Below are 63,386 nucleotides of genomic sequence, written 5' to 3' on the forward strand. Positions count from 1 at the left end.
ATTGCTGCCGTTGGCGATGGAGACTGAGTCGCAGCCATTGTATGGGGTCGATTGCTGAAGGTTCGTTGCGTCCGTCGTGAAATGAGAGGAAGCCCCTGAGTCGTTGGTGGGGACATGTTGCTGTTGTGCCGTAAGAGCCCGCTGGTTGGTCGGAGGTGTGTAGCTTAGATTACAACGATGCCAGCAATTGATCGCCGAGTGCACCGTTTTTCCACAGATTTGACACTGAGGTCGCGGATATTGGTTTCTTGTTGTGGCCTGCGGGTCAGCGGAGGGTTGTCTCTCAGCCGATGGTTGTCGAGAGCTGTATCTTCCACGGGATTTATTTGATTTACCGTGGTAGTTTGACGATTTGTTGGTGAACAGAGCCATGGACTCGGAATGTTGGCTTTCTTAGAGCTGTTGGTGTTGAAGATTTATTTCATCACTGCTTAACAGAGAGTATAAATCATCAAGATTTATGGGTTGAAGAGAGGTGCGAATAGCAGTTTTGAATGGGTTGTAAGCGGAGGGTAACCCATTGAGGATGTAAAGAACGATGTCCTCGGTGTCGACCGTGGATCCTGCCGCTGCGGTGTTGTCCACGAGTGTCTTGATTTGGTCGAGATATTGTTGCATCGTTCTATCTTTCATTTGCATTTGATGAACATCGTTCTTGAGATGTATTACCTGCGATCGATCTGTGGGTTGAAGATGGCGTTCTAGAGTGATCCAAACGTCGTGAGATGTGCGAAGCGTGATTACATACGGAAGAATGGAGGGGGAGATTGTGGAGAGCAGAGTGGAGACAAGATTGCGGTCTGTAAGAATCCAGCGATTTCACTCAGATTCTTCAGATTCTGGTGGGCAGACGACCTGACCGGTGAGATGCTCGCTGTAGCCATTTGCGGAGAAATGCTGGAACAGTTGCAGCCTCCAGATCGAGTAGTTTTCGGTAGTGAGGGAGGTGGGAACCAGATTCTTGATATTGGATATCAAGAATTTGAGATGGGATGGGATAAGAAGATCGGTTTCTTTGTTAAGGATCATGGAGGTAGTCCGGCAAGAACTGGTTGAGTCTTCTTCCGCCATGATTGATCAAGAAGACGATGCGAAGCTTTTTCGCTCTGATACCATGTGAAACAGGTACGAGCCAGCAAGAGAGACCTTCGGGCGAAGGAACAGGGAGAAACAGAGAGATACATAGAGACAGAGAGTTGGGAAAATATAATGTATTGAATGAATATTATTACAGAATGAGCTAGTATATATAGAGGACATAAACTGGAGATACAAGAGAACCGTTCTGGACCCAGTTCTGGACCGGAGACATGTCTGATGTCTTAACACGTTCAAATATTTTTCAATCATTTTTTAAAATTTTTTCTTAGACCCTTCATCTAGTTTTACATTCAAATTCTATCAAAACGTACTCAATTTTCATAAATTCTTATCCACATGACAACTACAAATTGTATGAATCATCAAATGACACTTTCATTATATGCCATAACAACATTGTTTAAACATTGACATACCTTTAACCCACATTGTTCTAGTTCAATGTCTCAACATTCTTCAATTGCTGTAAGTCAAAACCTCATTAAGAAATCAATAATATTCACAACATGAAATGCAATACCATGTCTAGAGGCAATATGAACAAATATTGCTTATTTGTATTCCGAGCGAAAATGTAATATTTTGAATGAGATTTATATGCTTTAAAATATTTTTTTCCTAAATACACAATATAATATTCTAAAAAAAAAAGAAAGATTAATTCAACTAAGCATATAATTGTAATAGAATTTTGCTTCATTATATTAAATTTATGAAGAGACACTTTTGAAATCTAAAAGAAAGAGAGAAGAGAAATGTAATTTATGATGTATCAATATATTTATTATTCATATATAATGTTATTTTTAATTTTATTTAATTAAATATATTTTTTGAGCATAAAATTCCGTCAAAATTAGGACTTTTGTCTTGCATATTACCCGTTATAAAGCTCCTCTATCCGCCTCTGCGGGTCGTCGCGGTCGGCGTCGTCGGTCGTCATCCTATTCTTCCGTCAATTTCCGTACTGAAATGAGCTCATGGTGTTGATAATCTGGTTGATCGCACAATAGTCCTATTTCCTCCTTCCTAGCCCTTCCCCTCTCTTTGCTGCGATCTATCGTCGGCGAAACTCCTTATGGCTTCCTTCTTCCTCTCCTCTTCCGCCTCCGTCGGCCTTCCACCAACGCATCAAGCCCTTGTCCGCCGGATTCGGCAACCGTCTCCTTTGATCTCCTCCTCTATGCGTTGCGGCGTCTCCTCAGTACCCTCGCCGCCTACTCTTCTCTGGAGATACCCTAGAATTTCGCCTTCGCGGCCGCGCCTTCTCCTCACTCGTCTACCCAGTGGGGTAGGATGCGGAGCTCACGAACACCACCACCCTCATGATCACCAGCACCATCATGGGCACGAACAAACATGCGAATTGGAGCTCAACGGTGTGCAGAAGGCAATCCTCCGCTTCGCCAAGGCGGTGGGATGGGTAGATCTCGCTGACCTTCTCCGGGAGCATCTTCAACTTTGCTGCTGCTCCATGATTCTGCTTCTCTTGTCGGCCGCCTGCCCCTACGTTCTACCGGCGCGTGCTGCCAAGCTTCTCCAGAACGCTTTTATCTCCATTGCGTTCCCATTAATTGGGGTATGGCTTTTTCTGCTTCCTCAGAGATGGTCTCGTTGTTCTTATACCGGTTGGTATAATTGCATATTGGCTTGAAATCATTTGGTTATGGATCGGCTATTGCCTTGGCTTTGTGGTAGGATCTTTCATGTAATAAATTTTGGGGTAAGGCTTTTGTAGATTCAAAGATCAAATGTTTTATGATTATGTTGTCCTTGCAGCTGCTCAGATTGCTCAAGCTGGAACCTTAGGTTGCATAAACTGGGTTTCTCTCTATCGGGTGGCGTTTAGGCCGAAATACTAGGAAAAATTTAGGGACCTATTAGATAAATCTCACATAATATTTTTGGCATAAGCTCTTTAAGCTTAAAGCTTCCCACTTGCTATTCTGTGTGTGGTAAAACCCTTCCTGTCTGAGTTAATTCATATTTTAGCTGCCACGGCTTTTTGTTTCCAATAAGATTGGCGTGGCATGTTGTGTTCTTTACCTTAATAGGCTCTCGAGTGAACAATCACCTTAATAGATTGGCATTTGGCAGCATGATTTTGTCAAATTTGTGTTAGTCTGTCCTTAGTTTTCTTCATGTCTTATGATTATCTCCTGGTGAAGAAACTATACTAGTAGTAGTCTTGTCATTTTATGTATCATACTTGTTATGAATGGGATTTGGTTACTTTTAGGCTTTATTGAAGCTCATAGCAAGCTAATATATTGCCATGTACTTTGGACGTTATATTATCTAATATATTAGAAACTAGGATGGTAATGATTTCTGATGTCAATTGGATACCTTTGAGGACACATTATGATGATGTTTTGTTGAGGCTTGCCTTATTTTGCGAACTGCTAGGCAAAAAAGCATTGTGTATACTCATCAAATGATATGACTTGCATTTTCATTGTTTGATGCGGTGCAAGATTTAATAAATGCCATTATGCATGAAACATTTCATCCCATGAGTATTCTTAAATGGGCCCAACTTGATTTATTTGAATGGGGGCTCAATTTTAATTGAAATTTAAAAGTGTCTGCTTTCTTGGATAGTATGGTCAATGACCTTGCATGTGGTCTTCTAGTCTTTCACAAATTTATCTACATTTGTTTCATATGCTTATGTCAATGTCTGTGATTTGGTTTATTATGCATAAAAGGCAATTTTATGGACAAAAAGTTTCTTACTAAGTCATACTTTTGTCTTAAGATGCATCCCTAATTTTTTTTTAGTGTTGAAAATTTCTGAAGGTTTTTTCATAGACGTGTTTTAGGTTTCAGCAGCACTTGATGCTGTCCTAAATGTTGCTGGTGGAAAAATAAACATCCATGTTCTCATGGCCTTAGCAGCATTTGCATCGATTTTCATGGGAAATTCTTTGGAAGGTGCACTACTTCTTGCTATGTTTAATCTAGCCCACATAGGTATGTTGCATATATTTTGTTTCTGTATAGCATCATTTTCCTTACTATTCTAGGTTGTCCACCCTGCTGTTGTTGATAATGACATCTTTTGTGTAGCGGAAGAGTATTTCACTAGGAGGTCAAATGTTGATGTTAAGGAGTTGAAGGATAATCATCCTGACTTTGCATTGAAGCTGGAATTAGACGAAGATACATTACCACAGTTCTCAAAATTAAATTATAATAAGATACCTGTGCATCAACTTGAAGTGGGTTCCTATATTTTGGTCCGGGCTGGTGAGGTATGTGTATGAACTTTAAATGTCTCTACTATTGTATAATTTTCTACTATTCTTTCAAAGATAGATACAAAAACTGCTTTATTGCTTTCATTTAAATATCTTAGTATCGCAGTTTGAAATGATGATGCCGTTAGGATGGCATTCTTTAATTGTCTCTCTTGTTATATTCATGCTATATATGCTTTTTGATATTCTTCTATACCACACTCAAGCATATCATGCTTACGAGCCTTCGTTTTTGGATGTAGTTACTAAGCCATTAGAGATTTTAACAGATTTACTGCTGAAAGAACAAACCTTTATTGCTCATCTACATTTAGTTATCAGCTTTTTTTATTGCGCTGCTTAGTTGGAGGATTAATGTCGGGTATTTTATCATTTTAATTTTTTTTTTGATGCATTTTAAACATTGAATGATGGAACTTTTAATTAAGGAAGTTGCTAGGACTTTGATATCATTGTTTCTACACGGTTAATGTACATTTGCTGATCTTAATACCCCTCCCCACACATAGTTACCAGACAATCTGGGAAATGGAAAGGCATTGTCTTCTTTTGTAGGTCTTTACTCAGATTTTGATATTGATGTTACATGGTATTTAATATTTGCTGTTTTTCAGTAAGTGGTAATGTCAAAGATATCTAAATCTACTTGTACTATAGTTTTAATTTGAGTTTCTTTGAACATGTCCACTATTGTTTTCCAGTTGACATTGCATGGCATGGCATGGCATGCACTAATAATTTATAGGTCTCCAAATTAGTTCTTTTGTGAGATCATTTATGTCCTTATTTAAACTAAAATGTCAAAGGACTAAAATGAAACTTCTAAATAATTGAGGATCATTTTTATCCTTCGTTGAGAGCCAAGGTACTATTTTGATCTTTCAGAAAAATTTTGGGGATCAATTCCACCCTTTTCTCTTTTTGTGCCTTTACATGCCTCTTGTTGTGTGCTTGTTTGTAAAGGTGTGAGTATTAATTAATATATATGTGTATAAGTGTAGTCCGTTTTGTCTCTTGTTTGTGAGTTTGAGTGTGTTTGCAGATTACTTGCATCCAAGCCACGTAAATTTTGTTTTCTTAGGCTGTTCCAGTAGATGGAGAAGTTTTCCAAGGAGCATCTACAATTACGATCGAGCATTTAACAGGGGAAAGCAAACCGGTTGACAGAAAGGTTGGGGATATGCTACCAGGCGGTGCTCGGAACCTTGAAGGGATGATGATTGTAAAGGTATTTTTCTTCAAACCTTAGTATTAGCATCATTTCATTTTATCTCCATTGTTTGTCATATCAAATTTTATCCCTCGGCATGTGTTGGGGATCCATTTCTCTGTTCAGTTTTCATTCATTTATCCTTCATTCTAGAAATTTTGTCTTCCATTTTTTTCCCATTGGGTTATCTTTTGTGTCATTCTTGGGCAATAGATCTTTTTGATATGGACCTGCTAGTGATTAGGTCCCGCATGTGTCCATTTTCACTACAGGCTACTCCAATTTAAACCTAGTTTGCTTTGGGTTTATCTAATTTTACCATTAAAGGATTGCCAAATAGCCTATATATCCTGACCATTGTATCCCCATAATGTTAACTGAACATCAGCTTTCCATGTTTGCCATCTTTCGCCAGTAGTCTTTTGCTAAGTTCCAAAAGCTTCAATATTTGGCTGTTGGTTGGTTAACACGGTCTCTACTAACTGCCAACTAATGACCGCAAATCAACACTTACGGCCATCACCAACTACTGACCACATATCAACACTTAAGGCATCTCCAACTGAAAACCCCATTTTCCACCGCAAAATACAGCAAAACTCCAAAATGTGGTAATTCTGCTCCAATCGAACTCCATTTCGCGGGCTTTATCGTCTCGTAACTGTCCTTCTCCATTTTGCGGACAAATCCCATTGACACAAAAATTTAGCGGGTGACTGTTCACCCGCGATGAAATAGCGGCAAAATTGTTGCTCGGTTGGAGCGACGGAAGAACGACAAATAGTTTTTTGTCGTTCCATTGGAGATGCCCTTATGGCCATCACCAATTACTGTCTCTTTGGCTGCCTGTTGACTGATGGCAGCCAAAAGCTGGAGCACTGGGCAGGTAGCAGGCTATGGGCCGATGCGGTGGGTGTTGGTATTGTGAGGGTTTTTTGGTCATTTGGCCTTTTATTAATAATGTGGCAATGTTTTATGGGTTATTAGGAATCAAGTTCACATCTCAGGGACCTGTGTTGACAAGTAAAATGAGGGATCTAATTATTACTAGGAAGCATGCAGACAAATTTAACCTTTAGTTTTAACAAAGTTCCTATCAGAATTGTATACTTGAACACAATTTTCTAATTTACCAATACAATACTATTTTAAACTTATCATGTTTTCTTCCTACGTCTTCCCCTCTTCCTATGCACGTTTTTATGTTCTTAAACTCTTCCAGGCATGTAGCTGATTATGCAGCTAAGAGTAAACTTTATAGTCTATGAAACTGGCTGATTTCCTTTTTTATTCCTGCCTTAGACGACAAAGTCATGGGAAGATTCCACTCTGAACAAAATTGTGCAGTTGACTAAAGAAGGACAGCTAAATAAGCCAAAGTTACAAAGATGGTTAGATGAATTTGGAGAGCAGTACAGTAAGGTTGTTGTAGCGCTATCTTTGATGGTTGCACTTCTTGGTCCATTTATCTTTAAGTGGCCATTTATTGGCACCTCAGGTACTTCACCACCCGAAATACTCCATGATAATAATATAAAAGTGTGTTAATAATAAGAAGACATAACCACATTGTATTACTCAAATGTGCGTGTGCATAATTTTAACCGTTTGTTTTTGGGCTGCCTATGGTATTTGATGTTTTTAAGATTCATTTTCAGTTAGACAATGAGAACTTTTTGTCCATCCTATTTTTCATTTTCATACTTTCTTCCTCATTTTTAATCTCTTTAGCAGACAATTTTTCTCTTAGGGCCTGTTTGGATGCAGGATTTAGGCCGGGTTTAGACAAGATTTGAGCTAAAATCTTCCCAAACTCCGAAAAACACAATATCAAATCTCCCGGTCATCTAAGCTTGACTTCATGAAATTTTTGCCCTAAATCCCGGATTTGGATTTCATAAATCCGACATATTGGCAGATTTAGTCGAAGAAGCAATGTGAAAGGGGAGAAATATTGTTACGCTACAAGCTCCCATCATAACTTCTGATTCAACATCAACAACGTCGTCGTCAAAGGTGAAGAAGCTTCAACGCGAAGCAGAACAGCAATGCCGTCAGAGGTGGATAAGCTCAAAGCGACACTTTCAGAACTCTATTTCACATGGCACAGAATAGTGTCGTCGGGCGCGGAGAAGCTCAAAGAGACACTTTCAAACTCTACGTGACAACAACGAAAAAATGGAGAAGAGGACGCGCACCGAATGCATGCAATTTGAAAATGAGAATTCTCATTTAAATGTATAATTTACAAGTAATTGCAATATACATTTATGAAAACAATTATAATAGATTTAAAATTAGTACCTAGTTGGTTTCATCCAAATTCCTTAAGCGAGACTCTCACATTTAAAAATCACTTCAGAGATATAATGACACAACTCCTAATAATAGCCAATGTTTTATTTTTTTTTTGCTTTATATTTGTTCAATTGTGAAAGATATTGAATTCAATAGGTGTGATTTTTTTCCTTAAGAGTAATCTCTTGAACTATTCCAAAATGGCTACAAGGATAAATTATTTAGAGCCTTATCCTCCCTGAATATGTACCCTGGATTGTCAATGAAAAATCACATATCCATTTTGATCTCCCTTTGGAAATTCTTTAAAAAATTATAAATTAAGAAGTCTAAGACTCAAGATTACATGAAAGTTGAGGGTGTCAGTGCTCTATCCTCGAGAGATACAACATCAATAATTCTGTTATCATTCCATCATTTGTCATTTTTCAAGGAAAGCCAATAGTTAGCTGCAAGATGCCCTTGATATTTAAGACTTACTGAAAGGAGCATGTGAAATATTCTCCTAATCCTCCAAATACATTGAAACATAAGCCTTCAATGAATTTAGGAATTTTTTTTTCCAACTTGTCATATTGTTTTATTAGGGTGTTTAGATGTTATACGAATAATAAATACATTCAAAATATTGTGGAAATTATAATACAGAATCTCTTCTCTGTTGAGATTAAACACCCAACAAAGTTTCAAGTTATTAATTTATTAGTATTGCACAATTCATGATGAAAATTTTACTTATAACTAAATTTCAATGCTTAGATTGAAGAGAGTTGGGGGCATAAACATTTTAGCTATTCTTTAACATTAATCTTACAATCCCATGAAAATTTGAAGTTTAGAAGGATGAAGTTTTAAATACGTCGTGCATTGTCATCACTATTAGAATTATTATATTTCTTTATTGTTGTTGTTCCATTCATTTGGTTGGTTCTTGGAGATAAGATAACTTAAAATTCTTGACAGCTTGTTACTCCTGCAGTTTGTGTTATTAGGAAATTTACGCATGGACAATTTATCTTGCAATTGCAGCTCTTCCTTTTATTTTATAAGCTTATGAGATTGTATACCATGATTTATATATGTTGAAACTTTGATCAATTGTCTCCAATTTATATAGCTTCATTTATTTCGGATACATTTTCTACTTTCCAAAATTCTCATGGACATTTCTCAATGCATAAAAAAGATCAAGTTTCTTACGGAAAAAATAAACATAGGAATAAAAAATGAGAGCAATGGCAGGAAAAGGATAAATCACAAAGAATAAAACAAGCTATTTATAAACATTTAGTAATCATATTACAGGCTTTATGGATCAGATTAAACAGAACAAGGAATATGAAGTCAAGGCAGCACAATTCTATATGCTGTTTAATATAGTACACATAGATTTTTTAAAAATATAATACTAATATATCTTTTTTCCTATTATATCCATCTTATCATTTAAAACTGAACTTGCTGTTGCGATTAATTATTTAATTAAAGTTGAATGGTTAATATTTTGTTTTAATTTTGATTAATATAATTTCGCTTGATTTCTTGATTCAATGAATGATATCAATGGTTTATGTATGGAGTGAATATTTAATGGCTACTTTTTTCTATTGTTTTTAGTCCAAGCAGATTAAATATTATAGATTGTTGCAATGCATCATAAAGGTTGTCATTCTTTTTCAACTTCGTTGCTCTCATTATTATGAAGCTATGGAATCTGTTTTGCCCAAATTAAAAGAAAATGATATTCCTCTTTTTTTGCTCAAAGAAAAACAAAGGGAGGGGGAAAATTAAAGTTTATGTTTTCGTGAATCTTGTCTGTCAGGTTTATTATTTACTTGCCTTTCTTTGATGCTGTGTAATCTTAGTTTGCAAAGGTTCAATTTACCGCGCCTTGGGGCTTATGGTAGCAGCATCTCCTTGTGCATTGGCCGTTGCTCCTTTGGCTTATGCTACTGCCATCAGTTCATGTGCAAGTAAGGTACTTGTTATTGGCTGCAATGGTTTTAGTATTTTATATTCTCTTATGCGCCACCATAATTATTAATTAAGTGAATGATTTTATAGCATTACTTTTCAGCATTAAGGTAACTGCTTTTTGTTATTCTTATTACTGTTAATTTTCTTCTCTTATACACCACCACAAGCCGAGATGCACACAACTAGGGTTCGTTGAGTGGAGCGTAAATAGATGCACACATTTGGGTCATTCTAATTCTGAACCTACAGGCACTTGAAGTAAAATGTTTGATATCAATTTGACACTAAACTATTTCGGATTCAGGGTTTCTAATAACTCTAGGATGATACAATAATTATTGATTGCACAGAGAAAATTATGATTCACTGATAAAAAACTATTAAGTATACAAAAACTACTATTTTTTCTGTGAACCAAAACAATATGAGAATTTAAATCAAATCTATAATTCTATGATTGATTAAGTTCGAAGAAATCAACAAAAGTTTAAACCACAAAAAATTGTGAGCTGATGAACTTTACACTCTAATTTAAATCCCAGCTGTATTAAATTTGATCAAAATTTGGAATAGCAAAGTTAACAATAAAATTTTTAAAGAGAAAAAAGATAAATGAAGGAGATCAACAAAGCGAAAGAAAATTAATGCCTTGCAGTGATGCAAAGAGATAGCTTCCTACAGAGATTTGTTTATTACACTTGCTCCACACTTAAAGGAATCCCACTTCCTGCCACCACACACACAATTGAAAATAGAAACAAAAGATTTCTCGCATCAAAAACTATCTCAATAAATATCTTAGGTGTTGGTATTTATAAACATTTAATTTCTTATTAGGCTTCCTCCTAATGGTTTAATTTAGTTCCCTTATTGCACTTGCTCAGCACTACCGTTGAATACCTGGTCCAAATCTCATTGAAAATTATGCAATGTTTTAGAATGGAACCCAAAAAACCTTCTAACAGAATGCCAATAACCTGCTACTGATCCCAATCTCAGGTTTAATGGCGCTACGGAACACTGCAACGGACCTACAACCACAGCATGAAAAAATCAGATAGAATGAAACACCAAAAGCCATCATAGCTATAAGAAAACTCCAACAATAGAACTATTTTAGAATACCCACACACCATGGAATCAACAATTCCAAAATCTAATTATAGGAATCAGCAATTCCAAAATGCAACCATTGGCCCCATTGGCCAACCACTCAATTCAAACCAAATGAGAAACCATTATAACCAAAGTGAATACATCTAGTTCGTATAAACGATCATCACTTAGATGTCCCAAATTAACTAAAATCATAAAGCAAAATAACTTTAAAAAAAAAACTTGTTTATATTATTTATTAGCATGGTGTTTTCAATGTGTAGACTTGTAGAACCCTATGTCCTCTTACTATGACTTTTTCCTATCTTGTCATCTTACTTTCTTTGAGATTGGGTCTTCCACTTGAGTTTAACATTCAGTGGGTTTTTATTGACCTCTTCCTCCTATGACTTCTATTTAGTGGCTTCTTTGTGCGATCTCCTCTATTATGTCTAGGTGGTTCTCTATTTAATTGATTTCTTATGGCTTTCTTCTGTTGACTGCTCTGAGCTATTGTTGCTTTATGTTCGACACCTTCTTTCTATTTAGTGTTCCTCCCACAACTTTCTATTTGTTGACCCCCGTCTAGTTGTGTGACAGTTTTAAGCACTCTTCTTTTTTGTTGTTCTCGTTCATTCAATATTTTCTTTTTGTGCCTATTTCTTTATCAGTTACTAAAGATTATTCTAGTAGGGATTTTTCTTTAGGTTAAATAAGAGGACATTTTATTTTGTTTTATGATTATAATAAAGGTTTGAGGCTCATGCAAAAAACTCAATTGTTGGATAAATTTTTTTGTTGGATCTGCTAATCCTTTTACGTATGAATTTATTTTCTTAATTAAGTGAAAGACTTGAAAAGTTCTAGGAGAGATCATCTCCTTGGACATGTGAGAGGCTTGCATTTTGTTCAATTCTTTCCCTTCTACTTTCTTCTTTTATGCTTTGTTATTGGTTTGAAAGAGTAATCAAGCTTAATCAATTTGATACAATCTGATTTTTAACAAGGTTACGAATTTCAAAATGTTTGCGTGGTTTTCTTGGTCCTGAATTTCCTAGCCTTTATTTTTAGTGGAACAACGTTTAAATTATTGTCTAAATTGAATTCAGTCATACTTTTGAATTTTCATTGAATGCATCAGATAATTATTTGAGATCAAAAGTTTGTTCTGTGAATTTTGTGTTTGTTGCATAATTTTTATCATCTTTTATTTATTACATATAAAAAACTTTAGATCTTAGATTATTTGTGTAGAATTACTTGAAAAAGCCTTCATATTTGTTGACCTTCACGTATATTCCACAATCAATTTAAGTGTGTGCGACAAGAATGACATTCAAAAGATACAATTCCATATGTAACAAGTTTAAAATGCCTTGACAGTGGGTAATTGACGTGACAGCGTGCGTAGCAAGTTCAAAATACCTCAACGATAGTTAAAATTACTCAAATGCCACCCATTTGAGAAACAGACTACACCTGTGTGCTCAAAACATCAAAAAGTACCAATGAAGGGCCTCCTGTGCTTGATTCGATCGAACATGATCGAAAATGTTGATATACATTCTCAATATTATGTGAAGTCATCCAAGCGTCATTTGTCACAAAATGATTGCGCTACACTTCCGGAACATCGATCTTAAATTGTCACCCATATTGCTGGGGTTGTTGTGCGAGCCAAAATGCAAAATTTGCCTGCCCATGTGAGGCAATGGCATGCAAATTGAGATGCACAATGGACAATAAATTGCGTGTGAAGCCAATTTACATTTATTTTGTCCTATTTCTTTTTTTACTGTTATTAATCTTTTTTTTAAAATTAAATATATAATGAATAAAAAAAAAATGAAATATTACCCATATTTCATCAAATCCCCAAAGTTTATCGAGCCCAGTAGCAGCGACCAACCTATTGTCTGATTCATGATAATAAAAAAATATTATGATCAACCTTATCTTGGCCAAGTCCCCACACTCTGGCCGGCCTCGCATCCCCCTTCTTCATTCATATGCTAAATGTTGCTGTATACCTCTCCTCTTTAACTTCAAATCCCTAATTTGCTCCTTTTGAATCTTAGAAATATGTACTCGTGCACCTTATTCTAACACGGCATGAAAAATTTGCAAAATAAGTATATGTTCGCATTGTTCTGAAGTGGTGAGGAAAGTCATGCTTTTGCTCATGCAGTTGATTAAAATCCTGCACCCTTTTTTAAGCATATTGGGGTAGAAGACCTTTGGCCATGGTATTGCTATACATTAACCATCTCACTTCTTTATAAGTGTGATAGGTAGGTCTAGCACTCCTTGTAGATGCCTCCTATACCAAGGAGACGTCGAAATCCCGTGTGAACATCGCTTAAACAGGGACCAATTGGATTAAAATACAATGAAATAAAAATTTAAATGCACATTGAGAATAAAAATAAAAAATGCTTAAATACAATATTTGTGTATTTGAATGGATATAATTGAACACAAGCAATGGACTTGTAATAAACACAAGTCATCGACGGGCAAGAATTTTATGGCTCCTAGTGAACTCACAAATTCTACAACTATGTAAAAATGAAAATTTTGCAAAGTAGAAAATTACAAAAAAAGATTTCTATTTACTTGTAATGCGATCAAATCTGTAATATAAATGGGCTAACGAACATAAAACGTATTTTAAACCTCAAAAACAAATCATTGCATGCATTTTTATTGATAAACACCCCTGCAAGCAATCAAATATGGATATCTTTAGAATTTTGTCTGCGTTAAAATATAGTTTTCTAAATTCAAGCGCACTTGCCTCAAGAAGTGTACTATTTCCTTAGGAAACGCATAGCAGCCTCGTGAAGCATATAACAACCCTAGGAAATGTGCTACTGCCTCGAGAATTGAGTCATTGTTTTGAAAAACATGCTACAAAATTAAAAATAATGTGGTTGTCTTAGAAAGGGTCTAGTTGTCCCATAAAGCATGTTATTATTTAAAAAATTTAAAAATTCAATCAATAATATATATTGAAAGGCATGCAAATACACTAGACAAATGCACTGAAAAGAGTGCAGATGCCTCGTGTGAGCATATTGAAAAGTACTCAAATACATTGAAAGCATACTAACACTTTATGCAAATGCATTGTGCAAGCGCATAAAAAACCATGAACTCTATTTAAATGTAAATTGAAGTCCTCGCATATAATCTGACAAATGTGCTAAACGTGCAAATACAAAGTTTGATAATGTTGCACGATTTAAAAGCAAGTTGCACAAATCATCTTTTCAAATTAAACACTCGCATGTACTCCAACCGATATATTAAATTCCTAAATATAGGGACTGAGATTTTTGTGCGGATTAAAATAAATGGGACCTTAAATTTCAAGTCTAATCCTCTTCCTTAGAAGGATTGGAGCTTCCTAGAATTGAATTAATGAATGAATATATGACTATGAAATTCATCAAGATATTTGGTTTTATATTTGTGTTAGGCCTTCATTGCCTTTACAAAAGAAATTCAGTGAAAAAATTCAAACTCTCAAGGTAACACTCGTATGAAAATTAATAAAGTCGATATTTGAGCTCTTTCCTTTGTTGAGAAGCAAGCAAACTTGATAAAGTTCATTTAATAATGTAAAATTATTTAAATCCTTGATGATGATCGTGTTGAAAAAAATATTGACCAGAGTGGTCTGTTTTTCAGTTCTCAAAATCAAAATTTCAAGTTGCGAATACAAATATTTTATGATACTTCAATGTCACCCCAATGATGGATGTTGTGAAGGTAAATCTCAACCAGAGAAGATCTTATATTTTGAAATACCTCTAAATTCCAAAATTAATTACTCAAGGCATTGATTCTTATAAAATTCAAATAATTCATTATTTAGGAAAAAAAAAAAATTCAAATGAAATATATCTCATAAAATTTAAATTTAAAATTCATTTGCCTTTCACAACTGTTTGTTGATGGTCTTAAAATTGAGAATAACATTTGGTCACAAACAGCTAATATCTTGTTAAGTGTATTGCTACAATTCATTCTCAAATAATCTGTTGTCATTAAGGGATGTGACCCATATCCTTTAACTAGTAATTTTATTTCCAGATGAAAATGGCTATGATTCGGTCCTTCTAATCTAATATTTTTTCACAAAAAGACGCCATTAAATTACGACCTTGAGTAGAGCCTGCATTTTCCCCCAATGCAAAAAAACTTTAATGAATCATAAAGTATACTTGATATGGTATAAAGTCTTTTGTTAATTAAGGTTGACTTAAATTTATTCCTCTTAGGCAAACATCCACCCATGATCTACAAGGTACCCTAGGGCGAAGCAACCTATGTCTATTGATCAGAATCCTTTGGTCAAGTTGGATCTACTTCCTTGTCTGATAAAGTAGACTAGGGATCATGACAACCCAGAACGACAGAATCATGATATCTTGATCCAATTCATTATCATTCCTTCATCATCATTTTAGGTATAGGATGATAAACATCCACCCATGATCTACAAGGTACCCTAGGGCGAAGCAACCTATGTCTATTGATCAGAATCTTTTGGTCAAGTTGGATCTACTTCCTTCTCTGATAAAGTAGACTAGGTATCATGACAACCCGGAACGATAGAATCATGATATCTTGATCCAATTCATTATCATTCCTTCATCATCATTTTAGGTATAAGATGATAAATTACAATCAGAATATTAACTTTGCTACTGGAATTATACGTTAGGTACTTTGTGTCTATCTAATGACTAGTTTTAACTGAAAGTTTTTTCTAAATCACTGAGAGAGGTAGTGAATCATAATTGCTTGTGCCTATGAGAAATTTGAACTAACATTTTAAAGTCTTCACAAAATGAGAGAGAATATTTTTGTAGTGTCTTATCTTAAATCTAATTTACTTTTTGAAAATTTGAACTAGAACGCTCGGTTAAAACTTTTTCAATGTAGAGAGGTTGGGGCGTAAATTTTCAAAGGCCACAATAGCATTACTGTGTGAAGGTTTTACTCAAATTATTCAATATCTATCAGTTTCCAAAATTAACGTATGTAGTGTCTGTGTAATTGCAATTTCATGTTGAAGACGACATATTTTTTTATGGCACCGAGTTCTTTGATCTTCGTGCTAAAGCTCATTCATATTTTTGTATGAGAATTCCTTTAAATGACTGAATCTGAATGTGCTACATTTGACTTTATATTGACACTCCCTCAATTGGTTCCTATATAATGAAGAATTTGCACGTTTCTTTCTAAGAAGCTGAACACAGTTTATAAATTTTCTTGCACCCTAGTTTGTTGTGTCTGAACTTAACCTAAGGTTCTTCTGGGGTGACCTGTTTAGTGGTTAGTGATTCGGTTCTATTTTTTTATATTTCAACAACGTCTGACTTTCTTATCTTTTAGTGCTGATTCTTGCATTATTTATCCTTGCAGGGTATTCTTCTCAAGGGAGGTCATGTGTTAGATGCAATTGCAGCTTGTCAAATTGTTGCATTTGATAAAACAGGGACCCTGACAACTGGAAAGCTTATGTGTAAGGCAATTGAGCCAATACATGGGCATTGGATTCAAGGTGATCCTTCTTGTTGCAGTCCCAATTGTGAAAATGAAGCTTTGGCTATAGCTGCAGCCATGGAAAAAGGGACTACACATCCTATTGGGAGGTAAAAAATACTAACTATATATGTTGATGTGTTTTGGTACAACCATGCCAATTAGCTAATGAATGGGAACGAATATCAATGCAATCCAAATTCCTTTGCTAATCAGAAGTTTTATGAACATGTCCGGTGTATCATTAATTTATGAGTCGGCAAGCAGTGGATGTGGAACTAAACTTATAGTTGATGCAGGCTCTCTGTGAAGAAAACCAATAAAAAATCTGATTTAAGGAAAAGATAGTCAGGATAATGAAAATGTGCATTCAGATTCAAGGCGCAGATGAATTTTTAGCTTGATGGGGTTCAAATACTTAAAAATATAGTAAACAAAATGAGTCTTACCTTAGTCTTTTTCAAAGTACAATATGCTTCAAAGATGAGAAAAGTAGACTGATATTTTCTGCAAATCATGGGCCACTTGAAATGTAGGATATTCCTTTTGTTTCAGTCAGCAATTTTCATCCACCTGTTGCTGTTGTGCACTTATCCCAGTTAAGAGATGGATCCTATGCATATTTTGTCTTGATGGTGTTCTTTGCTTACAGTTCTATGTGGTCAAAAGCACTAGTCCAATACTCCAATGCCAAAAACTAGGGAAATTATGTAAATGACATCCGGGATGTTGAAACTGCACTATCTCCAAAAATGAAAAAAAGGGTTCAACTACTGACTTTACGAGATAGGTAAATATCTGAGATTCTTTGTAATGACAAAAGGAAACCTGCATAAAGAAAAAAAAGAAAAAAGGTATTGTATATATAAAACAATATGGAGCATTGCTATAGCTAAGACCGATTAGTATGAGAATTGGGCTTGCGATTGATCATGTCATATGGCAGTTGGTTCTACGTTTCCATCGCACACCCTTCAACATTAACCCTGTTAACTTTTGCTTCTACTGCTGTTGTTGATAATGATAAATCTTATTTTCCTCTTTTTGCACTCAGCATGATTTTGTTATGTCTGCAATTTTATTCTATTGGTGTACTTCTCTCTACTAGTTTGATGGTTTTGCTGCTCTAGGTAGTGGAGAAGTTATGTTTGTGTCGGTCCAAAATTTATTGCTTCCATTATTTGTCTATTTTTTGAGGTGAAAACCCTGAATCTAGTGGCTCATTACTGTGCAATCCAATCTTGCTTATTATTAATAGTCATCACCGAGAGTTTATCAACATGCACCAGTTCAAAACACAAGCAACTTTTTAGTCGAAGATATTTTTGTTTACCCTTTTCCTATAAGCTATGCAGGGCAGTTGTGGACCACAGCCAAGGGAAAGAACTTCCAAATGTTTCTGTTCAAAGCTTTCAGAGTTTACCTGGTAGAGGTCTTTCAGCATCTTTGACCAGCATTAAGGTTGGGTCCTTAATTCACGTATCAATTTCTTAAAGCCTTGATGATTAATTATGCTTTACTTAAGTTACTATCCTTACTCCATTTCTATTATTGGTCTTTCTAGCATATAATAACTTATAATTTTCCATTATGTTTAAATCTTTCATTTATATTTAATTTGTGCTATAAACTTAAGTACATGTACTCCTTAGTAATATATATTAATTATCAACAAATGACCTTTTACCATCCAATGCTGGCAACAAGATACCATGAAGAAAATGCAGAATTGATGCCATGCCCCCTCCCCCACCATATTTTGATGTTTTTGATAAATCACTTATCACTAGAGGTGTTAGTGAGTCGAGAGCTCAAGCTCGACTCGTTAACGAGTTCGCGAGTCGAGCTTATCGTGCCACAAGTTTGAGCTCAAGCCCATACTTGAGCTCATATGTTTAATGAGCTCCAGCTCATCTTGGCTCGACTCGAAAGATCTTTAAGCAGCTCGATTAAATTAAAATATATTTAAAAACTACTTTAAATTAATATTATGTGACATATTTTAATATTTTAAATTAATTCTATTAAAAAAATGAATTGTTTAATTTAACATTAAGAAATCGAGCTAAAGAATCTAGTCAATCTTGAGCAATCGAGCCGAGCTCGAGCTTATAAATTTTTTAACGAGTCGAGCTTATAAATTTTTTAACGAATCGAGCTTGAGGTTAATAAATGAGCTTGAGCTCAATAAGAACTAAACAAGCTTGGTTTGATTAGTCAGATACTCGACTCAACTCAACTCTTTTACACCCCTAGTGATCGCCACTGTTTGGATGGCTTTTCCTAGTTTGCATTTATATTATTTTAATCAATCTACTGTATGCTTTTTGGGATATAGTTTGGTAAACATTTACAATTTGATGCTACCATTGCTCATCTTTCTATGTAGGCCATTAGTGGCCATGGCCCTAGTAAAAATGGACACAGCTTTGTTTCCAAAGGAGCTATGGATTAGCACTTCATCTTGTGGTTATTGGAAAAATGTTAAATTTGAAGGCATCCCCCATAATTGCTCCTTTTGCAAGAGCTTTGGCCGAAATTATTTTGATTGTTTCAATGCCCGTTTAGATTTAAGGAAATCAAAATTAGGGTTGAAGAGGTATACTCAACAAATCATTTCTTTTTCCACAATGCTTGCAACTCCTTGATCAGTTGAGTTTTGCATTAAGAGTCAGTGGCGAAATGATTTTTCTTTGGAAGCTGAAACTATTGTGCCTGCCCATGCTAGTCATACAGTTATGCTATCTGTATTACTTAAAAATAATATCTTTGATATTTGATATTCCTACTATGGAAGTTCCTCGTTTCCTTCCATTGGTGAAGATAGAGATAATCATGATTCACAGCATCCTTTTGATTTCGATGGGAGCATTTTGAGTGATGAAACGTTGGTGCATAGGATGTTTTAATTCTTATTCACCAGATAGGGCTTAAATTAAAAAAAAAAATCTATAATAGTGCTCCTATTTTCACCAGGCTTTAAGCTAAAGATACGGCAAGGCTGGACAAGGCAAGAAAAGAGGTTAAGGAATTAATACATTATATTAGGAGGAAATTAATCAGGAAATCCTTTCCTAATTGAATTATTTTCAAATTAAGGAATGAGATATATTAGGAAGGGAGCTTAATTAGGAAATCCATTCCTAATGAGTTCCTTTCCTAATTGAATTATTTTCAAATTAATGAGGGAGATATATTAGGAAGGGGGTTGCTTTAAGAGGGAGGTATGAAGCCTATTTAAGTCCATAGTAGGGTTTATTTTATTCTTATGCAGAGTTTTGTATTGAGGGTTGTAGTTTTTTTTGTGTGAGGGATCCTAGTGGTATCTAGGATTTGGGAGAGAAGGTCCTCCTCTCGAGAGAGGATCATTGTATCTTGCTTTTTTATTTGATTTTCTAGCAATAAAAAAATCTGTTTTGGGCTGAATTTCTCTTATTTGTTGGCTATTTTTGATACTAAGGCGTATCAAATTGGTATCAGAGCACGTTCCTGGACCAAAATCCAAAATTTTGTTGTTGATTTCTGCTGTGATCTTCCTTATCATCCGTTGATTTATGCTGTTTGGAGGGCATAACCGCGTCAAAGTTGCTGTTTTTTGCTGAGAAGACCTTGATTTGGGCACCAATGGATAGAAAAAGAGTTGAAGCCTTGGAAGATTAGTTGAATGAGGAAGTAGAGCAACTATGAGCGGAAGTGAGATTAATAAATGAACGTAATTCAGCGATCGAATGAAGGTTTGGGAACATGGAGGAAATGATGAAGCGGGTGTTGGAGCTTCAGACTAAAAAGGTTCCGCCGGGAGCAAGAAGAAAACAAGAAGATGACATGCCGAGGGAAGACAGGGAGGTGGAAATTTTAGGGAGGAGGAAACACCCCACTTGGAGCCTATTCCGAGAAGGGGGGTGGATAGGGAGCATGTAGGAAGGAGGGAATGGGAAGAAGAGGTTAGGCGGGCTGGATTTGGAGGAAGAAGGGGACATAAATGGAGAAGGGAAGATGGGGAACCGTGGAGGGACCATCATGCTCGCGCCATGGGAGGTATGGGCGGCAGAAGGGGACATTGGGGTGGGGGGATCAAAAGATTAGGATGCTGAAAATGACTATATTTGAAGGAGATGACGTACATGTGTGGATATATAAGGTGGAGAGATATTTTACAGTAAACAAGTTAACAGAAGATGAGAGATTGATGGTTGCCCCCTATGTCTGGAAGGAAAGACACTATCATGGTACCAATAGCAAGAGGCGAGGTGCCCAATCCGTTCATGGGTTGAGTTCATGGAATGCTTGTTGGAGGGCTTTGAAGTCCAGCAGGATGGGGATTACTATGAGAAATTCTTTGCCTTCACACAGGAGGCACTGTGATGGAGTATCAGAAAAGATTTGAGCTTCTGTCAGGACGTGTAGGGAGGTTATCAGAGACAATATTAGAGAGCAATTTCATGAAAGACCTCAAACCAGACTTGAGGGCAGTAGTACGAGTGGCAAGACCCCGTGATGATTGGCACATGAAAAGTAGAGAGGAGCAGAGGGATATGTCAAGGTTTGGTGGTAGAGATCTGTAAGGGATTCACATCAGAGAGGATTTCCTTCCATTGGAGTTAGGAAGTACTGACTTGATCTTGGGCATGAAATTGTTACAAACTTTGGGGGAGATCAAGTTGAACTGGAAGGTTTTGGCTATGGAGATTCAGGTGGAGGGGAGAACGGTGGTAATTAAGGGAGACTCCAACTTATTAAAGGCGATGGTTTGTTGAAAACCATATTTTGTTCCCTTCAAGGGGAAGGAGGGGCATTCTTGGTGGAGCTCCAGAGTCTGGAGGAGGAGAGCTAGAGGGTGAAGAGGGCATTCTCGACATTGTCCAACCCTTGCTCTAGTAGTTTAGGAGGTATTCTAGCTATTTTTGGGATTGCCACCCCCACGGGAGCATTAGCACTCTATTGTTCTGAAGGAGGGAGTTTTCCCCATTAATGTTCGGCCCTATTGATACCCCCGGATCCAAAAAGATGAGATTGTGAACCTGATTCTGGAGATGCTTGGAGCTGAAATCATCAGGCCTAGTGTGAGTCCCTTCTCAAGTCTTGTATTATTGGTGATGAGGAAGGTGGGAGTTGGAGGTTCTGCGTAGATTATTGTGCTTTAAATAAAGAAACAGTACCATACAATTTTCCTATACCTATCATCGATGAGCTATTAGATGAGTTGCATGGATCTGCAATATTTTCCAAGATTGACTTGAAATTTGGATATCAACATATTAGAATGCGACTAGGAGATATCCACAAGATAGCTTTTCGGACCCTCGAAGGGTATTATGAGTTTTTGGTGATTTGGCCTTACTAACGCACCGGCTACCTTCTAGTCCTTGATGAACAGGATATTCCAACCCTACTTACGAAGGGTTGTGTTGGTTTTTTTTTTTTTGATGATATATTGGTTTATAGCAGATCTGAAGGGGAGCATTTGGAGCATCTAGGAGTTGTGTTGTAGACCTTAAGGGAACACTCCTTATATGCCTATAAGAAGAAATGTTTGTTTTCCCAACCCAAAGTGGAGTACTTGGGGCATGTGATATCTCATGAGGGAGTTGTAGTGGAATAGAGTAAGATTGAGGCCATGCTCAGTTGGCCCATACCAAAAAATCTGAAGGAATTGAGAGGATTCTTGGGACTCACCAGTTACTATCAAAAATTTGTGAAGGGATATTGATCAATAGCAGGGCCATTGACAAAACATCTCAAGAAGGACAACTTCAAGTGGGGAGAATCGGCCACCCAGGATTTTGAGGAGTTGAAGAAGGCTATGACAAGTGTGTCAGTCTTAGCTCGTCTGGATTTTAGCCAACCTTTTATTGTGATGACTGACCCCTCGAGTTTTTGGCTAGGACTTATGCAGAACCAGAGGCCAATGACCTATTTCAGTCAGGTGTTTATGGCCCGAGTCATGCTCAAATCAGTCTACAAGGAGTTGATGGCGATTGTGCTGGTCATTCAGAAATGTGACTGTATCTCCTTGGAAGACATTTCATCGTTAGAATGAACCAGAGAAGTTTGAAGTGTTTGTTGGAGCAAAGAATGGCCACTGAGGAGCATCAGTGGTGGCTTTCCAAGTTATTGGGTTATGACTTTGAAATCTAATACCGACCTGGAGTGGAAAACAAAGCAGCAGATAAGTTATCCAGTGCATGGGGGAAACCCTAGATGATGGCATAGTTTGCGCCTTTGATGGTTGACTGGGAAGCATTGAGAAGAGAGCGAACAAGTTTTAGGCTTGAAGAAAATTAGGGATGAGCTGACAAGAAATAAGGATAGCCATCCAAAATACTCAGTAGTGGGTTAGAAGTTGCTTCGTGAGGGGCGCTTTGTGCTTCCAAAGACCTCTTCTTGCATTCCCTGCTCACTACAGAAGTTCCATAGGACGGCTATGGGGGGACATGCAGGGGCCCAAAAGACATACTGTCGGCTGTCTGTAGAGTTGTATTGAGAGGGTATGAAGAAGGATGTCGAGAAAATGGTGGCTAGCTGTGACATATGCCAAAGGCACAAGTATTTAGCAATGTCTCCAGGAGGGATCCTACAACTGTTAGCTCTGCCATAAAAGATGTGAGAGGAGGTGACCATGGATTTGATTGAAGGGCTTCCCAACTCAGAAGGATACACTACAATTATGGTGGTAGTGGATCGACTGAGTAAGTATGCCCATTTTATTCCCCTTCGCCACATGTATACTGCAGTATCAATAGCGACTATTTTCATGAGGGAGGTGGTGAGATTACATGGGATCTCGGAATTGATCGTTTTGGATTGAGATAGGATCTTTCCAAGCCAGTTCTGGAAGGATTTGTTCAAGATGCAGGGGATCGTTCTGAAAAGAAGCAATGCTTATCGTCCTCAGACTAACGGGCAGACAGATGTGGTCAATCGTAGTGTTGAAACTTATCTATGGTGCTTTATATCAGATGCACCCAAGATGTGGGCAAAATGGTTGGCACGGACAGAATATTGGTATAACACTTTCTATCATTTAGCAGCTCAAAACACATCATTCAAAGTGTTATAAGGAAAAGATTCGCCGCACTAGATCTATTATGGACATGTTAGCACACCAGTGGCTTCAGTAGAGCAGTATTTGGAGGACAGAGATATAATATTGGTAGAACTGAATGGGCATTTGTTGAGATCCCAACAAATTATGAAAAGAAAAGCAGATGCACTAAGGGGGACATTCCGTTCAAAGTGGGGGATAGGGTTTATTTGAAGCTCCGCCCCTACAGACAAATCTTTGGCACAAAGACATAATGATAAGTTATCACCCAGATATTTTGGTCATTATGAGATAGTGGAGTGCATCGGGGCTTATCGCTATAGTTACCGCCATCGTCAGCCATCCACCTCATGTGTCCCAATTGCGGTGGGCCATAAAAGAGCATATTCAATCTTCTTTACTTTCTTCGACCTTGGCGGACGACATGGAGGTGTTGTTGGACCATTAGAAGTCAAAAGAGTGCGCCAGGGAGTAACACGAAGAAAAGAGGTGCTGATTAGGTGGAAAGACCTACAAGAGCATGAGGCAACGTGGGAAGATTACCATATTATTTAGCGGCAGTTCCTTGTATTTCACCTTGAGGACAAGGTGGAACTTTTGGGTGGGAGTATTGATATGGCAGGCTGGACAAGGCAAGAAAGGAGGTTAAGGGGGTGGAGCCCAACAAAGAATTAATACATAATATTAGGAGGAAATTAATTAGGAATGTAAGAACCAATCAGGTATGTGTTTATTTTAAATTCAATAGAATATTGCTCTTAAATTAATATTAACAGTTAATCTTTGTTAATATTCAATAGTCTAAAATTTTAAACTAATGCTAATTAGAAAATAATCCTAATATATGAATTAAATATAAATTCCGTTTACACTCAACCAACCAAAAGCATGCATCGGTTGGCTCTTCACATTAATTGGAAAATGAAGTGGGATGGCAGTTGCATTGGGCCCCACTTCCAATTATTTATTGTATACAAACTGACTGAATGGATAAGATTACACTGAACAGTTAATAGAAGAAGTTTCGGACAGTGCAAAGAAAAGAATTCGGCTACAGTGCTTTGGAGAAGTAATAACATAGAGCAGTAGAGCAGAAATTCACTGAATAATCGCAATCCAATAATTCTTTTCTCTGTTTTGATATTCATAAAAGCCAACTGAGTTCTTTCTCTGTTTAGCCGCTAGCCAATTGCTGTAAGAAATCGGCAAAGTGCTTGCATTCACTGTAGCTTTATTCGGTACATCGCTTGAAGAGGTTTTTGGGTTACCGTAGACAGGGGCTTTCAGCACAATGTTTTAAACACTATAGACAGCATCAGAAATTTGTTGGAAGAAGAGCCGCACTGTTGTGAATAGTTGTTCGACACGTTATTGTAAAGAAATTTGTGAAACAAAAATTAAAAAAGGAAGAAGTGTTGGATGCAATCAGAAGATCCAATAATAAGTACAGATTTGAGATTTTAGAAGAAAGAAGAAGATTCATTTGGTTATATGCAGAGGAGAGGTCATGATGAGGTAACTTCTAAGTGTCGAAGGATACGAAGTAGAGAATTAGAGGAGACGACTTGGCAAGGAGGTAAGTAATGCAATTATATTTCAAAGATGATGTCTTTCATTTATAAGTATGGAAGTTAATTTGGAATACATTAGAGTAAATGGTATTAACTTTTGCTTAATGTATAGAAAGGTTTTTATATCCAAGTTTTCAGGTTTAAAATAATGATTAACATGTTCATCTAAAGGTTTTTGTAATTGATGATGTTTTAGAAAGATGCCAATTCAATTATATATTGTATGCATATATACTTTGTATACAAATGACAACAGAATTATCTGTATGCAAGCATGTAAAAAGTATGAAATCTGAAAATATAATGTGTATGTATTGAATATCAATTTAAATTAAAATCTAGCTATATATGATGTATGACTTACAAGTGTATTTGGGAAAAAAAGGTTCTCAAACATGATATTACATTGTAAGTGGAGCAAAAGGGATTCCAAAGAAATGAGACATGCATAGCAAGTGGGGCAAAAGGGACCCCTAAAGAGGCAAAAGGGACCAAAAGGGACCTATATGTAATTCAATGGCGATAATAACAGGTTTATTTGGGCTCCATTGAATATATTTATGAAAGAGTAGTCAAATCTTTTAATGAGTACAATTGATATTTAGTATGAATTAAGAGAAAGTAAAGGTTAATGTTAAATAAAATTTTATGAAATTTTCTTAATTAGTTTAACTTTTATTTATGTTTTTAATGTTTTAAATTTTATAATAATACAAGTTAAATGCTATTTAAAGTTGCATCACTTATTGAGCCTCATAGTTCACCAGTATATTTCTTACTGACTGTTGTTACAGGAAAGGAAAAATATCAAATAAAACTAAATGTAAGTACTTCAATTTTATATGCTAGTTTTAAATCTGTTTATAAGACTAAATTTAAGATATGTGAACCTTTCAATAAAATATTTATTTGGTTTTCCCTTAGTGACTTTGTAGCTATGTTTTTGTTGAAATTTTAAATTATTAGTTGCTTCCGTTTGATGAGATGAATGAGAACTATTGGATGTTTTTTTTTTAAATCATCAAATGTTCAAAAGTATCGTTTGATTAAATGATTAAAGAGTTGTCTTATGTTTGTAATACTTCAGTACTGTTAAGGGGTACTGTGGGATGTTACAATGAAAACCTTTCCTAATGAGATAATTTCCTGTTTGAATTATTTTCAAATTAAAGAGGGAGATATATTAGGAAGGAGACTGAATTAGGAAATCCTTTCCTAATGAGATCCTTTCCTAACTGAATTAATTTCAAATTAATTAGGGAGATATATTAGGAAGGGGGCTGATTTAGAAGGGATTCTTATGAAGAATTTTGTCTTGAGAGCTATAGTTTTCTTTGTGTAAGGGATCTTAGCGACATCTAGGATTTTGGGAGAGAAGGTCCTACTCTTGAAAGAGGATCATTGTATCTTGCTTTTGTTATTTGATTTCCTAGCAATAACAAAAACTGTCTTGTGCTGAATTTCTCTTGTTTGTTGGCTATTTTTGATACCAAGGCGTATCAGCTAAGCAATCCAATTGAGTAGTTTTTAGATTAGATGGCTGCTTGTGCTCTATACTATATTTATTTTGTCTTTTTTTTGCTCTTACAAGTTTTGTTAATTGTCCTTTTGTACACTTATATCATTATCTGTTTATAAAATTGTGTTTAAAAAAAATATCATGGGAAAAATGGTGAGAGATTGCTGAAAAGGTTTAAATACATACAGAAGTTGAATCGTAACAGCTTGAATTGATTCATATTCATTGTCAGCATTCACTATGTGATGTTGATTATAATTTTTTGATGTACTTTTTTTGCTGTAGTCAGGAAATGGAACCTATCAGCTTTTAAATGCTTCACTTGGTTCTGTGGAATACATTGCCTCATTAGGTAAATCTGTCAATGAATCTGATAAGATTAAGGAGGCTGTGAAGACATCTGCTTATGGAAGCAACTTTGTTCAAGCTGCACTTTCAGTTAATAAGAAGGTACAGTGCATCACTTCCTGAACTTGCAATAATCTCGGTATCTTGGATATAACCGTGGCTTCTTTGGATGATACGAGCTTGAGATATTTCTGCTAGCATTATGCTATACCATTTCCTACTCATGTAATGAATAACCATTTTTAATTAGAGCTCTACCCTTCAAAGTTCTATATGATCATTAATATAATTCTATGTGGGCACAGTTTGACCTTGTATATTTTGGTGCATTTTTTATAAGGTTTTCTGTGGGCTGGGCTCTGCTATATATGAAATACAAAGTTTTCCTCATTGTTCCAATGCAAAAGAAAACTACATATTCTTTGCTTGGTTCAGAATACTTTACCTTCAATTTCTATTTTGACTTTTTGTTGGCCCTGAAATTTTATGCTTTGTATTTTCAAGCTCTTACGCATTAATAAGAGTACTCGTTTTAGTATCTCGGGTCTATTGTTTAAAGTGATGGTGAAATAGATATCTCGGGCCTATTGTTAGTATAACTCAAGTTGGATGGTTGAAGTAGAGGAATGCATATGGCCTGTTGTGTAACAGAAACGCACACTTCCAATTTAAGGGAAAATTTTATAACATGGTGGTGAGATATGCAATGCTTTATGACGAAGAATGTTGACCATTAAAAGAGAAGCATAAAATTAAGTTAAGTATCGCAGCGATGATGATGCTCAAGGGGAAGATTGGCTTCGCTCTTAGAGACAAAATACGAAACGAGTATATACGTAAAAAGGTTGGAGTAACTACAGTGGCATATAAGATTAGAGAGAGCTACCTTAGATGATTTGGACACATATCGGCCTTCTGATGACTCAGTTAAGAGAGTAGATGTATTAAATTTGGTCTATGTTAAGAAAGATGGAGGTAAGCTTAAAAAGACTTAGTTGGAAAATATTAGAAATGACCTTGTTTTATTAGATTTAAATGAGAATTTGACTCTTAACAGGACACTAGAGAAAAAAAGATTCATCTAGCCGACCCCACGTTGTGGGTTAAAGGCTTGTTGTTGTTGTTGTTGTTGTTGTTGTATTTTCATGTTTTTGCGCTGGGCCACGGATTGATATTTCATTTCGTTTCCTTTAGGTTAAATGATAAATGTACTGTTGATTACTTGATTTTAGTGGTGGAAGTTTAATTTGGTTGTGCTTTTTTTCATAAGATTTTCTAATGCCATTTGTATTATTGCAAACTTTGCCATCTAAAAAATATGTTTATGATTGTTTAGTTCCATGATAATTTATGAAGTAAGAAAATTTCAGGTGACTCTCTTCCACTTTGAGGATGAGCCACGGCCTTGCGTTCCTGATGTAATTTCTACACTAAGAGACAAAGGAAAGCTTCGATTAATAATGCTGACGGGTGATCATGAGTCAAGTGCATGGAGAGTTGCCAAAGCTGTCGGTATCAAAGAAGTTTATAGCAGTCTGAAGCCTGAGGATAAGCTCAATCATGTCAAGAAATCATCAAGAGACGCAGGCAATTTTTTACTTTCCAGATTAAATGGGATAAAATATATTTACTCCCTTTAAGATTCATTGACTGTAATTTTCCCTCAATAGTTCTCTTCTATAAGCATTTGCAAAGTGCGCAACTTATTGTTGGACTTATCTTAATCCCACAAATGCAGCCCGTTATTGGATATTGTTTGGGTGCAATGCACCAAGTATGTATGCTAGGATGCATTTCTTTCCTTGTTTCGTATGCTTTGCAATTATGTTATTTACTACATAACGCACACTTCACGTTTTGATCACATAGATTATTATGTTTGATTGACTCTCAGCTAGCATCCCACCATTATGGGAGCTATTATTATGTGCGGACACCGGACCGTTCTCCTGTCCGGTTACGCGCTCGGTACCGAGCGGTACGAGCGCGGTATATTTTTGAGGTGACGTTGCGTGTTTTTATTGGTCTACGAATGCTCCAGACTCCGCACAGAATAAAAATTCCCATTATGAACAGTAGGTTAGATGCACGTTTCAAGTTCATGTAAAATTTCACAATGATGTAAAATTTCTTAAACAAAAACAGCTCTTAATAAATTTTCCTGATTAATCAATTTTAATTTCTTTGTTTATTAACTTCTTCCATTAATTTTATGTTTAGACCATCCTATTGCTTGTATTTACTCCTACAAGTTCTTATTTGAGTTTCACAGTTCTATCTTTTTCGAGTATTCTAAACATTTTGTGGTTCTAGGTGGCGGTTTGATAATGGTTGGTGATGGTATAAATGATGCCCCTGCTCTTGCTGCTGCAACAGTAGGTATTGTGTTGGCTCAGCGTGCTAGTGCAACAGCCATAGCTGTAGCAGATGTGCTGTTGTTACAGGACAATATTTCTTGTGTTCCTTTTTGTATTGCTAAAGCTCGTCAAACAACTATGCTGGTGATTCTTTTAGTTTTATTTTTCCTTTTCAGTATTTTTGGTATCACTAAGCAATTCTCTGATTTGCTTATTCTTCCCCCTTGCAGGTCAAGCAAAGTGTGACGCTAGCCTTGTCATGTATTATATTAGTTTCTTTGCAATCTGTATTAGGTTTTCTTCCTCTATGGCTAACGGTATGCTTTCATTGACAAAATGTTTCCATATCCACTCGTATTATGGCTTTCATCAAAACTTTTTTTATTGATGAAAATGGTTTCTAATTAGCAAATTTCATACTCTGACCACTGCTTTATTACACAAGAGAGAGTTATTAGAGGTCATTGTACACATAAGGTAGCCATTTTGTCATGTTAAAAATCAAATTCTCATTTAAATCTAATAAAGAAAGATCATTTCTAATATTTTCTAACTGTCTTTCTTAACATAAGTCAAATCTAATACCTCAATTTTCCTAACCGGGTCATCGAAAGGCCTATGTTTAATATGACCAAACCATCTAAGACGACTCTCTCTAAACTTATCTTCCACTGGAGCTACTTCAGGACATAATGGCATCACATAATTTCTTTGATTCCATCTCACGTTTTTATTGTAGAAAATAAGTTCCTCACAAATTATATATTGTATATTCTACTACTTTTTAAACTATTCATGATTTATATCATACTTGTAACCAGTTACTGCTTCATACTATTTGTCCTACAGGTTCTCTTGCATGAAGGAGGTACTCTTCTTGTATGTCTCAACTCCATTCGCGCACTGAATGAACCCACCTGGTCATGGCGAGAAGATCTGCAGAGCTTTTTTGTCAGCTTTAGATCCATAATCACAGCACTTACCGAGAAGATCACTAGTTTTGGTGGCAATATCCAACCTGCTCCTTTATAAAATATGCTGCACTGCTCTCACCTTCAGCACCTCCCAGAGGTAGAACTGATTATTTTTTCACTTTCGTTATTTTCCTCTCATATTAATTTTGCTGCTTAGGGTATCTCCAACCGAAAATATTATTTTTCACTCCAAAATTCCGTGAAACTAAAAAATGCCGTGATTCATCTGCAATCGAACGTCATTTTACCTCGTAACGGTCGTTCGCGCGTTTCTTCGGCAAGTTCGGTAGACCAAAAAATGGCTAAGATGAACAGTGCAACTCCAATATTGGTGTCACACTGTTCATCCGCGATGAAATGGCGTAAGAATTGCCGCTCGGTTGGAGCGACCGAAGAACGACAAACAGTTGTTTGCCGTTCCATTGGAGATGCTCTTAGTTAGTGGCTCATGGCCAGTGAATTGGTTTTATCACAACTTAGACTTCGTTTGGGACAACTTTTTGGTTGCTTTCTAAAACAGCTTTTTAGTACAAAAATTTCTCAAATTAAAAAATTTTATACTAGAAAGCCGTTTGAGGAAGCAGTACGAAAGCTGTCCCAAACGAAGACTCAGGTTTCGTTTGGGACGGCATTTTTCTTACAAAAATCTGGTCTAAAGCTGTCCCAGACGGAGCCTTGGAGTTATTTTTCTGCTTAATTTTAAGAGATTCTTTGTTAATTGCCAGTCTCCTGGTACATTGGAAGGCTTGTTGCTCGCTGATTGTGGTGGTCTGCATAAATGTGTTTCCAGTGCATAGCTTCTATCCCAGTACAGTATGTTTCTCACCAGAGACCTGTATATATGAGTCATTAATATGCCTATGTAATATTTATACAACTCATTACTAATAATTTGACACATCAACACTTTATTTTATATTTTTTTAGCCATTTTTATTTTTTATGAAAAATTTTATTATTTTTTAAAATGTTCGAAAGCATCCTGGTCATTGTTATAATAATAAAAGCAAAATTAAGATTTATTGGATATCAAAAATATGTTTTTATTAAAATAAAAAGTTAGAAAATAAAGTAAAAATATATCAAGTAGCCTCTAAATTATTTTAGAGTAAGCGCTCCACTCTTCATTGTTACATGTTAACACTAAGAAGCTGGCTGGGTAGAATACACATTAGTGATTTATTTAAGACAAATATTTTTATACAAATAGCTTAATTAATTAAATATATTTCTTCGAGCCCAACTAGCTTGAATAATTTTTTTGAATTTAGCTCCAAAAATATCAATAGAATAAAATAATTAAAATTTATACTAAGTTGATGATTTAATATTTATATTGAATCAATTATTAAGGCTCATTTGGGATAATTTACGTAGTATTTTTTATTAATAAAATTTTTTTTTGAAATATAAATTTTTATTAAAAAAGATTATTTTAAAAAGCAACAAAAAAAGTTATTCCAAATAAAATATATATTATAACAATTCCTATTACTTCTAAAAAAACAATAGATAGCTACATTGGTCTACTTGAAGCATTGCTTGATTTGAACTTGTTCTTTCTCTGGATCAATGGATCTTGCTAGGAAATTTTATGGCCAGGAAGTCACGAGGATGAAGAAATCAGGAGAGATCTTGAAGAACTCGTGCTTTCTTTGATTAATTATTCTGTGCGGATGTCAAATGCCGTACAGAGATCAATCAAAATACGTCATGTCTCTCGTGCGCTTGGTGTCATGGCTTGGTATTGCTCGGCATCACGGCTCGATACCGTTGATGTGGCACATTCTGGTTGGTATCTGGATGATATTCTGCATCCGATCTCTGCACAGAATAATTTCTCACTTTCTTCACCTTTAAAAAACAAAAGAAGAGGTTGATGAAAACAAGAAAATAAAATTCTTGCTGAGGTTCCTATCATTAATGATCATAATAGATCTTCCTTGGCCAAGGAAGTTAGTGGTAGCTTTTCTTCACCTCTTTGAAAGGGGATTTACATACATACCATAGAGTTATTATATATTTATATATCCAACATTTAAATTTAAATATTTAATTACACTAATATATTTAAATCAAATAAAAAATAGCATTAATATTAACTTTCCTAAAGATAAATACTTCTTTTTTCATGTATACATGTGGATGTGATTTCATGTAGAACTAAAATATTATATAAATAAATTAATAAATTTATATCTATATTAGCTATTTAAGAAAATAAATGCATAATTTGCCACATGGCACCATAAAAGCCCCCTCCTCTCCTTAATTCTTGGATCACCCAACTTTGGGATAGGATGAACAATGCAAGGAGGATTGGGTAGGTGGGGTAGTGAGCATCTAAGTAGGTAATATCATATATTATGGTATTAATTAGTAGTAGGTAGATAGTTGAAAGATGCTATTGGTGGATTGCTAATTAAGAATTTTTTTTTTGGAGAAGTGAAAGTGTCATAGTCTTAATACATCTTTTATATATATATATATATATATTACAACGGCAGGGGGTGAAACAAGCCTCTTTTTTTAGGGAGGTAAAGACAGCCAGTATACTACTGTAATAGTATTATATTAGATAAATATTTTATACACAATAATACAAGGCCAAATCTTCAATCGGCCTCTCTTTCTCTTCGCTACATAGATATCTTCATAATGTGCATGTTTCTCTCTCTCCAAGCGGGTGACTAGATTTGGTTGATGAGCGTATTTAGTGGGAGTTGGGACAAACTGGACAAACCATTCAATATTTGATGGGGTGTCAAACTTCAATTTCATTACGACATGGGCTCATAATACATATAAGAGAGTAGAGAAAGATAAGATAAGGATATAGAGTTATTCATGTTTGAACCAGTGCATGAGAGATTGAGAGAGAAGGAAAATTATTGCATCTGGTCACCGGACGTGGAGATAGGTCCGGATATTAATAAAATATTATTTTAAATTAAGCACGTCAAAAAGCGCAAGTAAAGCGCAGGTAAAATGCAGGTAAAGCGCAGGTCAAAGCTCAGTCAAAGCACAACTAAAGTGCAACTAAAGCGCAAGTCAAAAGCGCAGGTGACATAGCAAGTTAAACAGCTCAAAAAATCTAGAGTTTTGATAAATAAATAAAAAATTATGCTGCAATGCTTTTTAAAAAAAATATTATTACTTTCAGCAAAAGCGAGCCGTCTGTTCGTGAAACGTTACAGACCTGGCACGAAAATCGATGCAACAATCGAAAGCTACTATTAGATTCTCTGAAACCAAGCCCTCTCATTTCCTCAATTAATAAACTCCTCTCCTCGCGGCAAACGACAAAGACGAGACCTTTGAAGGCTTCTTCCTCCCAACTTCTTCACTTCGTTCAGTACTCATACCAGTCCACTCCCTTCCACTATGTAGCAGGATAAGAAGTATCGCCGGTGATAGTTTCCGATCCTCTCTTCTCCTCGACGATGGCGATCAACGCCGCCGTCGATGAAACGGATCCTCTGCTCGCCAAACACAACCGCACTATCTCCAAATCAACCTCCCAGCTCGCCCTCGTCGGCTCACGCGTCTGCCCCATAGAAAGCCTCGACTTTGAGTACTCTTCCTTCTCCACCTCGCATTCATTTTACCCTGTATGTCTGTTCTCTTATCAATCAACGAATCGAGTAATGAAATTTTGGCCCAGGATCGCTGAAAACGAGCTGCTAAACCAGGACTTGCGTGCGCGCAGCGACCGGGTTGAGTTCTTCGGGTACTTGATTCTCAAATGGGTCCTCTGCTTCATAATCGGCGTTCTCTCCGGCTGCGTGGGGTTTTTCTTCAACCTCGCTATCGAGAACATCGCAGGCGTTAAGTTCGTCGTCACATCCAACATGATGCTTGCCAACAGGTACAAGATGGTTGATTTCCTTGCTTTTATCTTCTTAAAAATCTTATTTTTACTTCTTTGAATCGATCACTTCGGTGTATGTTGTAGGTATCTCTGGGCATTCGGAGTATTTGGAGCTTCAAATCTGGTTCTGACGATGTTTGCTGCGATCATCACCGCCTTCATTGCGCCGGAGGCTGCGGGGTCGGGGATACCGGAGGTGAAGGCTTATTTGAATGGCATTGATGCTCCGGAGATATTCTCTTTCCGAACTCTGGTTATAAAGGTCAAGCTTTGAGTTCTCCTACTCGGTTTTTTTTGCTTTAACTGAAAATTTTCTGATTCAATTCTTCTTCGTGGATGAAAAGATCAATGGCTATTATGATTTTTTTATTATATTTTATTTTGACTGTCAAAGACTAGCATCTTCTTGGTTCATCAAAATTGGACTTTCATGGCCTCTATAAATTATTATTTAACAGCTGACTTTGATATTATATAGAAGTTAAGGAACCAACGCTTCTTTTGTAGGATAAAATAATGCTGTAGGCCCCTCCAAATTGTCATTTTACTTGCTTTTTTTTTCAATGATCCACTTCTACTTTGACATTCTAATTATTCAATCTGATTTGATGAATTTTTTTACCATTATTTCCACTATTTTTTCTTTGTTTAATCAGGCAGTAAAGGAGATAGACTTTGATATTTTGTTTTTTTTTTTATCTTGTATCTGTAAGAGTGGATATCTTTCAATGCAGATAGCTGGTTGCATCAGTGCAGTATCATCGTCGCTCCATGTAGGTAAGGCAGGTCCAATGTTGCATACCACAGCATGTATTGCTTCTTTGCTGGGGCAGGGGGGATCTTGCAAATACCGGCCGGCATGCCGGTGGCTTAGGTGTGTAAAAAATGACAGAGACAGGAGAGATCTGGTGACCTGTGGAGCTGGAGCTGGTATTGCAGCTGCCTTCCGTGCACCAATTGGTGGAGTGCTTTTTGTGCTTGAATCACTTTCTTCATGGTGAACTTTGCTTCAATCACTTCTTAGTTTCTTTTTCATCTTTTTTTAGCATTCTTGTGCTTGTTACCCTCATGTAAAATGAAATGCATTGCACCTTTAATATTGTTCTTTTTTTTTGTTGGGAGAGATGCTTCTTCCTCATATTTATCCTTTTGGACGTGCAATTTTTCATTTTTACATGCGAAACAGCAAGTTTAGTTCCCAAGCTGACAATCTCATTTTGGATTTCTGTGGGAGGAGAGCTCATGAAATTAATGCTGTTTTTGAATGTGAGGAGTTTGAGTGGAAGGTAATGGGAAAAGAGTTGAAAAACTTAAATAAATGGTTGCAGATTAATAGTAAAATTCTAAGTTACAGGGATTTCATTTCATTTCCTCCACCTTTCTTCAATCCAAACCAGGGGAGGAATCCGGGGGGTGCGAACTTATAAGTAACTGTTGGAAGATATGTTGTGGTCCAAGGGGGTAGCGCCCCCTGGCGAGGTTTGACCAAACTGGTCAAGTCACGGGATCAAGGGGCAGCGCTACCCCCTGAATAAATTTTGATTTACTATTTCTCTTTGTATTTGGTTCATCATTTCCTAACAATAACAACTCTACACAATGTATTTAATTATACTGGGAGTAATTGCAAAAGACTACAGTATTTTTATTTATGTGCTTACGAATGCTTCTGAATAGCTTTGTTTGTGTTGAACTATATTTTTTTTGCTTTTGATCAACTTTCAATTAACTAGATAATATATTACATAACTTATGACTGTTTTTTTTTTTAAATTTTATCATTTAAGGTGGAGATCCACGCTACTATGGAGAGCATTTTTCACAACAGCTGTTGTTCTTGTTGTGCTCAGGACACTTATAGATTTCTGCAAAAGTGGCAAGTGTGGCTTGTTTGGAAAGGGAGGACTTATAATGTTTGAGGTGACTGCAGAGAGTGTTTCCTATCATCTGGTGGACTTGCCTCCAGTCATTTTTCTAGGTGTTATTGGTGGCATTCTCGGTAGTCTATACAATTTTCTCTTAGACAAGGTTCTTCGATTTTACACTCATATCAACGAGTATGAATTGTTTTCACCCTTCTCTCCTTAGCAAGTTATTTTTGACTACTGGTTTACATTGTTTTGTTCCTTCAAATGAAAAGTTTTGATAACCATATAACTTTTTCTGTTGTCCTTCTAAATGTGGAGTAGAGTTTAAAGTTGTGATCCCTATCTTTTCGCAGGAAAGGCCGTGCATATAAGCTGCTTCTTGCTGCCTGTGTATCCATTTTCACATCTTGCTGTCTGTTTGGATTACCATGGCTAGCATCTTGTAGACGATGCCCAGGTGGCATATCTGAAGCTTGCCCAACAATAGGAAGATCTGGAAACTTTAAGAAGTTTCAATGCAGTATTGATCACTACAATGATCTTGCTAGCTTATTTTTCAACACCATTGATGATACAATAAGAAATCTCTACAGTGCTGGCACAGATAGAGCCTTCAGCAAGTATTCTATCCTCCTTTTCTTTGTCACTTCTTATTTTCTTGGAATAGTGAGCTATGGCCTTGTGGCTCCATCTGGTCTTTTCATGCCTGTAATCTTGACTGGCGCAACTTACGGTCGCCTTATTGGAATGCTCATGGGCTCAAACTCAACTTTAGATCATGGCCTCTTTGCAGTGCTTGGTTCTGCATCTTTTCTAAGTGGATCTATGAGAATGACTGTTTCTGTATCTGTTATCCTACTTGAACTAACCAATAATCTCCTATTGCTTCCTCTAGTGATGGTAGTTGCGCTCATATCGAAAACTGTGGCCGACTGCTTTAACACGAACATCTACGACATGCTTGTTAAATTGAAAGGCTTTCCTTTACTTCATAGACATGTAGATTCTTACATGGGCCAGCTTACAGTTGGTGATGTTGTTACTGCTCCATTACAGATGTTTAATGGCGTAGAAAAAGTTGGTAACATAGTTCACATTTTGAAAACAACTGGTCATAATGGATTTCCAGTGATAGATAAACCTCCATTTTCAGAGTCACCTGTACTATATGGTCTTGTTCTTCGCATGCACCTTCTTGTGCTGTTGAAGAAAAGGTGTTTTCTGTCTTCTCAGTTACCTTCTCAAATCAATACTTCTGAGCAGTTCTCAGCTGATGACTTTGTGAAAGGGAGCTCAGGCAGGCGTGATAGTATAGATGATATTTTATTGACAGCTGAAGAGATGGAGATGTTTATTGATTTGCATCCATTCACAAATACTTCACCTTATACTGTTGTTGAGACTATGTCTTTGGCTAAAGCTCACTTACTTTTCCATCAAATCAGTCTAAGACACCTTCTGGTTATTCCAATGCTCAATTCTGTAAGAGTTCTTTACTCAAATTTAGGTTTCGTTTGGGACAACTTTTTTACTACTTCTTAAAGCAGCTTTCTAGTAAAAAAATAATAATTTTTTACTAAAAAATTTCTTTAAGAAGTTGTAAAAAAGCCATCTCAAATGAAGCCTTAGATTATTTTGCATCTTTACCTGAATAATTTTGTTACTAGTAAATATTTTGCCATCTGATGCTATAGATCTGTAGAGTTGATTTTCTCTTCTCTTTCCTTTGGTGCAGCAGAGGATGCCTGTGGTGGGAATATTAACAAGGCATGATTTCATGCCTGAGCATGTTCTTCAGTTGCATCCTTTTCTGGTTGGAGGAAGGAGTAAGTTATTGCAGTTCAGGAAATCGACTGAATTTCTTAGAGACATCTGCTGATAACTGAATTTAAGATCAGAATGATCTTAAGAAAAGAGGAAGTTTTGTAAACATACAGAAATCATGTTGATGCTTAAAGTTGAAGAAGCTTCAGATTTTGTTTGGGACAGTTTTTTTATCGGTTCTTAAAATGATTTTTAGTAAAAAAATTTAATTTTCATACTATAAAGCTGCTTTAAGAAGCAGTAAGAAATCCGTCCCAAATAAAACCTTAATTTAACTCTTATGAAATCCTTTTTCTCAAGAGGGTAGCCACTGTGGTAGTTGCAGGGTCAGATAGTTTTAACAGTTTAGATGAATCTGAAACAGAGGGATTGAAGTCTTTTTCTCCATTATTGTAAGGCTTTTCTTATCCCTTTAGGATTCTGTTTGTCATTAAGGTATCACATTAGAACTTGTAGTTTTTTCTTGTTTTTAAATTCCTATAGATCTCAGGGCTGAAGAAACTGCTTATTTTTGCAGGCAAACGCTTTATATCAATAGAATGTAGTAGTGAATAGGAAGGATTCCTTCCCATAATTATTAAATTTAGATGTGAAAATGATCAGATCTTCAAGACTAAAATGAATTTCTTAGATGTTTTTGAGTTAAATCTCATTTGAATGCACTCTGAAATTGGCAAAATGAATGTAGAAAATTTTGTAGTTGTTGATCAATAAAAAAAAATGAGCTTTTTCCTGTCCAACAAGCTTTGGCAATCAATCTAATGGTTGGAAAAAAGAAGAGAAAAGAAGATTGATATAAATCCATAAAAAAAAAAAGTTTGATATGAAGCCAAATTTTAATTAGTTAGTAAAAATAGTGAATTAATTAGGAAGTACTCTAATGTTTTGTAAGCCTACAAATATTCCAATTGGTGATTACAAGGCTTGAAAAATAATAAATAAAATTCTCCTTATATCTAGATCATTTTGAGCTTCTCTTTCTCGAAAGTAAAGATGATTAAGGCTTCATTTGTGATGATTTTTTTATCCTTCTATAAAATTGTTTTAGAAAAATTAACTTCTTTTAAACTGTTGAAGAAAATAATTTTTTTATACAAAATTTTTTTTAAAGCAACGAGAAAATAATGACCAGATAAAAATTATGGCTGAAATTTGAAATGCTAAGTAGTAAAAAAAGTATCCCAAACAAAATCTAAGATAGGAGATTGAATTTTATTCACCATTTTTAATCTCTACTCATAATTGGGGTATTTATAGGCTTATAAGAATACTTACTTTATATATATAAAAAAAGACTACATATTTTTTCACTAATTAATTCATTATTACTAATAACTAATTAAAATGAAAATAAGGTCACCAATGATAAAAATTTTATTCTGATCTAGAATATTTCTAGTTGATCTATCACTCAAAAAAAAAAAAAAAAGAGATAGAAGATAGGAGGGTTTTATTAATCATTTTCCATGCTTCATACTACACAATTGTGTTATTTGAAGGCCTACAAGACAATAGACTATTTACTTCTCACTAATTAACTCACTATTACTACTAACTAATCATAACTTTTATTCAAATAAAAAAATTCCTCAATGACTTATAAACATTCAATCAATGCTTCATGGTGCAAGTTAAACTTGAGCTTGCACAATGAAAAGAAGAGATGAAGGTACTCTTAGTTCCCAAATAATTTAGAATTGTTAAGTACAATTCATAACAATATAGATTGATTTGAATAAATCATGATAAATTTAGGCCCTTTAATGTTTTGTTTGGAACATCTTTTAGCTACTATTTTTTTGTTGATTTCAAGAAAATTTTATACTAAAAAACTGCCTTAAAAAGCAGTAAGAAAACTATTTAAAGCAAAGTCTAAGAGTTTTATCATCAGCATTACAAAATAAGAGTAAGAATCTCTTACAAGTTAATAATCAAATATGACATCAATTTTGAAAGATATTCAACATGTAGCGCGAGAAAAGTGTAAGCAATGCTTGCCTTATGATATCCTATGATCAAATTATATTTTATTAAAGGGTATAAATATTCACCACACTTTTTAAAAGATAATTTGACCTAATATAACCTTTATTCAATTTATTCAATTAGTAGAACATCTTTTAATATTTTATAAGAATATATTCAGCATGATCATAAGATAAAATTTCTCAATTTTCTGAAGGTCCTATTGCTTTAATGATCAAACATTGCTTTAAGCATTGAAGTGGCTTCTTTGGTAATACTCTCTTGAAATGAATTTTGGCCTTTTGTTTGATTGAGTTTGTTCAAATTATTAAGAATATCTTTAATTATTTTACATAAATAGCCCACTATGAGGGTTTATCTTAAAGAGCTTCAATAAATGATTTTGGAGGCCCATCAAAATCATTCTCTTTGTTTTTTCCAAAAAATATTTATGTGTAGTGTAGAGGCAAAATAACCAAAAAATAATACAAATTGTCATCTTCATCGATTCAGCAGAAAGAAGGATCAATCCTCCACTAAGTTCTACTTGTTAAAATCAACTAAGCATTCACCCAGGTTGCAAATTAGAATGGTCTCATGAACACTTTTTTTACATTGTGTTCTATTAAAACTTAGTTTGAGACGACTTTTTTATTGCTTTAAGAAGCAGTAAGAAAGCCGTCTCAAACGAAACATAAAGAGTCAAATTCTCGTTTAAATCTACTAAATAAAGAATATAATCTACTTATATCTTTCTCAACACAGGTTAGCCTGACCTGCTATGGCTTTTCATTATTAGGCTATTTTTCTTTATACAGTATGACTTGAATACCCTCTCCTGCCTCTCTTTAACAATTCAAATCCACCTACAAAACAATAGACCTAAGCTGTACGCATCTACAGAGGAAATATGATACAAAATGTTTCTGCAACTTTCTGAGCTTCAGGACAAAACTGCAGAGATGAGGCATCTGAGCTTTGGTATAGGCAGAGCAGCATTAGTGGTCAGAGCTTCCTACTTCGAGCTATATACACCATAAGCCAGTCACTTGGCGAGAGAACTGAATGACTCAAAATCAGCTTTTAGTACCAAAAGATTTATCATCATCATCATCATCATTAGTCAACTTATGATCCTCATTCTCCATTTGTTCCTAATGAGGATTGCTCGAACTGTTAAGCCTATTTAGAGCAAAGTCTGATCCATTACACAAGGTAAAACCAGAGAAGCACTGCAAAGGATGATTTAAGATTCATTTTGGGACGACTTTCTTTCTGCTTCTTAGTACAAATTTTTTTATTTTTGTACTAAAAAACTATTTTATGAAGCAGTAAGAAAGACGTCCCAAACGAAACCTTAACCTTCTGCAGAGCCTGAAAATAGTTGCCTGCTTAAGCTGTGTAGCTGAGGCTGCATAAGGCCAGAAAGTCTCTTAGCATTCAAATCATGTTTAAAATTTGAAAATTTGGATTGATGGATTGGAGGTAAAAGCTTACTTCGAATTGTTGAAGCATGTTGAGGTGCCCTTGTTGGTTAATAGGAATGGTAGTTGCAGGATTATGAATTTGGTAAAGGCCTGGACTGAAAGAACTCTGTGAAAGGCAAAATCATCAGGAAAATGTATTTGTTGTGAGGAAACGACTAAGATTTTGTTTTGTGGTGTACTCGACTCGTGTTAACTTGTTTTATCAGTTGAAAAAATCTGATTTATTAGCCAATAATAAAGGAGGAAGACTAAACTTACAGCTTGGACAGCTTGGAGTTGAAAACTGTCTGCAATAAGACTAGTGTGGGCACCAACAGTGGGTGGCTGGGACAAGTCAAGCCACAAATTTGCATTTGCTGTCACAGGGTGCTGGCGAGCAAAGTTATCTTGAGGAGCTTCTCTTCCCATGCTAGAAGATGCATTTCTCTGATAAAAAACGAAAAAATATTATTACATACTTACCATTAATGAAAATGAAGCTAAATATCTAGTTCTTAGTAATAAAAATTTAAAGATAAGATTTTTTAAATTTTTTCACATGTTCAATTTAGTCCCATAACTCATCAAATTTGAATCAATTTGGGTCAACCATCAATTTTGTCATTTTATTGGGTGAAAGGTAAAGAGAAACTTAGGATCTTTATCACTAATTAATATTAGCTCAAATTAATTGATTAACTTTTAAAAGTCAAAACCACCCTCATGTAAAACTTTGCTCTTAACAATTTTCCAAAGAAATGTCAGTTGGATGTAGCATCAGATCAGTTCAAATTTAGTGAGTTGAAGTTGACGGACTAAATTAAAAGTATGAAAAGTATGAGACTAAAGTGAAGACACTTATAATTTCTAGGGACTATTTTGATCATTTACTCAAATATGAAACATCAAAAGTATTGTGAATACCTGTACTGGGTCACTTGTGGGATTATATACATCATTATTTAGATGAATGGCTGACAAATTTTGCTCTGCAGTGCCAACAGAAATCTGTTGAGGACGGATCTTTTTCTTCTTTTTGTTAGCAGTGAGCTTCATCCCCTTCAATTTTTGAGTCTGCATTTGTTCTCTGCTTGATACATCACCCTCCATGGTTTGTCCTAATTCAACTTCCAGAGCATTCAGTTCAGTATGTTCTCCTTCCGGATCGGGCTTATATCTTTTTCTTAATCTCTTTTCTACTTCTTGCAGCAATTTATTAATCTGACCTGCTGCAATTGCATAGGTTTCTTCAGTCTCAGCTGCTTTTGCTGCCACTTGAACAAACAGACGACAAAGCTCTTTATAGCGCCTTCTTAGCTCAATTTTCGGGTCCAGACATGGCGTACAAGAACCAACTACACCCACCATCTTTGCATCCTTCATCCACCTCTTTAGTAAGTAGCAGACAGGAATTGTCCTGATGTTTTTAAAATCAAGTACTTTTAGAGCATGAGTACATAAGATCCCTATAAACTCAAAATTCTTGCAGCTGCATTCAACAGAAACCTTTGATGAATCAAACATAACTGTGTGCTCCTGTATTTCGCCATTAGTTTTCAACTTGTAAGTGCTAATGGAACCAGTTTCACCGAAGAAGTGCATATCGCAATTCCAAGTCTGCAAAAGCTCATCCTGGAACATCTTGAATATAGCTGGCGTATAAGTTCTTGCTGCATGCTTCAAAATTCCTAAATCGAACTTTAGCTTCGGCATGCTATGGCTTGCCGCAATATCCGCTTTTATTTCTTCATATCGTCGACCCTCAACCAATCTTTGAAGGTGCTTAAAGAGCAGCAATATATCATTTTCTGCGTTGAGAAAATTCTTTAGCTCCTTACTGATGTTGTCATTTCTTTGGGCGTTGTATATGCCTGCATAAAATACTTTTCGGTCATATACCAAAGCCCATTGCTCTTTCTTCTCAAATAACCTGTCAAGGCAAGCATTTCCAACAAGTTTATACTTCACAAGCATCGCATTCCAAGAGTCTATAAATGCGGCCTCTTCATCATGATCATATAAACAGCTACTGAAATCAATACAGAAATTTTTATAATCTCTAACAACCACACTGAGCTGCTGGCAAATATTCTGACCAATCTGCCATACACATATTCGATGATTTGCCTCTGGCATGCACATCTTAATTGCTTTAGCCATTGCAATATTGTCATCCGTAAGAACTGTTTTTGGTTTGTTCCCTAACATAGCCTTGAGGAATGTACTAAACATCCATTTAAATGACTCAGATGTTTCATCATCGAGTAAGAAAGAACCAAAAACGATAAGTTGTTTGTGGTTATTCACACCCACAAGCAGTCCAAATAGCCTATTGTCCACATTAAATCTTTTGTAAGTTGTATCAATGCAAACAACATCTCCAAAATTTTTATAATCAGCTATCATTCTTGAATCCGCCCAAAAGATATTTGTTGCTGTATGCAGCTTATCCAGTTGTACAGAGTAAAAGAATTTTGGATCTTCACGTTGCATCTTTTCAAGATACTCCAGGACACCTCCACTATCTCCAAGCTTGACGGTTAATGGCTGCTCAGCTTGCAAATCATTTCCAAAATTAAGGATGAAGCCTAGATTTTCATGGCCATCAACTTCTGCAGACATTAAATCAAAAGTGGGCTTTGGAGATATCCCAAGAGTTGTAACTGGCTGAGCAGGAATTATATGCCTATGCGATCTTAACCGATGCACCTGAGTGCGCGATGCAAGCTCATGATTGTGCTCAGGTATAAATTGAAACACATAATATTTACCATTCCGCAAGCTTATCTTCAACTTTGCATTGCAATTACATCTTGTTTCATAACGAGGAGTTTGCACAGTTTCCTTTCTCCTATCTTTGCCACGAATACCTTCACGAGAACAACAGAATGTCCTATCTTTGACTTCACCTCCTTTCCTTAGTAAGTGTCTGGAACTCCTTCGGATTGAGAAGCCCATCTCAAAGGCATATCTGTTGTAAAAATCATAGGCCTCTTGTTCGGTTTCAAACTCCATGTCAACCTTTGGAATCCATTCATCTGGAAAGCAAATTGCAACTTGTTCTAAATCACCATTACTGCATTCATTAATACCAGCAGGGCATTGTTCTCCAGAATCATGTTCCATCTATGCTAACAAGCATAAAATTCAATCACGTACTAGGAAAAATACCATTAACAGTGAACAAGGATAAACAAAATCAGTTTCAAGTCAGTCTCACAGGACATCATTCCTCATTGCATTTACATATATCAACAAAATTTCCACTCATACATACAACCTAAGACTTTATATTACCACCCCAAGAAAATTACACAACAAATTATAATAATTTTTAATGAAACAATCAATATCTACATAATCATTCTGAAGGCATGCCTAAACAAGCAGAACAGCAGAGCTGCATAAAGTTCAACATAACCACCGCACGGACAACTTGCAATGTCAGAAATTTCAACCACGGGTTCATTATGGAATAAAGTTATGAACAAATCAAAAAGATTTAATGAGATGACAAAAAAGCTGCAAGTCGTAGGGGAATGTGAAAGATTGCTAGATTAAAGAAAGTTGCTTAATTTTCTAAAGGCTGTATAAAGTGCAATTCAAGGACCAAATAACAGTATATTAGGACAAATTGGAGACTGTTAGTGTAAGGATAAAGAGAAAAAAATTAGGACTTAAAAGGCTAGTCTGTCTTTGGCATTAAAATATCTACTCTATAAATGTTTACTTCTAGCAGGAAATAATTCGATTAAGAATGGTGCTAAGTAGAAATGTGAATATATTGCTTAAAACTATGTATGCACGAATATATCATTCAACCATATGCATTATAGTAAAGATAGTAATGTAGAGAATGTGTTGTAAGTGAAAGATTACCAGAGGATACAAAATACAGAAGATGCGTTAAAATCAGTAATTTGTCCTTCAATACTTGAATAAGAAACATAACGACAAAAGCTATGGCAAATTACCTTTAACTCCAAATCCCAAAACATAATCAGTAATTTGATAAATAAAATGGACAAAATAAATTTATCCTTCAATACTTGATATGTCATACTTTTTAAACAAAAAAGTATACGCATGGTTCACCTAAAAGGGCATCATTAAAAAAAAAAAAAACACCAAAGTTGAAGTTGTAGGTAATTCCACACTTTTTATGTTCACATCCGAAACGTAACATAACCATGCGTAATAATGACTATCCAATATGTTTATTCATATAAAGAAAAAATACTACATTTGGCTAATATGCCACAAGGCTTCAAGGCAGAAAACATATTAATAGGTGGCATGTTGCATTAATACCTAAAGCTAAGCTTATTGATGATAATATCAATGGGCTTTGGCTCAAACAGTATACTCTCTAGTTTCCAAAGCATAGTTCTATGATTCGAGATGTAGCAGCTGTGTGGCATGAAAATTTCTTGTTATCTACGTTGGTTTAAATCTATAATTACCCTTATGCCTGTAAATTTTTAATTAACTTTATACCCACATTATCATAAATAAAAATATATGGAATAGATTTTAATTATTTTAAGAAACAAAAAAGCATGTTGATAATAACAATTGCATAGCTTAAGGCGGCATAGAACTTTCAATATAACACTATAAATAGAAAAAGGTTGCTGCATAAGATGATCGATGATGGGACAAAAATAATTTTATTACCTCATAAATCAATAGCTTCATAGAGAGAATGCGACCTTATAATGGAAAACATGGCATAAAACAGAAAAATACACGCAAAAGGTTACATGCATTGAAGCTTTAAAAAAAAAACAACAAAACTGTCTTCTACGAGATGAACAAATGGAATCATTGAAGTATGCTCAGTCCGCATATTCCTCTAAGAAATCATTGGCAAGTCATAATGATGGGATTAGATTATATCAGCATAACTAGCACTCAAGTTCTTCACTTTAGCTATAGATGGAGAAACTTTAAATCTTCAAACAGACAGCTATAAGAAAGTCTAAGGTATGGATAGATCTACAATGCAGAGGAAAGACAGAAAATTAAGTCACCTAAAAAAAAACCAAAGTTAACCTAAATAAGCAGCTCAGCTCTTGTCTTTTTGAAAACATTGAGTGCTAATCTAAGATTCAAATAGTCATAAAATACAAACAAGTAAAACATCTATTCAACTACTTCGAGGGTCAACTTGATCTTATCTGCTTCTCATCCAATTGAAACCCCAAACTTTTGCAAGGTTGAAGGATCTCTTGACGCGATTCATGCTCCAGTAAATTGATGCAGCACAGGCTCAGTTTATATATTACATGAAGAAACAGACCAAAACTTCACTCTAAGTAGATTTCACTTATTTTGTAAATTATATTATTTTTCATTTTTCATATGTAATTTGCATTTTCTGGTTTATTTTATGCTCGGATGGAACACGGCATGGCTCCAAACTATAAAAGGAGATCATGAACTAGGCTTTGAGACATTAAATAATTGAATGCAAATTTGATTCCTCAAAACCTATTAATTGTTTTCTCCTATTCTTGTTCTTCTCATTCTCTCCCCTCCCTCTTCTTTTATTCTTCATTCTCTAATACTACTAATCTTTTTTCCCATCTCTATTTTTTTGTTTTTTTTTGCATCATCAATGGTATCAAAGTGAAACCACGACCCATCCTTCCTACCACAATCTCCTTTTCGCACATGATCTCATCAGCCTCTACTCCTTACCGAACTAAACATCACACACCACACAAATCTCCCTACTTATGCTCACCACCACAACCGTGTGCCATCTCATTTCATCACAAACCCACGACTTGATAGTTCCTCATTCCTAACCCATTTATGATCGCTATCCTAGCACATTCCACCAATGCTGACAACAATAACAACACCATCAAGCCTTAATCCCATTAAACGGGGTTGGCTAAATAAATCATTTTCTCCATTGTGTCTCATTGAGTCAAATTCTCATTTAGAACTAATAAAAAAGTCATTTCTAACACTTTCTAACCAAGTCTTTTTAGCTCCGCCTCTTACCTTTTTTAACGTAGGTCGCATCTAATACATCTACTCTCCTAACTGGGTCATTAGAAGGCTTCAATGTACACCGGTACACAGAGACCAGCATAATCTATCTTCCACCTTGTGTACCTTGACTACCTAGGACAACACCTACAGCCAATCAATTTGCCACTGCTCTTTGTCTCCCCTACATGCCAATTGCTTAATTACTTCCCCTCTAACACATGGGACTCTACAACCTTACACGCTACTCTACCGTGATTAATTGATTGGCATACAAACATTGACCCAAAAGCTATTTTTATTGCCAATATCTTGAATCTCTCGTGACTTTGCCTCCCATACACAACACAAGCTGTCACCTTTGTTACCTTTAGCAAGCTGGTCCATTGTCGCCTTACTCCTTGCAAAAATAACTCTCATTGCCACTCATAAACATCAACCTTCATGCCTCTTCAATACCCATCTACATCAACTAGGAGTGTAAACGAGTCGAGTTGAGCTTGAGTCACCCCTAGCTTGAGCTTAAACTTGATTAATAAATCGAGTTTGAGCTCAAGTTTAATTCTATAAGTTCAAGCTATAGCACAAGTTAGCCCATTTATAATGAAAGAGAGAAAATGATTATGATTTAACTAGTTATTATAATAAAATTATTTCAAAATGAAAAAATAAAAGATAAATAATAAAGAATAACTTATAATTAAGACATTTTTTTAAATATTTATAATAGAAAGAAAATCATTATACGGATCAATTTTTTTTATAAGAAAATGATTATAATTTTTAAAATCATTATATATATCCTATTTTAGAGTATCAATCAAGTTGGGTAAGACTTGGTTGAATATGTTTGTGGTCCAAAGTCCAAACCATTAAAATGAGCTTCAAGTTCGTCCAAAATTTCTACTAAAATAAAGTCTAATAAAACCTAACTAAACTATTTTAATTATATCACATCATTTTAAAATTAATTATTACATTATTTTAGAAATTAAAATATATAAATATTAAAAACTATTTATAATTATACAAAAAAATCCCTAAAATTCAAATTGCGCACGTCGTGCGCCATATGCCATTGTGCACAAATGGTGCGCGCCAACTTAAACATGTGCACCGCACCATTTTGCGCCATTGATAAGTATGCTTACACCTATAACATCAGCACATTCTTATACTCCGACACATCCTGCATACCCCATTTCCAACCCAAGCGCATGATTTGATCCATCAACTACACTTGAATAATCAACGCTAGTCATCATTTAGCCATCTCCAATCGAGACAAAGAAATGTTAACATGGAGTGTGTAAACATTAATATGCAACATTGCTTCATCAGACACTGATTTAACTGTGTTTTGAAATTTGGTCTAATTTCAAGCTATTTTTTTAGAAGAATTTTTATTAAATTATCTTTGAAACTTATTTACATACAATGGTGTTGAATACAATCAACACTTGTTTTACCTGTTACACCTTTATCTTTTGAATTTTATAGTTAATTTGAAATCAAGTTTGCTTAATAATTGTCATTTATTTGTTGAAGTAACGAGCATAATATTCTATTCTGAGACAAAAAATAGAGATTTCAAATTCGGTCTAAAATTTTCTTTGGAAATTCATGTAGCTTGCATTAATTAAAATAATCATAATAGAAATTTAAATCAACCTCTCGCATAACTTTTCATTCTTCATGCATCTCATTTTGCATGCCATAGCCTTGCGCATGTCTGATCTCGTCACTTTGCTTGCACAACAACCAGTGCAATATAGGTATTCTTTCAAGGTAATTTTAATGATCTAGACACATGTTAAATCAGTTTCACATACAGGAAACACTTGGGCGACTTTGTGTTGCGTTGCGCACGTAGACTGTCCTTTTCGACCACATTCGCTTGAATAGATAGGGAGAGGTCCCTCTCGAGTATTTTCACGTTTCAGATGCAACAAGGCACAATCAGACATCATTTGAGTAATTTTGCACTGCATCATGTCCGGCAACCTATGATGCATCAACACACCTCATAAAAAGATAATGCAGTGTCAGACACGGACATGTGCCAGACATGGCTGGGACACGGGTCGGACAAGACGAGTACGTGTCCAATTAAAATAATAGTTAAATTTAAATGGACACGCGTGTCCTAATTTTTTATAATAATTTCAAATAAAAATGTCTTAACATCCAATCCAATCATATATTCATCAATACAGCCATATTGTCCGTATGCTTAGGGTTTTTGACATTTAGCTCTCCCTCATCGTCAACCCTCATCTTCGTCGATTGTGCGACCGAGCAAGCCCACCGAGCGTAGAGATCACACGCCTGAAGCCCAGAACATACTCGTCTACGTCTTTTCTACGACGAGCCGAGCCTGGAAACTCCTCAACGCCCTCATCAACATCTTCTTTGAATCTACTGCTCTTTTTTCCGCCCGGTAAGTCCGACTAGAGCCGTTCTCTTCACTCGTTGGGTTTCATGTTCCTTTTTCTCACCGGTTCGTCTTCACCATTTTTAGGGCATCCAGTCTGACTTATTTTTTTGTCGCAGCCATAGGAGGGAGAGTAAGAAAGTGAGCAAATTATTTATTGTTTTAGTTTTTTTTTCCTTATATTCTTGCAAGCAAACAAATGAGCAAATTATGCACAATTTAGTTTGTTCCCTCCATTGTCTATACTTATGGTTGATTTTAGGGAAACTAGACATAAGAGTCATACATTGAAGTTATATGAGGAATATAGAATAAATTACATCGATATTTAAGGCCCAATTTATCCATATGTTTTAAAGATTCATAATGGATGTGATTGTTATACAAAGGCAATTAAAGAAAAAATATAGAAAGCAAAGAACATTTTATTTATATTGAAGTTCTTAGTATTATGAAACATTAACTAGTGTATGTATTTAGGTATCTTAGTGTATGTATTCATGACAAATTCTAGTTGATAGGATTTGTTGAAATAGGTGAAAAGTTAGAATGATATAGAAAATATTTAGAATATAAAAGATTTAAGATTAATTATATGATATCCAATGAACTATTATGGGAGAGAACTAGAGAACTATAGAAGTAAATATATACATTCTTTTTTATTTAGATTAGATGTTAAAGAAATATTATGGGAGAGAACTTGAGAAGTTAATAGATATAAAGAAGAACCAACTTTTTCTGTTTCAATTAATCAGTTTATTCTTGAAAAAGTGTGTATGATTGCCTAATGCTAAGACCTTTTATTTTCCATTCCATCAAGTTCTTTTTAAAAGCAGAATGGATGGAAGATGGATCCAAAGATGATTAGAGGATTTTGGTGATCAAGAATCTTTGGTTGATAGATGGAGGATAAATCCAAATATGTGGTAGTTGACTCATGGAGATTCAGCACCACTTCTTCAAATAATAGCAATAAAACTTCTTGGTCAAGTTTCATCCTCCTCTTATTGTGAGAGAAATTAGGGCAGATACTCATTTATTCAATCGATAAAGAGGAATAAAATAACTCCATAATGGGCTGAAGATTTAGTTTATGTGCATACAAATCTTTGTCTTCTATCAAGGAAGATGCCACTTTTAATGATAGGTGATAAAAATATGTGGGATGTTGCTGGAGATAGGTTCGAGTCCATTGATGGTATGAGAATATTGGAGATTGCAAATCTCTCTTGATGAACCAGAGTTGGAAGCAATGATATTCAATAATGATGATATTGAAAGTCAAAGATAAACCTCTTAAACTAATCCTATCATTCTCTCTACTGAGTAGTTGAAGCTTAATGTTGTACTAAATGATTTTTTACTTATATTTTTGTGGTTGTACTAGACATTTTGTACTAAACATTTTATGTTATAAGCTAAACAAGTTATCATAGCATTGATTTATTATTGTTTGTCATTTCTAATATTATGTTACCTTAATTTCTATATACTATATTAAAAAAATTATTATGATATGTCCACGTCGCACCTGTCCTATATTTAAAAAAAAAGTTGTGTCTCATGTCCGTGTCGTCATGTCCGTGTCAGTGCATCATAGCCGACGACCATCACTTTTGTCGTTGTTCGATCGAGTACCACACGAGTAGTCCTTCGATAATTTCAATGTCCCGAATGCATCAATGTGATCCATCTCGCAAACTGACCAAGATCAAATGATTACCAAAGTTCAAATGATTTCAACCAAAATAAAGGTGCTTAAATGCTCGTTTCACATGACATTGCGGTATTTCGAGTCCGTTATGCGTGACATTGTGTTAGTCGGTCATCTTTCATGTTGTGCTTGCTTGAATTTGATTTTGGCATTTATAAGAGTCAACGCACGATTCTCAAAGGGGTTCAATTGAAGTTTATCTTCTTTTAGTCCATGTAGTATTGAGATCTCATTCAAGCATTTAGTGAGCATATGCGAGCATTTATCTTTTAGTGATTAGATATGCTTTTAAAAGATTTATACAATATATATCATACTTCTAAATATCTATCAACACTCGTTTAAGTATTGGAAAGTTTATCAAAGCAACTACACACTACTTAGAGCAGTTACATGCTCTTCAAGATGTTTGCATGCGTCTTAGAGCATTTGCATGCTTCCAATGAACTTGCACAATGCATTTTCATGTTTTTCATTGCATTTGCATAATGCATTCACACATTTTTTGGTTTATTCAAATGATGCATTTGCACACTTTTCGGTACATTTGAATGTTGCATTTGAATTTGAAGGTTGTCTTGGTGCATGGTTTGTTGGACATGTATAAAATTTACATTTTAAAGTTAAACCAAAGAATGAAAAGAAGCTTAGGGATATAAAGCAAAAACTACATTAGAGAAGGAGATTTTGAATTGGTTCAAATTAGATTAAAATGTTCCATAAAATAAGCACGCTCATCAAGTTCGTATAAAAATCCTAAAGAAAATAACTTTCACCGCACATTTATTGAATTTATTCTTGAAATAAATATTGACTCTACATTTAACAATGAAGATATATCACCTTATCAAAGCACATTCGAGCCTTTTGTACTGTCAGACAATCTTTCTGCAAGTGGAGCTTTTGCTGCTACAAGTTCAACTATTGTTCCTCCACGGCCACCTACATCTTTTCATATCACAAAATAGGTGGAGTAAATCATTACAAATGAGCTTTGTATAGGCCATGATGGATCGCACAGGCACTTTGTTCACTGGAAGATTTTTCTTTCAGAAGAGGAGTCCTGGCGGAGTCCTGGGTGGCCAGGACTCCATGATATAATAAGCACCAAACCTACTGAATGATTACCACAGCATAAACTTTATAAAGACAAGTTCTTCAAACTTCGACAGAGTTGATGCAGCATAGTTTCGAATCAGATATCATACAGAGAGATAGACCAGACCTCAACCATAGGTTGTTAAAAATTTAATTAGATTTCATTTATTTTGTAAATTATGTTTTTTTATCATTTCAATGTGCATTTTATAGTTTCTAGTTTATTTTAGACTTGACCACAACAAGACATGACTCCCATCTATAAAACGGGATCACGACCTAGCTTTCGAGACATTAAATGATTGAATGCGTGATTCCCTCTAAACCCTCGTCCCTGACTACTTTCTCCTACTCTAATTCTTCTTGCTCTCTTCTCCCACCTATTCTATTCATTCTTCTTTCTCTAATGCTATCCTTCTCTTCTTCTTATCTCTATTTCTTTGTCTCTTTGCATCGCAAAACCATTAGGAACATAAGAAAAAAAAAACATTGTTCTTTCAAAAATCTAGAATTATTTTAACTGGTACAACAACAACAACAATAACATCAAGCCTTTGTCCCACTACGTGAGGTCGGCTATATGAATCCTTTTTCTCCATTGTGTCCAGTTAAAAGACAAATTCTCGTTTAAATCTAATAAAGAAAGATCATTTCTAATATTTTCTAACCAAAACTTTTTAGGTCTACCTCTACCTTTCTTAACATAAGTCAAATCTAATGCCTCTACTTTCCTAACCGGGTCATCGGAAGGCTGCCGTTTTATGTGACCAAACCATCTAAGGCGACTCTCTCTAATCTTATCTTCCACTAGAGCTACTCCAACCTTTTCACGTATATGCTCATTTCGTTTCCTATATCTAAGGGTAAAGTCACTCATCCACCTAAGCATCTTCATATCTGCAACACTTAACTTAGTATTATGCTTCTCTTTTAATGGCCAACATTCGGCACCATAAATCATTGCAGTCTCACACCATCTTATAGAATTTTCCTTAAGTTTGAGGGGGACTTTTGTATCACACAATATGCCGATGCATTTCTCCATTTTTAACATCCAATTTGAATTTCTACTGATAATATCCCATCTATTTCACCACCACGTCTCTCATTTTAAACCATCCAATTTGAATTCTACTGATAAATATCCTCACTATTTCACTACCACTCTGAACAATAGATCTAATATACTAAAACGTGTACTCTTTTAAATGACTTAATCACCAAAGTCACAATCCCCTCACTCTAGGTCTATTACTACTAAAATTACACTCCATATATTCAATTTTAGATCTACTCAAGCAAAAAGCTTTAGACTCTTAAGGGTTGACTCCATAATTCAAGTTTACCTTCAACTCCCTCTATAGTCTTATCAACAAGAAGAATATCATTAGCAAAAAGCATACACCAAGGTACATCCTCTTGTAAATGTCTAATGAGAACATCCATGACTAAAGCAAAAAGATATGGGCTTAAGGCTGATCCTTGATGTAATCCAACTGAAATAGGAAAATACTTGGTCAAACTACCTTGTGTTTGAACACATGTAATAGCTCCTGCAGAATGATTTGAATATAAGCATTATTAACTCCTTTATTTTCAAGAACTCTCCATAGCACTTCTCTTGGAACTTTTATCATATGCTTTCTCTAAATCAATAATTATCATATGTAGATCCTCCTTATCTTCTCTATATTTCTCCATCAAACCTCTCAATAAATGTATGGCTTCCATAGTAGACCCACCCAGCATGAATCCAAATTGATTTTGAGAAACATTAGTATCACGCCGCAACTTATGCTCCATAGCTTGCTCCCATAGTTTTAAAGTATGTCACATTAACTTAATTCCTCTATAATTCGCACAATCTTGTGTATCACCTTTACTCTTAAAAATATTAATTAACACATTCATTTTTCACTCATCTGACATCCTTTGTCTTCAAAACAACATTAAAAAGTTTAGTAAACTAAGAAATTCTTTCATCTCCTAAGCATTTCCACATCTCTATTGGAATATCATCAGATCCAATAGCTTTTCCACACTTCATTTTCTTTAAAGCCTCTCCAACTTCGATTTTACTAATATGTCGATAAAAACAAAAATCTTTATTTTCATTTAAGGTGCTAAGGCCACTAAAGTCAATCATATTTTCATATTCTTCATTAAAAAGTTTATCAAAATATCTCATCCACCTTTATTGAATATCATCTTCTAAGAAAAGTAATTTTTGATCTTCATCCTTAATAATTCACTTGAACTAAATCCTTACTACTCCTATCTCTTTGTTTGACTAACTTACACATATATCTTTCTCCCTCCTAAGTATCTAATCTATTATACAAATCGTTAAAAACTAAGATCTTTGCATCGAATATTATTTTTTTAGATTCCTTTAGTGCCTATTTATATCTTTCTCAATTATCAGAATTTTTATATCTAAATCAATTTTTATAACAAATATTCTTATTTTTAATCTTTTCTTGCACAATTGGATTCCAACACCAAGTATTTTTACTATTAGAAGATTTTTTCTTTGATACTTCAAGCACATCTTTTACAACATTCTTTATATCACTAGCCACTATTTTTCTCACATAATAACATTAGCCTCTTTATGCACAGACAAAATCTTAAGATCTAAAATCTTACTCTCAAAATTATTTTTTTTAATATTCTTTAAATGCCCCCATTTAATCCTAAAATATCGATTTACTTTATTATTTATTTTATGTCTTTTTATTTTAAAGTCAAAAATTAATAATGAATGTTGGGTACATAAATTTTCACTCATAATAAATTTATAATTTTTGTAATTTAAAAGATCTAATTTTCTTCTAAGAAAATAATCAATTTGACTTTTACTATATCAATTTTTATTAAGTGATGAGATGCTCATCTATTTTCTTAAAAAAATTATGAGCAATTAAAAAATCATAAGCTAAAGAAAAATCTAATATGATCATTCCACATTCATTTGTCATTCCAAACTCATGGCCACCATGAATGCTTTTAAAATCATCTACCTCTCTACCAACATGTCCATTTAAATCTCTTCCAATAAAAACTCTTTCTTCAAAATGTATCTTTTGTATTAATTCTTCTAAATCATTCCAAAATTTTAATTTTGAACTCATATCCAAACTTATTTGAGGAGCATAAGCACTTATAATATTAACAATCTTAACATCAACAACAATCTTTAAAACTATAATTCTATCATAAATTTATTAATTTTTATAATATTATCCTTCAAACTCCTATCCATAATCACACCTACACCATTTATAGTACCATGGTTTAAAATTGTGGAATAAAAGGCGCGCCTCAGCGCAATATGACCCCTTTAAGCCTCAAAGCCCGCGCAATAAATTCAAGTTTTGAGGCTTACGCTCAAGTATAATGAGGCGCGCCTTAAGGCGCCTCGCCTCACATTTTTGAGGAGCCGCCTCTAAAAAAATAACCTAATATATTTTTGTTCAGTTCGGACCCCCCAATTGCCAACGTGGATTTCCTAGTGAGATGTCGACGTGGCATCAACATTTAAACCCTGGTAAAGGTAAAATGGCAGAAAAATTTCACAGTTCACGCGGCGTTTCAGTTTTCAACTCCCGGCATACGTTTTAAGCATTCACTCCGGAGCAATTTCAAGCATTCACTCAGTTCCTTCTCAAATGTCGTCACCCCCAAAGAGAAAGGTAATTTGCTGGCATGTTTTCTGTTCAAGTTCTACGTATTTTATGCTTATGTTATGCGTATGTGTTCAGGGTTTTGAAGTTCTTCGTATTTTATGCTTACGCTATGCGTACGCGTTCCTTCTCAAAACTTTTTAAATGTTTGATACTTTGATACCATCGTATTTTCTCTATATTTAGGGTTTATGTTGAAATTTGAAACCTAAACCCTAACTAAATTTTAAGTTTTTAATACTTAAACCCTAACAAACTTTTAAAATAGAGTAGTTTGTATCAATTTTGCGCGTAGGATGTGCGTACGCTGTGCTAAGCACTGAGTACTCTATGCGTATGTTGTGCGTATATTGTGCGTACTTATACGTATGTTGTGCGTACTCTATGCATATGTTGTGCGTAATCGGTGCGTATGTTGTGCGTTTTTGTGCGTATTTTATACGTATTTTGTGCATATTTTGTGTGTATCTTTTTTTTACTAGTTTTATATATTTTTAATTTTTATTTTTCAGATATATGTTTGTCCTATTACCTATCGATGTTATGTTTCGACTTTTCGAATACAAATTTCTTCTGAAGTCGTGGACAGATTGAACCGTTTAAAGATCATACAATTTTTGCAATTTCCTGAATTCTAGCAAAATGTCTCACTTATTTATGAGTTAATCTCAATGTGGAATATTTCAAAGCAATGCTTTATTCCAATAGGTCGGCCTATTCCTTTCACTGCTGATGAAGTGGCCCTTCTTACTAGTTTGCCAATAAAGGAGAAGAAATATCCTGGCTTTTCTTAGCACATACATCAATTACATCATTGAAAATTAAGACAGACATATTGGAGTTGAATAAGCAAACCCCCCTCCCCCCCAGACTATGTTAAGAATGTTTATTATGTATTTATGTTCAAATTTATTTTTTCAACTTAACAACTTTAAAACCCATCGATTGCTTCAAAGAATAACAAATAATGAAGATGATTTTTTATCAATAAATTGAGCGGGGTCGATTGGGGAATTTTTAGTTGGAGAGTTTAATAAGACATCCTCCAAGATTTCAGATAAGAAGCCAAGATAATGAGTGTAATTTGCCCAAGATTTGCTGGCTTCTTATCTGATAATGAGGAAGGAGCTAATTGGGAGATATTGGACTCTATATGAGAGGAGGAAGAGGAGAGAGCAGTTCATCATAATGATGCTTCAAATGAAGACCCCCTTAGTGATGACAACTGACAGTGTTGATGACTTATGAGTTCTTATGTGATATGTCATTGCTATTTATTCTCAAAGATGTGATAAGTAGCATTTTTATATTTTATATATTATTTATTCATTAGTATATTACTATATTTCCAAAATTTATCATTTTATGTTTACGCAATTTTTTGATTTTGAGGCTTACGTCTCGCCTCACGAATGAAAAACACCTCAATACCCGATTACGCAATTTTAAACGACTCTTATTCGAATACCATAGTTTAAATCATAAATGACAAAAACTATCAATCTCCTTAGCCTTCTCTCCAACCCATTTAGTTTCCTAAATGCACAGAATATTTATCTTCCTATAAATCATAATATATATTAATTACATTAATTTTTCTGTAAGAAAATCTATATTTCAACTTCATATCCTAAATTTAGCTTCCTAGACTAGCTTCTTTGCCCACATCCATCCTTGATGTGGGAACCCTTACCTATTTAACACTGCAACCGAGCGCCGGTACACCGGCCCTTGCACACTTATTATTGTATTCAGGTCATATGGCGTGTCGCTTCCAGGGGACGCCCTAGCATTAACACAATTTTCTAAAGGATTCATACCATGATTATTCGACAGTTTTACGCTAGCTGTCGAATATCAAACACAACCCTCCACTTTTCTCATCCAAGACTTGGGCCCTGGCAACAATAGTGCATTAACACAATTTTTTAAAGGAATCATTTTTACTGTTGCCAAATAAAAAATGGTGGATATTTTCAGTATCATGATTTTCAAGCGATTTCACAGTTTTTTAGGCTACAAATGGAAAAAATGAGGTTCTTAAGCTGATGATAATAAGGATTTCAAATTTTTAGTCCGGTTTCAATATTTTCAAGGACACCAAAATAAAATTGTGAATCTAGAAACCTACGCTGCATTAAAAACAATTCAGTAAATTTAATATGAGAAAAAAAATGCTTATCAATTGCTTTCCACCGTAGCAAGTTGTGTTGATGTATTAAGGCTTCATTTGTGTTGATGTAGTAAGAAAGTCATCCCAAATGAAACTCAAGTACTAAAAAAAACTATTTAACAGATAAATAATAAAATACGGCTAATAATTTTTAGTAGAATTTTTAAGTAATTCTTTTTTAAATGACAATTACAAAAATCATCACATAACTGGATACTATTTAATTAACTATTTCAATAAATATACAATAAATTAAAGCATTTAATAGCGTTGGTTTATTTATACAAATGATTATTTTTTTCAAAATATATGTTAGATGCTCATAAATGAAAAAGATATATCAACTCAACACACTATTTTCTATTCATCCAAATTTGTATATGATAAACATGATAATATAAATTAATGATGGCTTCTTCTTCAAATTATTTTGAAATCCATAATTAATAAAATAAATATATTTTAAACTAATCATATAGAAAAGCATACTCGTATTGGCACCAGGACATGTGAGCCATTTGGTGGCACTGACCATTTAATCATATAGAAAAGCATACTCGTAGTGTTATTGAGAATAAAATTAGCATAAATTAGTAAAAAAATGTCAATAACTAAAATTATTTTTAAATATAAATTTACAATAAAATTACATGCATACTTATATATTTTATATCTATAAAACTTAAGTTATAAACATTAAATTAAATTTAAATGGTAACTAAAACCAAAGACAAACTATGGAGACCACCAAAACTAAAGTTTTCATGATAGGAGCAAAACCGAAACTTAAGCCGAAACAGAATTTAAATACCTAAATTGAAACGGATCAACTGAATAAATCAATAAATTCATGGAATGTAAAAAGCGTAAAAGCATTTAAATGAATCATAATGTAACCTTACCTCAGCCCAAATGCATTAACACAGCAATGTTCCACACAGCATGAACAGAAAAAAGAGCACATCCACCAAAGCAGCAGAACTTCTGCAGTGAACTAAGCTCAAACACTGGCCAACAGGATCCTCATGCAGAATGTACCATCACGGGGATAAGGCAAGGGTGAAATAGTACCTCTGAGCAACTAAGACAGGACACATTATAATTCACTTAGCAAACTGCAAACTAAAAATATGCCCTCACCAACATATCATAAATTCTGCAGGCAAGCCAAATAGTTCAGTAGTTCCTTATCAAGTACAAGGAATGCAAAACAATTAAAAAAAGTAGGTATTCATCGTGAAGCAAAGAACAATTGATAAATAGCCAAAATTATAGTAACCTATAAATACTAGATACAGAAAGAGCAAAAAAAAAAAAAGCTAAATCAAAGTAGTTCCTTGAACTCACAATCATTTAATTAGCAATCGAATAATAATGTACAATATTCCAAGGATTGGAACCCACTCAGATAACTTTCGTAAGAATAAGTAGTGCAATAAGCATGCCATTTATGTCATTAGCTCAAATGCTCGAATACTTCTAGTAATAACAAAATATCTATTTGTTGCCTTATTTTTTCATATATTTATCAGCAATTTTGATTTTTATTGAACCCCAAAAAAAATTTATATATAGGAAAGCTTCTCGTTGCACTCACAAAATCGATAGCAAAATACAACATTACATGGACCACTCATTTAAAGAATAAGCATGTTCTCCACTATAACGTGCATGATTTTTGGAATGGAAATAGATTTCTCTTTCAAAGGAGTAGTTAAATGTTGACCTCTACACTAGTGTAGGGGTCGAGTCGACTGCACAAGAAGAATGTCGAAAGCAAAAGAGCTCGAAACCATGCATAACTCACCCGACGTATGTCGACCAAAACCTAAACCGCTGAAACGACCTCAATTTGCAAAACGAACAGTGCAAATGCGTCGTGAGCAACGGAAACAGCTAAGCTCGATGCACATATTGATTGGGGTCGCCGATCGACGAAAATTTTAATTTTGCGTGCGCAAATCGAGGCGATAACATATCCGAATAACGACGATGATGTGGCAACCAACTCGATGCACGATTAGAATTTTTTTATGCTATATAATTATAAAAAATAATTTAGTAAGAGGGAGAGATTTAAAAAAAAAAATCTAAATAAAAAATCCCTAAAATACCCTCACTTAACCCACTTAAACCCTCATAACTCCCTCTCTATCTCATCTCACGGTTCACTTTTATGCCAAAACAGCCCCCCCCCCCCCCCCCCCCCCTTTCTTTGACATGAAAGGGGAACCCCCAAGCAAAGAATCATAAGATTCCTTCTCACGCCAAGCCACCGGCCTCCAAGCTCCCTCCCTCCAAACTCTCCAAGGTTTCCCTTCGTCGCCGTCGTTCGCCGTTGTTAACTCGGTCATCGCGCACCCAAGTCGGGGAAATGTTGTGTTTTAAACAGGTACTTGAAGACCCCGTGACCGCTTTTATTAGCGTGCGGGGAACGTGACTGCTGTCGCGGTGTCACTTGACACCTACTGTGACTGCCTTTCTTTGCAGCCGGAAAAACTTTATACACCCCGATGCAGCCTCCTATGCAGGGACGACGCCTGAGTGCTGCCAAAATTTTCAACATAATCCTTGACTTAGAAAATTTCAAAGAGATTAAAATCCACATAAAGTTCTAAGTCAACAAAAATAAAATACAAGACACCCTAAGCTCCCGACACTTAAAATTAAAGATGAAAGGAATCCAAATCATAACATAATCCAAGTTACACTGAACTTTAGTCGAACATACAGCAAGGAACATGACGAATGTAATTGTAATTTGCAAAATAATGAATTCCTGATTAAATGCAAATGAATGAGTTTGGGATTTGCGTTGAATAAAAAACTCAAAACATGACTTGCTTGAAAATCCCAACACAGACTTCCTCAATACTACAACTCCTTCATAATGATTATGACAATTAAAGTGCAAGCGCCAAAAGGTAATAATCCACCTACAAGCATATGCAAGGAGTTCGTCGAGACGCATTCAAATGAATGACAATAAGCAAGTAGAGTTTGTATGCAAAGATCAATAACTCGCAATGAATGTGGACATTCACGGGTGTTTGAAGCAGACAAGTAATGAATAAAATAACTTGCTTACGATCACACGACACATTCAAAGTTTATTTATTAGTCGCCATAAAGGTCCTCGAACGTTACAACATTATTCCAACCAACATCAATAAGTTGACAAATGAAGGATGCAAGATCCGACAAATGAAGGCTATAGTTCCTTGCTAATGACAATAGCCAACATTGCATTAAGAGATTGGTGAAGAATATAGCTAAACCGACGACATACTAATATGTTGTGTGCATAAATTTTACAAATCTTAGCAAGCAGTGATGACGACAAATGAACTATAAACACTGCAAATCTCCCTACAAACCAATGTTAGTTGTCTTAGGGATGCAAACGATAGTCCTCACAAGAACTGGAAGACGTGCATAGTGAATGTAGCAACATCTCTACCACTCACAATGATGCAACGTCAATCAAATAAAAGACTACAGTCTCTTACATGTTCTGAAGATTGATGTGCTATGAGTATAGCAAATTCCTAGCTAATATGCACGAAGAAATTGTTGATGGGTATAACTCAGTCGGCAGTCAACATCAATATGCAAACAAACACACTAAGCTTTCCACAAATGACAAAGCAACTGCAGATATATGGCAAGGATGAGGAGTCCTTTGCAAGCGCATGAAAGTTGATGGAGAAAGCTCACCTAGTGGTCAACATCAGCTTGCAGATGAATAATCAGCTCGTCCACAAAATAGTGGAACTCCCTACAGACATACACAAAGCAGCACACAAGGAAAGCAAATACCTATGGGTTGTGATCTATGATGCACTGACACGCCTCTTAAAGAGGGTATGCAGTGTCGGACACGTGTCGGACACGGACACGCGTCGGACACGGCATGGACACGTGTCTGACACGGCATTGGAGTGTCGGAATTTAAAACATTAAAATTTAAATCGGACACGCGTGTCCGGTTATTAAATGCATAAAATGTCCAGTTCTATTTTAGCCTTTTCCCGAACGAGAAGCCCTATTTTTTTCGGATTCCATGAAAGATCTTCTAGGTGGGACTGGGGAGAGCTTCGCAGTCACGGCTCGATCATGGAGCCCTGCTGCCGTTCGCCTCCCGTTCTTCGCATTTCTGCTCAGGCAAAGCAGAGCTCGTCTTCATTCCTTCGTTTTCGCGTTATTTCTGCTGTCATTCCCCGGCAAGGTTCGCAATCAAGGCCGAAACAGGCACCTCTGCATCGCAAGAAGAGCCCAAGACTGTAATGGATTTCGCAACATCTTCTTCTCTTCATTGTTGAAAACCTAAGGTAAGATGCTCGTACCGATAGCTAGGTAATGCTCCGGTACATCGCTGTGCCAATTCCGCTCAGAGTACACTGCTCGATACTAGCTCGGTACTTGCTAGGTACCTAAATGCTCGGTAAACGTCGTACAGATGCTCGGTACTTATAGGTCGGTAACTGGTAGGTAATGCTCGGTACTGGTAGGTAACAATGCATCAGTACTAGTAGGTCATGCTCGGTAGCTGGTAGGACCTGTTTCGGTACTGCTGCTCGGTATCTAGTACATGCTCGTATTGGTAGGTATATGCTCAGTATGACTAGTTACATGCTCCGATCCACTCAGAGTACTTCACATACACCAACTTACGAACATTTAAAACCAGCAGAAACATTCAAATTACGCCTTACACTAACATTTTGGTTCCGGGGGCGGCTGCCCCCGAACCACCCGCGAGGGCGCTGCCCCTTTGACCCGCGACCTGAACCAGTCGAACCCCGCCAGGGGGCAGCGCCCCTTATGGACCCTCCGGCAGACCGAGTATATGTTTTATTCATGTTGTGATTTTATTTTTATTGTCACTTTAATCCAATTTACATTCGATTGTATTCATATGCATATTGGTTTGTTAGCGAAATAGCTCAGGCTGCTAGGCGGGA

The 63,386-nt window shown here is 35.4% G+C and overlaps 3 protein-coding genes across 16 annotated transcripts in view; 2 read left to right on the forward strand and 1 right to left on the reverse strand.

The window, feature by feature from the left end:
• Positions 1-2,010: 2,010 nt before the first annotated feature.
• Positions 2,011-31,247, forward strand: LOC110093379 (probable cadmium/zinc-transporting ATPase HMA1, chloroplastic). Its single transcript, XM_020818249.2, has 14 exons — positions 2,011-2,680; positions 3,927-4,077; positions 4,174-4,358; positions 5,446-5,592; positions 6,877-7,072; positions 9,738-9,850; positions 16,384-16,613; positions 17,859-17,964; positions 26,924-27,088; positions 28,357-28,573; positions 29,300-29,487; positions 29,574-29,660; positions 30,193-30,414; positions 31,043-31,247. The coding sequence occupies exons 1-13, from the start codon at positions 2,180-2,182 to the stop codon at positions 30,373-30,375; spliced, it is 2,469 nt and encodes an 822-aa protein (XP_020673908.1). The 5' UTR covers positions 2,011-2,179; the 3' UTR covers positions 30,376-30,414; positions 31,043-31,247.
• Positions 31,248-33,583: 2,336 nt separating this feature from the next.
• Positions 33,584-38,037, forward strand: LOC110093374 (putative chloride channel-like protein CLC-g). Of its 2 annotated transcripts, none has more exons than XM_020818241.2 (7): positions 33,584-33,891; positions 33,982-34,185; positions 34,273-34,450; positions 34,923-35,185; positions 35,976-36,245; positions 36,410-37,538; positions 37,792-38,037. In XM_020818241.2, the coding sequence occupies exons 1-7, from the start codon at positions 33,761-33,763 to the stop codon at positions 37,933-37,935; spliced, it is 2,319 nt and encodes a 772-aa protein (XP_020673900.1). In that variant the 5' UTR covers positions 33,584-33,760; the 3' UTR covers positions 37,936-38,037. The 2 variants fall into 2 exon arrangements, with proteins under 2 accessions (XP_020673900.1, XP_020673901.1); XM_020818242.2 differs by having other exon boundaries at positions 33,585-33,891; positions 37,795-38,037.
• Positions 38,038-40,558: 2,521 nt separating this feature from the next.
• LOC110093363 (protein FAR1-RELATED SEQUENCE 7) overlaps positions 40,559-63,386 on the reverse strand; it is a 35,930-nt gene continuing 13,102 nt past the window's right edge. For 3 of the 13 annotated variants that reach the window (XM_020818221.2, XM_020818219.2, XM_028693899.1), the window contains 6 exons: positions 59,325-59,503; positions 52,309-52,581; positions 42,236-44,437; positions 41,591-41,758; positions 41,343-41,438; positions 40,559-41,256 (listed from right to left, as the gene is read on the reverse strand). In XM_020818221.2, coding sequence (XP_020673880.1) covers positions 41,203-41,256; positions 41,343-41,438; positions 41,591-41,758; positions 42,236-44,437; positions 52,309-52,323 — 2,535 coding nt within the window. In that variant the 5' untranslated portion in view covers positions 52,324-52,581; positions 59,325-59,503 and the 3' untranslated portion in view covers positions 40,559-41,202. Of the gene's footprint in view, positions 41,257-41,342; positions 41,439-41,590; positions 41,759-42,235; positions 44,438-52,308; positions 52,582-59,324; positions 59,579-63,386 lie in introns of all 13 variants that reach the window. The other 10 variants (XM_028693901.1, XM_028693902.1, XM_020818220.2 and 7 more) reach the window with 9 other exon arrangements.

Source organism: Dendrobium catenatum, unplaced genomic scaffold (assembly GCF_001605985.2).
Source record: "Dendrobium catenatum unplaced genomic scaffold, ASM160598v2 fragScaff_scaffold_384, whole genome shotgun sequence".
NCBI classification, from domain to species: Eukaryota; Viridiplantae; Streptophyta; class Magnoliopsida; order Asparagales; family Orchidaceae; genus Dendrobium; species Dendrobium catenatum.

Coding starts and splice junctions, on each gene's coding strand:
- LOC110093374 (XM_020818241.2), top strand. CDS start 33,761: ATGGCGATCAACGCCGCCGTCGATGAAACGGATCCTCTGCTCGCCAAA. Junction 34,186..34,272: donor AACATGATGCTTGCCAACAG/GTACAAGATGGT, acceptor TGTATGTTGTAG/GTATCTCTGGGCATTCGGAG. Junction 34,451..34,922: donor TCCGAACTCTGGTTATAAAG/GTCAAGCTTTGA, acceptor CTTTCAATGCAG/ATAGCTGGTTGCATCAGTGC.
- LOC110093379 (XM_020818249.2), top strand. CDS start 2,180: ATGGCTTCCTTCTTCCTCTCCTCTTCCGCCTCCGTCGGCCTTCCACCA. Junction 16,614..17,858: donor ACTACACATCCTATTGGGAG/GTAAAAAATACT, acceptor TAAGCTATGCAG/GGCAGTTGTGGACCACAGCC. Junction 28,574..29,299: donor GAAATCATCAAGAGACGCAG/GCAATTTTTTAC, acceptor TTGTGGTTCTAG/GTGGCGGTTTGATAATGGTT.